This window comes from Benincasa hispida, chromosome 7 (assembly GCF_009727055.1).
Source record: "Benincasa hispida cultivar B227 chromosome 7, ASM972705v1, whole genome shotgun sequence".
In the NCBI taxonomy this organism is placed as follows: domain Eukaryota; kingdom Viridiplantae; phylum Streptophyta; class Magnoliopsida; order Cucurbitales; family Cucurbitaceae; genus Benincasa; species Benincasa hispida.
This window is the reverse complement of record NC_052355.1, coordinates 29,844,989-29,899,001: the sequence shown is the minus strand read 5'-3', so window position 1 is coordinate 29,899,001 and position 54,013 is coordinate 29,844,989. Positions and strand designations below refer to the sequence as shown.

Sequence of the window (54,013 nt, the reverse complement as noted above, 5' to 3'; positions counted from 1 at the left end):
CAAGACCAAATATTGCATTTTTAATAAATTAACTAGTAAGATATAGTTATTCTCCAACAAAAAGACATTGGAACATAATTAAGGTCATACTCCGTTATCTCCGAGGAACGATCGATATGAGTTTGTTTTATTTAAACAAATTAAATTTTGATCTAGTTGGTTATGTAGATTATCAATATTTATCTGATCCACATAAAGCTAGATCTTAAATAAGTTATATATTCACATATGGAGAAACACTGTATCGTGGCAGTTAGTGAAACAGAACATATCGGCTACTTTCTCAAATCATGCTAAAATTCTTACAATTCACGAGGCTAGTCGAGAATGTGTATGACTAAGATCAAGGACTCAGCACATTCGTGAAACATGTGGCTTGTTTTCTAATAAAAATCTTCCAACAATATTATAAGAAAACAACACACTATGTTTATCCCAAATCAAATGAGGATATATTAAATGAGATAGAACAAAACATATTTCACCAAAGCTTTTATACACTCATGATCTCAATGAAAATTGTGACATCATTGTACAACGTTGTTCGAATGATAACTTGACAGACTTATTTACAAAATCATTACCGACCGCAACCTTTGAAAAATCGGTGCACGACATTGGAATGCGACGACTTAGAGATCTTAAATGATGTTTTCACGAGGGGAATAAATATATTGCATTCTTTTAGGAGCGTATATTATGTGAAGTACATACTATTTTTCCTTCACTGGGGTTTTTTCCCGTTGGGTTTTTCCCAGTAATATTTTAATGAGACATATTTCATGTATATAATGGCCATATAAGGGGAATATTATAAATATTATGATAATAGATGACCGACCATTAGATGCTCATGCTTAGTGTCCATTAATCATATGTCATACCTCCATTTTCCCAAATGTTGTCCATGTGTCTCAAGATTACAAACTATTAGTGTCAACATAATCCACCTCGTACTTGTCAAATTGTTTATAAATTGTGGCATTTTGTGGATTTTGTAAAACACATATCGGTAAGAAATCCAAAGGAAATTTCCATATATTTTCCTATTTCCTAACATTTTCTTTATTTAATTCAATTATTTAGCTGTTTTATTTTATTTTAAAATATATTTGATTATTATATTATAATTTTTCCACATATGTGTTCTGTTGTGCCCCTCAATTTGACAACAAAGTGCATTTTTTTAAAAAATATTGGACAAAGTGTGGTGACGGTCTAAAATAGATGCAAGGTCATAAATACCGTCAATAATGTGGATTCATTTTTTTTTAATTATTTAGAATAGGGTTGGTAATGGAGCGAGACCAGGACCGGACCGAAGATGCACTCCCCATCCCCATCCCCATGGGAATTTGTAATCCTTGTCTGCATTTGGGAAATCTCCATTTGGGGATCGGGTCCTTGTGGGCAAAAATTTCTCATCTTTTATGTTTTATATTTAATTATTTCTGATTCAAAATCAATTAAACTTTGGTATTTATACTGAAATTGTAAATATTTTAGGTAACAAGTTAGTATTACTATTTTGTTTTACTAATTTAAATTGATAATAAAAAATATTTTATCACTTTATTATTTTAAATTTAATAAAAAAATTAAAATTAATTATATTAGGAAATGAAATTAAATAATAATAATAATAACGATAGCTTTTAAGCTACTGTCTTACACACGTATATATAACAAGAATATACGAGGTGAGGATGAGGCATGATACCTTCTTTGTCCTTGGTTTGGGGATCCATTTTGTGTCTCCTATTTGATCACATCCTCGACAAACTAGGGATTCTCTGCCCGATCGGGGCGGGGACTTGCAAGGATTTTTGTCAACCCCAATTCAGATATTTATTGAAGGCATTAACTTCATTGGTAATATAGTTAATATCTTTTACTTTTGAGAAATTGGCAAAAATGACCTCCTCCAACTTTATTTTTTAAGAAAGAAAAGTGGACGCTTTCTCAAAAACTTATTTTTTTGGACCCCATGACGATGAAGGTAATGTAAGCAAGGAAAACCTTGTATGGTTAATTACTTTTCTACACTTCTCAACTTATTACATGCAACCAACCACAATTAGTAATAAATTAACCAAATTCTCATCACAACCCAAAAGCTTGTCTTAAAAAATATTGTACTCTACAAAGTTGTGATTCCTCAATACATTATGTAACAAGTTATCGAATATATCAATCATTTTTTTTTATCTTTTCGAATTAGCTATGTTGGTTTGTTTATCGATTACTTTTTATACGAAAGCATATTTCAAATGTGTAACTACTTCCTTACTGGTAAAGAGCTTTTGATTTTGATGTTTCTAGTGGATATTTTTTGCGAGACATTCAGAGGTTTTCAGCGGTGTAAGGCCAAATACGTTGTTGAATAATCAATAATGATGGTTTCTTCTTAAGTAAGAAATATAATATTCGAATTCCAACGGTATAAGACTGAATTAAAAGTCTAATTGTTAATTTTAAGTTGTAAATACAACTTTTACTATTAATTTTAAGTAAAGAAAACTTTGTATGTTTAGTTACTCTTCCACCCTTCCCAACTAATTACATGCAATTACCCACAACAAATATTACATGCAATTACTCACAAACCAACCTTTTGGGTTCAAATCATTCAGAAAACGTCGAAAATGATGTTGAAATGCCAAAAGCCTTATGAAAGTAAAGAAATTTCACTCGAATTTGGATGCAAGAGAAGGTAGGTTATATAGACCGAAACCCTAAAAATGCTCCTATATTTGAAAGATCTAAACATGCTAAACATAAAAGAGAACATTGGAAACGTTGATTTTACCCCAAACATTGATTTAAAGTATCGATGAACCCAAAGAAAAAAAAATAACATCTCAAACAACAACCCACGAATTGTGCGAAAAAAAGGGTAAATCGAACATGATGTTGAGATGAAAAATCCAAAACTATAGCGATGTTGAGATGAGAAATCCAGTCGAAATCAAGTAGTAGAAAATGGCAAGGAATGGAGATGGTTTCGATTCACGCTAGCGTGAAGTGAAAAAAAGAGAAAAGAAAAAAAATAGTGAAGAAGACTTTTAAAATTCTAGATGATAATATTGTAATTTTACGTTTTTTGAAAAGTTGAAGGGGTAAAAAAAAAACTCTCAAAAGGTGTCCATTTTTTTTTTTTAAATCCTCCAATGGGGCTAAGAATGTCAATTATCTCTTACTTTTATCATGTTCTCCGAGGGAAGAACATAACAGGTCCATGCTTTTGCTGCTTTGAGATCCTGGTTGTTCTTTGATCTGAAAATATGCTTTTCCAAATAGTATTTCTCATGTCATCTTTGATGAGGAAGTTATGTTGTAATTATCTTTCTTCTTTGTGTCGACTTGTCTTTTAAAAGAATAGTCTATGCTAATCGAAAACATAGAAGGCTAGAAGATTAGTTGTAATATTTACCTGGCTTTTTTTTGATAAAATTAAATTGAGACTCCATTTGATAACCATTTAATTATCTGGTTTTACTTTTTGAACATTGAGTTTATTTCCTCTTAAGTTTTTTTTTGGGTGTCATCTTTCTACATTGAAATGAGGTATATAGCAAATTGATAAATTTAGAGGTTCAATGTAAGCTTATAAACTTAATTTACAAATAAAAACCAAAATCCAAATTGTTTCCGACACAGTTTAGCATTTTAAAAATAAAATATGAGATAAGATTAGGCAAGTTTTATTGTAGAAAATTAAGAGAGAAGACTATTGGAGAAAAAATTACCATAGATTCTACGTTGATAATCGTAATTCACCTATCTTCAATGTCGTCAATGCTTAATTGACCAAGAGTTAAAAGCATCATTGCTTGTTGCCTTATTTATGTCTACGAGTGCCATTCGTTTTAATGACACCCATAGACAATCGAAAAGTATGATATTAATTATTAACATTTTATTGTTAGTATTAATTTAAAATTCGAGTTCAAAAAAACTAGTTCGCACTATTGATTTTCATATACAAAATTAATGTAAAACAAATAGGATATTCGTAATATAATTTTGTATATTCAATAAGAGGTTGCTATCACAAACATTTAATATTAAAAATATGTGTGTAAAATAACTGAAATACTATTAAATAACATATTGGGAAAAACGAAAAATCAAAAAGGGTTAAAAAATTCCGACCTGCCGGATTCGAACTAACTACAGTCCTCCGCACTACAAACCGAGCTAAGATCGGTTTATGACTTCGGAGTAAATTAACATTATAAAGCTTTTTATATACAATTTTTAGAGAACAAATAAAAGGAAACAATCGTCGACAGCAGGATTCGAACCTGCGCAGGCAAAGCCCAACAGATTTCGAGTCTGTCTCCTTAACCACTCGGACATATCGACGTTTTGTTTGTAGGGCTTCAATACAAAATATATGTAATTTTATAAATGAGATGAAAAAAAAAAGAGAAAGAGATAATATCTTTTGTCCTAATTTCTATTTGGTTTTTAAGTTTAAAATGTTACACATATTGTCATTAAGTTTTGAGTTTTGTTTCAATTTTGTCTCTAAGTTTCAAAATGTCATAATTTTACCTTTAAGATTTAAATTGTGTTTCAATTTGATCAATAGATTTCAAGATTTTACATTTTTAACCTCAATTTTTCATTAAATATTTACTTTCGATTATTCACGTCAATTTTTATTAATTAATTAAAAATGATTAGAAGTGAAATTTTAAATTTAATTTTAAAAGTGATAAAAATAGTGAAACTTAATTAATTATAATTCTTTAACAACTTTTAATTTATTAACATAAATTAACCCCAAGAGACGGAAGTGAGTATTCAGTAAAAAATTGAGGTTAAAAGTGTAAACCTCGAGATATAGGGATCCACTTGAAGGAAATTTCAAATGTCAAAAGTAAAATTGTAGCATTTTGAAACTCAATGATTAGATTATAACCAAACTCAAAACTTAAAAACTAAATATGTAACATTTTGAAATCTAGAGACTAAATAGAAATTAGACAAAAATCTATAGACCAAAAGATATTTTTTTTAAAACTATTACGAGTTTAACATTAAGCGGCGACGTATCTTTTTGGCATAAATGAGCCATCTTTTAAAACTCTAAAGTACTCACAAAGTCTTCTCCAATATATTTTGATGTTAGAATTATTCTCAACATCGTCTATTATCATCCTATGACTATTTTTTTTCTTCAAAAGTACTCACAAAGTCTTCTCCTATAGATTTTGAAACATATACCCATGGTGTCTTCCTTCCGACTAGAGTTGTTGAAAGTACTAAGACTAAATTTGAACGTTAAAGTAGGACTAATGATGTGTTTGGATTGACTATAGAAAAAATTGTATTTTTTTCAAAAAAATCATATTTATTTAAACTCTTTTGATAAAATTTGTTAAAACACGAATTAAAAGTATTTTAAAGGCTATTTTGAGTGATTGACAATCACTTCTTTTTTTTTTTTTTTTTTTTATGACTTATTTTCAAAATTAAACATCTGAAAAGTTGAAGTAAATATATCCTAAAGATAGGATGAGCCCTATAACCAAAATGATATTTGAAAAAAAAAAAACAAACAATGTAACAATGTTACATGGAAAAAAAAAGAGAGAGAAGAAAAGAAAAAAATAAAGAAATTTAGCCAAAGGTAGAGAATAAAAACCTTTTTATATGTCAACTTGGGCATAAATTAGATAATTCAGGTTTTGTTTGGTAACCATTTGATTATTATTTTTTATTATTTGAAATTAAGTTTATTTCCTTTTAAATTCTTACCATGATTTTCATATTCATTAAGTAAAATAATTGAATTGTGAGATAAAATCGAAAAACAAAAACAAATTTTTAAAAACTATAATTTTTTGTTCTAGATTTTCAAAAACCAGGTCGATTTTTAAAAAGATTGGTATCAACTAGATAACAAATTAGGAGATTTAGAGATGGAAGAGATGTTTATAAGCTTAATTTTCAAAAACAAAAAATCAAAATGATTACCAAGCAGCGCCTCAAATACATAGCCTCGACTAAGAGGTTAGAAATTAAAATTATTATATATATATATAGAATATACTATTTTCTCCATTCAACTGAAACATATTATATACCAATTTATTTCATGAATCTCATACTATTTTTAAATGTTGTACACTAGTCTAGTACTATAAAAATTTCCAGTTGAATCTCAATAAAAAAAAATAATAATAATAAAACAACCTTTAAAATCAAAAGAAAATCACGTGCTAGAATTGGGCTATCTAATCTAACATACGTCACAACAATCTCCTGTACCACTTAATTCGAGCTCGAATAGTTACATAGAGCGCTTTCGTTTCAAAGTAATCTTAAAAAGTCTAGTTTAATTAAGAGTTTTTCTTACTTAATATTTATGAACATTTATTGGTAAAATTGGTTAGTCATCAGTTTACTAAAGAACACCCTAATTTAGTGTCCTATGATAAGAAACTAACCAAATATGTTCCTATCCTTGGATTGTTTTTCCCTGGAATGAATTTTGCAAAAGCAAGTGTTCTAGTTTAATTTCTCGCAATTCATTTACGTGTTTTTAAATTCTTGCTTGATCACCAAACAAACCTCCCTCCTCCATTGTTACCAAAGAACAAGATTGCATGTGGAGATGATCCTTTCCCACTTACCTACAAGCTTGTGAGAGTGGTTCTAAATTTATTTGTTTTGGGTCTCAACAAGCCTTAAACAAATTAGCTTCGTTGCCTACAAGGTATTAGAGAAACATTGTTCGAGTATTGAGAAAGATATGAACAACAATGTACTAGTTCCCTCACCATCAAATATCAGGTCAACTCCTGTACTTCTACTATAGTTTGTCAGCTAACGAAGGGACAATAGATGCAACACCAAGATTTGCTCTTGAGAATTTTGAGGACTCCCTTTCAGGTACTATACTCTTCTTCTTCTTATTATTACTATTATTACTATTTAACTCTACATTTCATAACATGGAATAGTTAGTTGAAGTTTAAGGTATACATTCTCATACTCTTTTTTTGTTTACTCATACAAAAAAATGTGTCATGTGGCACAATCCCCTTGAGTGTTGGTTTGAGCTGCACCAAGTTTTTTCTCTTTTCAAAGGGAACGATTAGGTGTAGCCTAGGCTGAACCTAGCTATTGCGATACTCCCATTTCTTTTATTAAAAAAAATCATTTTAAAAAAATTTGTGCCATGTAGCACAATGCCATTGGGTGATGGCCAATATGCACAATAAATAACCCGACTGCAACCAGGTTTTTTTTCCTTTTAAAAAAGAAATGATTAGGTGCAATCTAAGTTGTATCTATCCCTTTACTCTTCCTTTCATTTACTCACGCACAAAAAATATCATCTTTTTATTATGCCACGTGGCACAACCCATTGGGTGTTGATTAGGATGTACAACATATAGGTGTAGCCCGCCTACATACTACTATTACCATAAAAATGTAGAGCGGTAAGACTGGATCAAACACAAGGAATCTATTACTTGTTTAACACAATTACTGATGTGACAGAGTTTTTGTGATCATTTTTTATCATGCATGAATTTAATTGTGAGAATTAAAATAACCTAAGCGACCTAACTAATAATTCAATTTTACTTTAAGAATGGTGGGAAATTGTTGTGATGAATTAAAGATTGGATAGCCTAATCTTGAATTCGATTTTTGAAGTGAGCTTAATTAGTTCATGAATTGCAAAATTATAATCGTGCAATCTAGTTCATTATCTATGTTTAGCATCAAATGAACTTTGCAACAAAAAAACATTTATCACGAGTCGCGATTCAATCTGAATACAACTATATAAATTTCACCAAAACCCAAATAAGTTTGCAGCATAAAATCCATAAAAAATATATGTATATATATATATATAATTTTCAAGAAAGTTAAACTAAAATCCTATCCCTAAGAAAACTTTACCTTGACCACACATGGTTTCAAGAATCTTCAATCCAATTTTAAGAAAATACAAGAAGAAATGTAGGAAAGATATTGTGGGAAGGAAGATGAATGATAGAAGCACGTGAATTTTGTGCTCTAAATCTGACCTAGAATTCGAGCAAGATATATATATGGATAAAGCATAGCTATATGCTCTTATTGTAGTGTAGGTCTCAAGACGTGTTTATAGTGTACTATATTTGTAACACCTCGAATTTTTATTATAAAATCCCTTTTCTTTTTCTTCAATTTAGTGGAGATTTTGGAGCCAAAAGCTTGAGAGTGACCGTTGATCAAGCCTAAGAGGTCACCCAACATAGGATTGCTCCAAGCTAAACATGCTTAGCTTTGGAGTTCTTATGATTGAGCCATCGAAAAAGAAGGTGCACCTTGTTGGTATAGGTAGTAACTTTCGATTCTTTTAAGCTTTTCTTAACCATACTTTCATGTCCTCAGGATCCCTCTCATTGATACCGGTTCATTCATGTACCCCTCCTGAATTCAGGTCGTTACATGGGAAATTTGGATTTAGTTTAAGGAAAGTTGAATAGATTATTTTGGAAACTGAATTTATTTTTGAAGTTTGAGAAATTAAAATTTTGGGAAGAGATACTATATATATATATATATTCTCTCGATAAGCGTGTTAAAAAAAAGGGAGAAAGAAGAATTTTTATTTTCTTCTTCGTGAAAGAATTGGCCGTCGTCTCTCTCTCCAACTCACACCGCCACCGCTGATCGACTAGGCCTCTGCTAGCAGCTGTTGTTTGTCCAGTCGTCGATGGAGTTGTCGTCTTCCGCCAAAGCTTCGCGCCAACACTCAGTGTGTGTCGATCCTCGCGTTCGTCGGTAGGTGACCGCCGTTGGGCTACACGCGCACCAAATCTGAAGCCCAGTCGTTCGCATTCGTCGTTTGTGAACCCGTCCGACGCCGTCTAAAGCCGCCACGTCAGTTTCTTTTTCATGACCTCCGTCCACCATTGCTCAAGCGTCGTTCGCTTTTGCCGTCACTGATCTATCAATTTAGGTCAGATTTCTGCTGTTTGGGTTTGTTTTTGGTTGATTCTTGAATACTTATTTACTTTTGGCATCAATTGGTTGATACCCATTGTGTTTCAACTATGGATTCAAGTTTGTGAAGGTATTGAGGTGTCATTTGGAAGTGATTTTTTTTACGAAGCTACATATGGATAATTTATTTGAGACATTGATAGTGAAGTATGTATTTGATTCAAGCTTTAATCATGTAAGCCTAATTTCAAATTATAATTAGGGGGTTGATTCAAGAATTTCATTCAAGATGAAAAAGAGTTTGGTTTACTAATCAAGATGAAGAAGAGTTTGGTTTACTAATTATTTGGGCTTAAAATTGGAGGTTTGGAAGGTGAATTCGAATTGGACCACACCTTAGGTAAGGTTATATGAAAATATTTTGTAATATTTGGGTGTTTGGAATTTGGCCTTAACTATTAATTTTAAAGCTTGTTTATGTTTAGGCTTGATTAAGGATTCAAGAATTTCACAGATATTCAAATGCTTTTTGGTTCGACCTAATATCAAATGCTTTTTGGTTCGACCTAATATCAAGGTAAGTAATCTTACTACTGGAACTGTCCACGGGCCAGTGCTGGAACTGTCCACGGGCCAAGCACTGGATGTATGCTAGCACGATGGATGAATGTTATGGTAGCATGATAGTTTAGTATGACCAAGGTATGTTCTGGTACGAGATCTGAAATATTTATTTGTGCACATAGACACTTGAATGCTCTTCGTAACTCAATGTTTACAATTTTTTACCGAGGTAGCTTGCAACAAAAATGAGAATTTTTTAATTATTCTTATTTTATTTATTTTCAGAAAGCGCAAAGGCACGACCAATGGTGGATCCAAATGCTCTCAACCAATGAAGTTTTTTTCCATCATGAAGGGAATGGTATCTTTATACTCTCCCTTACTTTTACTCACTACAATTATTTTTTAAAAAAAATTATGCCACGTGTCTTGACTTCTACCATCATCATCATTTTTGTCTTAAGTCAATCTTGACTCTCCTTCGATTATGATTACCCTAAATTTTTGCTTCTCACTCCATCAATATTTCACTAATGGCGGATTTTGAGAATTTGAAGGATGAATAATTTACTTCTTCTACTACTATTATTATTAGAAACAGGGGAGACTATGACTTTTGATGTAAAATATTAAAGAAAGATAAGTAAACATTTACATGTAAACGAACTCGGTATCTACTTGTGGAAGAAGGAATATAAGCAACTTTTGAAGATCGAGTTTCAACACTTCGTGGTAAGGAAAAAATAAAGAAAGAAACATAACACTTTTTATTGACATTAATTAATGTATATATTTGTTTATGCAGATGCCACGTTTTTGTGGATGACAAGTTCATTTGAAAGGGATGCTCGTTTGCTACAAAATGGGACCAAAGCGAGGGGAAATGCAAGCATAACAGTGATCATTGAAACTGCTTGCACAAGAGAATTTAGTGACCTTGTGGCAGTAAAGAAAGTCTATCACTGGCTTTATATGAACATGCTCGAGTTCGATTTATCCAGATATATAGTTGGCCTCGAACATACGCTAAAAGACTTATGTTTTCATACGATTTTTGATAAATTAAGTTTGTTGTAATAATATATTGTTCCAATGACAGCTTTTGTACTCCTTGTTAAACACTCAAAAGATTTCAAGAAACGTGTGAAGATGAGAAGAAGATTTTAACCCTAGATGCAAACAACTAACAAATTTGTGAATGTAGTTACTGATAGCTCTAGAACCCATGTAGCATATCAAGAAATTATAGAAATATCGATATAAAGAATCACCAATCATCTATGTGTAATCTTCAAATTATGCAAAGAATTGGTAGGCAAGCTTAATGATATTTATGGACTCCCCTCTTTGTCTTCGCCCATTTTTATTCATATATATATATTCCCACAAGACAGTTCGGTTTATGCTTATGGATTTGCGTTGCATTACTTTATCTTGTTGATCCTGTATAAAGTTTCATTCGAGTATGTAAACTTGCATTATTTCTGCGTAAGTTTACTTGTTTGTTTTTATGATGCCATTTTAAATTTCTTAATTTGTACGTGAGCATGGTCTGTCGTTGTCTGGGCTTGTAATAGATGCAAAGATCGATGTCGACTATGATGGAAATGATTAATCAATGCAACAATTTCATTGGATCTTGGCCGAGCTACATAAGAGATAGGTGCAGTTGGCCTACATCCAAGTTTTGGTGCAACCCTGCACCTATCTCATATTCTCTTTTTTTTTTTTACTCACAAAAAAAAAATCCCATACTTTCTCTTTCTTTACTCGCAAAAAAAAAAATATTTTTTTTTTTTTAAAAAGATTATGCCACATGCATGGTCTCACTAGGTGTTGATCGGGTTGTATCCAGCTGCACCCAAGTTTTTTCTTTTCATAGGGGGAATGATTAGATTCAACTTGTACCTATCCTATATTCACGTTTATTCATTCATTTATTTTATTTTTGTTGATATGATTTAAATAAGTAGTTGTGCATATAATAAACACTTGTCAGTTGAGCTACGTTCATGTTGACATATAATTATAAGATTTTTTTTTATTCATTGTTGAAGAATAAATTTGGTCAAGAAACAGTCATAGACCCAACTTGAAAATCCCTATCTTGAGGCATTCTTAATTCTCATTTGATTATGATTATCCTAAATTTCTGTTTCTGCTTCCATCGAGATTTGAATAATGGCGGATGTTGAGAATTTTGAGGACTCTCTTTCAAGTAATCCACTATTCTTCTTATTCTTATTCCTATTAGTACAATCACGCTTATTATTTATTATTATTATTATTATTTTTTGTCTATGTTGAGATAATTTAAGTAAGCCATTATACTTTGAAATTGGATTCACTATATATATATATATATAATATATATAAACTTTCATGCTCTATGTCAGTCCCCTAATTCTTGCTTGGTAGATAAATGTTAGTCCTTTTCGTGGGTTGCTATTTCCTCAACTGTAATATGGGTATACTGTGTTGAGCTGGATTGGATTGATGTATTTTTGGCAACCTAAATACCCTAAATAAAGTTTCTAATCCATCAACCTTTAAAATTCAGATTAGGTTTGGATTGAGTTTGTGCAGGTCATAATTGTTTTTTTTTTTTAATTAAAAATATGTAAATTTATATACAACACATGACTGATAACTAAAATTTCATTAAAATTCAAAATGCTAAATATCAAATATGTAAGATATTTATTGCAAACTTAAAAAAAAGACAAATATCATATAATTTTAAAAAATATATTTAAAATTCACAAATTAATTGATACAAAGTAATCAAATTTTAAACAAATAGAAATATATATAGTATATTTTATTTTATATATATAAATTCGGGTTGGGTTGGGCCAACCCAATTTTTTTAGTCAACTCACGACCCAACCCAACAACTCCACCCAACAAAAATAGAAAAAGTTTAACCCAACCCAACCCAAAAACAAAACTAACCCAACCCAACCCTTATATTTTGGGTTGGGTAATCCGAGTTGTTCGAGTTATTCGAACACCCCTAACCTATACACGTAAGTTGTTTAAATTTTTTTACAAAAACAAGGTATTGGAATAGATGAAGAGAGAATAGCGGGCATGCTGGAGGCTACGACTTTTGATGTATAAGATTATAGAAAGATAAATAAGAGATGTATATAAACGTAATTTTTAAAAATAAAAAATCAAAATAATTATCAAGCGATGCTTCAAGCACATGGTCTTGGAGATTAGAAATTAAAATTGAAAAATGTTATAAAATATACTATTATTCCATTCAACTAAAACAAATCTCATACCATTTTAAAATGTTGAACACCAATTTAGTACTATAAAATTTTCAATTTGAATCTCATAACCTTTATTTGTTGTTAAAACAAACATAATTCTACTGATATAAGACACGTACTATCAACTTCAAAGATAGAAGTTTGATTCTCCCATTCTCCATTATGTCAACAACAACAACATTTTAAAAAAATTACAAATACAATAAAATATATTAGTGATAGACTATATAATTGATTGACTCATATCAGTGATAGATTTTATCATTGGTAGACTTTTTTTGGCAATATAATATATTATTGATAGATTACAAAAGTTGAATCTAAATTTTGTTTTATTTTACCATTTTTTATGCATGGTACTATATGCTAATACTTTGATTGATGGCTACATTTGCCACTAAAAATGACATTTTTTCTGGATCTCCATGAAAAGCCCAGAAATGAAGGTGATGATGGGCTTAGGCCCAAAGGAAGAGATGGAGCCCAAGATTGTGAACGAGTCATCTACAAGACAAAAACAGTGGAACAATCGACGCCGATATCTGTGTCTTGAGCTCTCAACGAATTACCCTCTCACACTTCTCATTGATCTTCCTCTTCTTCCTCTGCCAAATCGAGAGATAAACAAGAAGAAAAATGAGCGGCACCATCAAGAAAGTGACCAATGTTGCCTTCAAAGCATCCAAGAACATCGATTGGGATGGCATGGCCAAGCTTTTGGTCTCCGATGAGGCTCGCAAGGAGTTCTCATCCCTTCGCCGAGCCTTCGAGGAGGTTAACTCAACCCTTCAAACTAAATTTAGCCAGGTCCGGAAGATTCCAATTTCTCTCCATTTTTTCTCTTGTTATTTTCACGGTTGCTAGATCTCTCCCCTTTTGTTTGGTTTTTGTTGATGTGGGTTGATTTCGTTTGGTTTTAATGTTTCGAGATTGCTCTTATTTTACTTGTGTTTTTTCAATCAATTTTTATAGTTGGGTTTAATTTGGTCTTCGTTTCGTGCAAATCCGGTGCGACTTTCTTCTTAATCGGTATATTAATAACTGAGAATCTAATGTTTCGTTTTTTGTGGGTTGTAGATAGGTTAATGTTGATTTAGTTGTGGTCTGTCTGATTGAGGAAGATCGTTCAGAGTAGAATTGGAATTTAGAAAACAAAAATGTTTCTCGTTGTAAAGGAAACATTCGGACTTGTTTGGATCCAGAAACTGCTATATGCATCAGATGATCAGAACAGGTTGAATAATTCATTATTGCAGCAATCCTAAGGTCTCATAAACTTAGTTGAGCAATGTCTATCTTATATGAAAATGGCAAATCATAACTATTGGTATCAGATGTGGATTACTTGTTGCATATAGTTCAAGTGCAAATCGGAGTGTTGGAACATGGCTAAAATAGTAAGATGTCAGCATTTCTCTTATGAGTTATAGGTTTTAATCACTCCCTTGTGCGTGTGTTTTTAAAAAAAGAAGTGCCATTGGAAGCTAAATTGATTGCTCATAAAGATGACCCTGCTAATTTTGTACTTTTCTTTTCTATCAGTAAACACTTTAATGACTAATGAGTGCTTTTAATTGCGTCGAGTTGCCGTTGATAAAGTGAAATTTCCCTCTCATGAGGAAAGGATTGATTTTATTCTTACTGAGTTTGCTTGAAATTTGCAAGACTTGCATTATTATAAACTGTTTATCTCTGTGTAGGAACCAGAGCCCATAGACTGGGAATATTACAGAAAGGGAATTGGATCCCGCTTGGTGGACATGTACAAAGAGGCTTATGACAGTATGCTCTTTGATTCACTTGTTATTTGAAGTTCATACTTCGATTTTTTCTGTGCAATATTTAGACCAGGCGATATTGTGATTTTTTAGCACAAGGTTTCCTGTGATGCTTCTCTAATTTGAGTCTTCAAAGATAGCGTTTCTTGGTTGGGCAGTTTTCGGGATCAATGATCATATACATACATTGTTAATTTGAGAATTTTGTATTTAGACGGCTAGCGCATATCAGTGAATCAGTCACTAAAATTTTTAAGTGGTCCTTTTAGCTCGGTGGATGTCACACTACCCTATTGCTGAAATTCTGTGATTGAAGTATTTACAACATTTCTCTTTTACTGGATAACATTTTGCCTTCTATTGTGTGCAAGAGAACCTAAAAGTTTTCTGAAACTCTCGTTCTAATGGGCCAAAAATCTTGTTGTCACAATGTAATTTGCTTGAATTTAGCTTTTCTCCCACATCTCCCACATATAGAATGGGACTCGGACATTGTCATCAAGATGCCAGACTGATTAACCATAGTTTTGCATCGTCATAAAATTACAAAGCAATGCCCTTTATGATATCTTGTCTTTCATATTCCTTACAATTTGGTTGATCTGCTTCATTTTTAGGCATTGAGATCCCCAAATTCGTAGACACAGTGACTCCACAGTACAAACCTAAATTTGATGCACTGGTAAGCACTAGTTATATTTTAGTCGTTCTGCATGTGTTGCTCTCTGCTAGATGCTTCATTTATTGTTTATGTGGCAGCTGGTAGAATTGAAGGAAGCTGAACAGAAATCCCTAAAGGAGTCTGAGCGGTTGGAGAAGGAGATTGTTGAAGTTCAAGAAATGAAGGTAATGGAAAAGAAAAGCTCATTTGATTTCCAATTTTGTAGAAGAAACAAATTCTCACACCCTATTTTTCTCATCAGAAAAAGATCAGCACCATGACTGCTGATGAGTACTTTGTGAAGCATCCTGAGCTGAGGAAGAAATTCGACGATGAAATCCGAAACGACTACTGGGGCTATTGACTGGAAATTAAGGTTGAAGCACCACCAAAGTTTCAGAATTTAATTTCATAACCCTTCAGGGACTTGTTTTGCTGCAGATGTTTGGTCAGTAATAAAACAAACCAGATAGTTCCTCTGCAATTTGGTTGGATTTGCTTTCAGAATCATGGTGACGAAATTGATTAGAGAAACTGAGTTTTTCCTTGAAATGATATTGTGAGAGTTCCAAATAACTCTAAGGTACATTGTCATGGAAAATGCATTTTTTTTAATGAGATTATATTAGCTTTCTTATCATTCAAAGATGGATAAGGAGGTGTTGCAAAGCTAAATTCATGGAGTTCAACTGTTTGGTGGTTACAATTTCATGATTAAGCTAAAGTGAAGTGAAACTAGGAAAACATAGAATTGATCCAAATATACAAAGAGTTGATTTCAAACTGCGGCAATGCTTATGGGGTATTTCAAACGTTATATTACTGAAACGCAATGGACAAACTTTGTAATATCTATATTATCAACTTCAGATTACATTATAAGCAATCAACAGCAAAAATTCGATCCCAGCGATATGTACATTAATAGAACATGTATGTATCTATCTATGTAAAACTTGAAACACTTGGAAGACAAGGGGGCTGGCATAAATGTACAAAAATGTGCACATTAATAGACCATGTATGTATCTATCTATGTAAAACTTGAAACACTTGGAAAACAAAGGGGTGGCTGGCATAAATGTACAAAAATGTGCAACTTGATATTTGTTCGGGCAAAATACATTCAGCATGTATTTATATATATATAGAGAGAGAGAGATATTTAGATCTAAATTGCCAGAAGGGAAGCTCAAATGTCTACCCAGAAAAAATTGAAAAGCTAAGAAAAGTTCGATTGAAACTTGAAAGTAACATCAAGTCTTGAAGAAAATGGCAGTGATGTCGACAGATGAAAATCCATCCAACTGATTTCTGTGAAAATATAGTGAGGAAAAAGAAAACCCAGAACAACCAGAGGGAGTGTGCGGGTTTTACGTGGACAAAATGCTTCGAAACCACGACCTTTATGACGGGATCCAAAAAGAGGAGGGGAGTGAGGAGTTTAACCAGAACCAGCTGCGGCTTTCTTTTGAGACAATTGGTCAGCTGCTGCTACCTCTTCATTTTTGTCCATTGCTTTCCTTGCTAGTTCATAGCCTGCAAAGTTCATGGCACCCAAAGGCGCAATCCAGAAGAACCTAGGAACTGCTCCTTTGAACAAGCCGATGGGGCCTTCGTGGCGAAGAATTGAAACGAAAACGAATGACATTGATACTGATCGACCTTGAGCTGTCATCATTCTTGTCTTCATCACATCGAAAGGTGTTGTAACAACAGCAGCTAGCCCGCCTGACAATGCCCCAACTGCAATTGTTTCCCATGGCTCAAGTTCTCGTGAAAGAAGTTTCTCAGCAGCCTTTTGAACAAACAGTAAAGAACGTGTCAATGACTCACCATTGCAAATACACAGTCGCCTCAATAACTAGTGGTAGATCTAAATGAATGGATAAAATAGCTGTCAGAGTACAACAATTGAGACATTTTGTTTGAAAATTGTGTACATTTTCATTTTTCTTTGATTGGAAACACAAATTCATAGGAAAAAAAGTACTAATAAGTAAATAAATAAATAAAAAGGGATAGGGTTCAAGCGGAAAGGTTCATATAAGAATCCCAAGTTTTGGCAACAGAATGGAACTACCCTTGGAGGAAGGTGATTTTCTTTTCATGGCAACTAAAGAGACCCACCAACAACTCTCTCCAAATACATGTCATTCAACAGTAGAATAATAAAAAGGGGATTGCAGATGTTATACCTATACGGAAGGTTTATACCATGGTCAGAAAGGCGCTCATCTAGTAACTTGTAAACCCCTTACACACCCAAAAAAAAAAAAAATGACAACTATCACGGAAATTCTTTGTAAAAGTTAAAACGGTAAGTACACAGGTTTTCAAGATACTAGGGGTAAAGGTATGCATGACTCGGTAGTCTTTGTTGCTGCATCCCTTTGGTTGGTGGTTATTTTATCACTTTGTGGATTTTCCTCATTCAATGAATCGTGTCAGATCGGGTTACGAACATTTTACCCTTAAGTGGGTTTCTTATCTTATCCCATCCACTGCCAGTACCAAGGGAATATTTATTTCTTGGTCTAGAGGGAGAAACTTCTAAAAGCTTCAACATAATAATCCTAATGAAGGAACAGATGGAGATTATGAGTTTGATATTGTTCCAAGTGTCAATACCAAAAAACATCCTACTAATAAGAACCTTTCCTTTTCCTACCACGTTCATATACACACACAATGGCCGAGGCAGGGTGGAGGATAGGGCTAAGCCAAGGGATCTGCTTTCTCCTTTTTATTTTTCAACTCAATCAAGGTGAAAGAGTAAGGTATTTTCTTCTATGTATAAAATATGCTAAATGATAAAATCTGATAAAGGCCGATCTTATTTATTAAGACAATAAACCCGTTAGTTACGCTTCCACATCAAAGTTAGCTAGAATAATTCATTCTGTCTGTTTTCTTTGCTTTAATGCCTATTGGTGTTCCAAAAGTACCTTTTCGAAGTCCCGGAGAAGAAGATGCATCGTGGGTACTGATGATACAATCCTTTTTTGTGGGGATGGTTAAAGAATGGTTCTCTTCAAAGTGACTAGTGGGTTACGACCTTACTTGAACAGGATATGTTCTATAAGTCGTACATATGTATCCTTGAGTTCTAAAGCAACTAAGGTTATGAAATGGCCTCAAGTTTAAAAGTGAAGTTTGAAAGTGTGTTGCTTGCAGACATAAGAAGAAGAGACTTAACATGAGTCTTTAAGCCAAGTTATTGTCCCATTTCCCAGAAAGATGGATTAGGTGGTGGTAGACCTATATTTTCAAGCCATTTGTTTAAAAATTTCATACGGTTTGATCATGGATCTAAAAATGATGAGTAAATAGACTACAACAAAGGATTGCTACAGAAAATATGTAATGAAAGATTTTGAAAAGAGGTTGAAAGATAGAATACAATTACATACCTTTTTGGATTCAGCATAAAGTCCCATGCCGGCAACATAGAATGGAACTTCCCTACAAAGAGTGGCACCAGTCCCACGGAAAAACCCCTTCAGGCCATCTTGGTTCCAAGTCCCCAGAATGGCCTGTCCTACATTGTCAAAGAGTCCTGCCTGCAACCTCTGCTTCAATACCTCACATGGGATCCGCACTGCAGTTCCCAAAAATGTACTCCAGAACGATGCAAGGGATTGGACCTACAAGAAATGATGAGTCATTAGGAATATAAGAGGACCATGGTGCATCATACTGGGTCGCAGAACACATCCTAAATCGAATGAAAAAATGGGGGCAATGAGTCTGTAATGTATGTGTATCTAAGCAGAAGAGTGCATAACGTAATAGTCAAATCGTAGTTCTTAATAATTTTATACATCTTTGAGGAGAAGCTTTGGGATTGTACTGAAGTACATAACCATGTCATTTTCAAGATTTACCTCTATTTACTTCATTTCTTTACCGTGTATGACAATACGTGAATAACACTAAAAAATGTAAGATTCTCTGAGGATCAGCATGTCTACAAGGATACCTCACTTTGTTATATATCATATAACAACTTGCCTATAATAAATTAGTCAGTTTATTAAGGCAGATAAACTAGCAAAGATGGTAACTTTATGTATAATCAAAATAAAGGACTTCAAATAACTGTATAGTTTTCCAACCTTCAAGATAAGTAGATGTTGCTATCTTACGTCCGCAAGAAAGATATATTAATATCTCCACCAAGGCATTAAATTTTACGGATGCAAGTTGCACATGCCATAGAGATACATGAAGATGCAAGTCATACTCACCACTCTTAGTATTCGAACACCTCTTTTAGTATTCGAACAACTTATAATGAAGGTTCAAATAAAATATACAAGAGGAAGGGTGTAAGGAAAATCAAAAGCAACCATCTAGAGAAAAGATCAGGACCAGGCTCAGTACATAGAGAAGTCTCTCCTAAGGACCGGGACACTAGTGTTCTTGAACTGGATTCGTACCTTTCGATTTACACATATTCCAAATCCCTACCAAGTCAGCTAAGCGTATTAAGGGGATCCTATAGGTATTTGGGATGATATTGGGGATTTGAGGAATGGCTCTCACCCGGTGATTTCATTGTCTATTTCATTATTGAGATACTATGGAGGTGTGGCATGGGAAACATACAAATGAGGAGCAATGTGGTTCTCATGGGGAAAGTCGTGGAGATTTCCTCATGAACCTGAAGTATTGAAGCATTTGGTAGTTGCTGGCAAATATGTCGATGTCTTTTGGTATTTTTAACTAACAGTAGCCATCCCTGGTATAGTATCATCCTTCATTCTAATCTCAAGTCTAGGTTCCAATAATCCTAAAATGAGATCTTTGATCTACTTCCAAAGTGATTTGAAAAGGAAGAAATTGGAAAACAAATCAAGGAGAGGGTTAATAGAGTAAAATGAAATTCGACACTGGATTCAACTTAATGTGCCTGTAGCTGGCTGAATCTCTCCAAAAATTCAGTTTTTCCTCTCTTTTTTCATGATTCGGATACTTAAGCTTCCTTTGTAACTTTGTCAATTACAAATGTTGTTTGTTATAAAAGTAAATAATGACAACCATACAGTGGAATCTAAAAATCACCTGTATGTCTGGTAGTGTCGGAGCTACATTTATCAGAAGAAGTTTAGTTGCTTCAAATATTCCAGTTCGCAAACCATGACTACAAGATTAAAGAGATAGCGTTAAGAGTTGATATCAGTATGGTACATTAAAAAAAAAAAAAAAAAAAAAAAAAAAAAAAAAAAAAAAAAAAAAAAAAACTCTATCCCATTAATGTTGCCTTGGCGAAAAGAAAATAACCTTGAAAACTGTCCTAGAATGGCAGGGATTGAGCCGCGGTACAGACCTCGCACACCTATCTGTGGAATCCTGGATATGATTTCAGGGAAAGTCAATGATGATGCCTGTACGCGAGTCTAAAAACCATGAAAAAGAAAAAAAGTCAAGATGAGCATATCGTTGAGGACAGATCAAACCATCAACATCCAAGTGTGAACTTAAAAAAAGGACCAAAAAGGAATATTTTTCTTAGAAAAGTATATCAAAATTGGAGAAGTGGAAAAATCTAAGCTAGATGTATTAAAATTGGTTCAAAGAATTTACCTTAATTGTATCGATTGGAAACATTAAAGAAGTAGACAGAGCACAAGAAAGACCCCCAGCCAATGCAGATCTTAGAACACTGCCAGCAGGTATTTCCACAGGCGGTGGAACAGCAACAACCGTAGCAGCTTCAAACCAGATACTCCTGTATCAATTATTAAAGAAGTTATAATGTTAAAAATCTTGGTAAATCATTAAAAAAAAAAAAAAAAAACACTAAATTCATACTCAATATAAAGATTAGCAAGTAATAAGCATTGGCTACCTACAAATACTATAACGTAACCAATTTTATGAACAGCAACAACGTAGCCATAAGAAAAGTAAAGGGGGCAAAAAAAGAAAAAAGGGCCACACGAGATGGATCATAAACCTTTAAGTTCAGATATCATATAATTATGACAAAAGCACAAATCACATATAGCAATTATAATATTTGTAATTACTCTATATGTTAATTCTCAACAACTAGAGTCCACTAGTAAGTTTCTGGCTCAAGGCTTGTTTCTTATATAAATCTTGTCTATTTATACTTTACTTTTATGCTAAATAAAAGTTGGTCTTTCCATCCAATAAACAGATTTTTTGTTTAAAAAGAAAAACTCAATTAGGGAACAACATTGCATAATGGCTAAAAACACCAAGGGTCAGCATAAATGTTGAATATCCATTCAGCATGAAGAGCACTTGGAATATAAAATAAAAAAATCTAAGCAGCAGCCAACACATCAACATTTACTGTTTCCAAATACTTAGATGTTGATTCGAATCAGATGATTCTCCATAGCGATCAATTAGAATAAATCCAAAAATCTCACTCAGGTTCTATTTTAACCATGCACTTCATATGATTATCTCAAGAAAATATATCATCCAAGCAGACTAAGTTGAGTCTTTTTGGCTAATAAGTTTCAATTACTCTATGAACACCGGAAAAATAATAATAATATAAGTAAATCATAAAAATCTTTTTCCCTCTCTTTCTTTCTTATATTTATAGTTGAAAGAAACTCGCAAAAGTCTGACCATGAGATGTACCTTAGAATCTTAAATAAAAAATCTAACTTACCGTGGATCTTCTTGCAGTCGATCTGAAGGAAGAAGCAACATAAAATTTCGAAAATGTCCGTATGAGATAGATTCTTCAGTGTCTGCATTAAGAAATCGCATCATAGCAACAGCATTGTCTTCATTGGCAGGGAGTCCAGCATTCTTAAGTGATGCCAATATTTCACTTTTTTGCAAAGTCCCTGACTTGCTGAGACAGAGAGAAGTATATGCACGTAGAATGGTTGGTTCCTTCTGTTCCATGAAGGACAAAAATTGCTTCCAACCAAATGACTTCGAAAATATGTGACTTCTAGTGCGATTCATGAACTCCCGAGCATATCGTTTGGGCAATTTTCTCTTTCTAATTGCAATTTCAAGGTCCTCCATAGTCACTTGGCCATCACCGTCCCTATCCAGCTCCTCAAAGAACCTCCTTCCTATATAAGAGCATTAAGTTGGTAAACCTTTTTTCCCCTTAAATTAAGTACATGAACCGATGGAATTAGGAGATAGTAGGAGAGCTGTGACATAAATGCATATCAAGCATGTGTGCCCATGCTAAGTAAGGAGAGAGAGAAAAAAAAAAGGGAAAAAAACCCCACAAAAGGGAGAGGGAGAAGGTGACACCCGGAGAATATCTACTTTCAACTCAAAAGACAAACTACATCAATTCTTTCAGTTATGACCATTAGAGCTCCTTACTTTTCAGTTATGACCATTAGAGCTCCTTACTTGTCATTACAAAGGCAGGTTTATAATTGCCTTCCTTGATGTGACAAGACAGAAACTCGCTAAAACCATGTGCACAAGCTAAAGTTAATAAAAGAGGAACATAAAAGTTGACAAGTTCTTGACCGATCTGTTAGATCCCTGGATTTTCCTTGGTACAAATCCATCTCCTCACTCTAAGGTAAAAGTTCCAAGAAGAGCGTGATTAAGAAATAACAAAGAGAGCAGCCTCAATGCACATCATTGAATTTAAACATAACGATGACAAGATAATTACTTCAAATAGCTTTAAACCTGAAAGTGTACTATGTTTAATGCAAAAGAATATGAACTGTTTGAGCATACCTTCAGCCTCTGTGTATCTGAAGAAGTCCTGAACTGAGATCAATTTCTTTTTGTCTGGATAATCTTTAGAAGACCGCCCTACTTGTGGTAAAAGCTCAATAAGCTCGGTCAATGACACAGTAGATAATGTAGATCTCAAGCGTTCAACATTAGAGAGAGGAATGCTAAGAATACCACTCGCTAGTTTTTGTGGTGAAATTCCACTAGTTTCTTCCCTACTCTGAGCAGATACCCCATCATCCCCCTCGTTCACAGAAGAACTGACTCCCACTATGCCTGATGGAACACCTCCAACTCTTGCAAACCTCAAGTTCCCGAAAAACCCATTTACTTCTGCTTTTCGACCTTCCCAAATGCTTGCCACAGCCTTGAAATGATCAACCTGAGGGGACAATGGTGACTGTGGGGAAGTATCATAGCACTTATCAACATTTCCTGCCCCGTGAAGATCGAACTTTTGAAGATTCTGTGTCAACTGATCAAAAACAAAACCTATTAAGCACTCAAATGGCACATGTTTTCCTTCATCGTGCCTCAAACTTTCCTGAAATGGTTTATTATGCTGCTTCTCCTTCTGCCTTCGTTTTGACTCACGTGAAACTTTTTGCTTCGTGCACAAACCTATCTTTTCCTCCTCATCCGTTTTCTGTAATCGCTTCTTAATTGTTTTAAAAGGGCGGGGAAGTGCCTGAACAACATTGTTAACCAACAAAGACCAAGAGACTGCAAACTGCAAGCAGTTCGCACAAGATGCCTCCTCCTTAGCCAAATCTTCCTCTTTCAATGCACTATCAGAAGCCTCCGAATTCACCGACTTCCGCGAGAAGTTTCCTAAGAAAGCCTTTACTGGAACGTTAATGGATAAACCTTGCTTCCGTTTATCCCCAGCAACATAAGGACCCCGTACCTTCGTACCACAGATCTCACCTTGGCTCTGCTTATCCTCATCCTTAGGTCGCAAAATCAATCTTATGAAATTTTCCTCATTCTTATGCCCCGGTAAACAGTACTCAAGATCCTTCGCTACTTTCCGGAAGCCCAATTCGACAGGCGAAAGCGCTTCCTTAACAACTTGAATCGAGTTGAAAAAAGATTCGATTGGGTCATTAGCAGACACCATTACTAACAACTCCTAAACTACACAAACTTTCAACGAAATCACCGAACTGCTCCACAGACACCAGCAATCCAAACAAACACCATTTACACAAATAAAAAAAAGAAATTTATATATATATTAAAAAAAAAAAGAAAAGTAGAAAGCTAGATGAAATTCACAATCAACGAATCCGAAAGAACCATTACCAGGCGGTGTGGATAAGCGATTGAAGAAAATAAGGAGGGCGATAATTGAATCCGAAACCGATAAAACCCAAAGAGACGGAGTTGAAATCGAAGCGTACCACACATTTCGGCAAAGCTCAAAAGCAATCCATTTGTGGATAAAGAAAGAGAGAGAAAAAGGTTCTAGCTCGCCATTGTAGCAGAGAATGAAAGAAAGATGAGAAGAAGACGAGTGGAATTTGGGCAACGGCTTTGGTTTATGCTTTGTTAGAGAGACGAGTGGCAGACGAAGCAGAAGAAGAAGGAACCAGCAGTTGAAGACTGAAAAGCCTATCATTTTTTGTGTTTTATTTATTTTTATAATATGGATTATTTATCCTTTTTATTTTAATTTTGTTTTCAACATAATTTAAATAACTCAAACTAACAATATAAATTTATTATGTTATTATCTCTTAATTAAATTACAAATCTTTTTATGTTCAAATGGATCATTAGTCTCTCTGGTCTGATTTTATCATTTTCTTTTTATTATATCGGATGAAGGAATTAAAATTTTAACCTCAAAATTGATAATACGAATAATGATTGAATCTATAAAATATTAAGATCCAATTGATAACCATTTCGCTTTTTATTTTTAATTATTGAAAATTAAGTCTACAAGCCAAAATTTGAAGGCTAAAAAAATAACTTTTAAAAGTTTATCTTTAAAAAAAATATAGAGAAAATATGTTTAATTTTAAAAACTACAAATAAAAAGCGAAATAATTACTAAATAGGTCTAAATAATTTTAATCAAAACTGCTATTTATTTTAAGGGGTAGGTTTTCATATGTTTTGTTCACTAATCCATAGCTTAGCCTAATTTGGAATTTAGTCAAAATTTGTTAGTACATTTTAACTTTAACAAATGAATTCTTACATCATTTTAAGCACGAAATTAATTATAGTTTGATAAATTCAGATATTCTATATTTGTTCATATTTTTATTTCTATATTATTATAATTAAAATTTGAATCCATGCACACCTTTTTTTTTTTTTTTTTTTACTTGGGTAAGAGTTATTTAAATATATTGAGTAGTGTAAAATTATATACAGATGTAAGAATCAAATATGCAGTAGAACTGCTTTTCATTAAATTCGAGTTGATTTCATATGCTCATCTTCCTCCTTTATTCACAAATTATTAAAAAAAATAGTTACATGATAATATCAGAGTTTAAAATTATTCGTTTGAAATTTTAATGGCTACGATCAATTTTTTTTTTAAGGTATAAGTTGATATTTGTGTAAAAAGAAAAACAAAATATAAATAATAAAATGAGATAGATGAAACTTTTCAAAATTATGACCAACTCCAAAGTTCCAATACCCTCCCAGTCATTGTTTGAACTATATATATATAATATATATACACACACTTTTATTTATGGAAATTTGTTAATGGCGATATAAATAATATTATTTTTATTATTTAATTTTTTGACAGCGGGAGATTGCTTTTTAAAGAAATGAAAGAGGGGAAGGGATAAAAGCTGACGTAAGGGCTTTGTAGGACGGGAAAAGGAACCTTTGAACATTGGGCTCTCAGTCCGGTTTTTCGCTCTCGTTATTTTTTATTTTTATTTTTAAAAATTTTAAATTGGAGGAGTTCCAATACTTATCCATATCCACATGACATTTATTCATTTAATGATTTCTTTTTATTTTTAAATACTTTTACAATTTGCATCCAAGTCCCTCCATTTATTCTTTTCAATTTAATATATTCATTTTTTTTTAGAATTAATTACCACCCATTTTAAAGGTCCAAAATGACAAATGATCTAGTTTTTGAAAAAAATAATCAAATGCCCATTTACTGATGTCATGATTATGTGAAGTTACGGTATTGCCTTTCTTTTTCCTTTTGTCTCATCTTCTTCGGCGTGAGAAATCTTCCTCTGCATGTCGTCTTTTTCTTCTCTAGCTTCTTTTCTTCTGTACGTCTTATTCTTCTTATTCGACATGGCAAGTCGACGGAAGCAGCTCCGATGCGACCACTTCGATGAGTAAAAGTGAGAAAGATGAGTGATTTTGTGAGTGGGGAAACGAAGAGAGAGCAAGGCGAGCGAGAGCGAGAGACATAGTGATTTGTGAATGGGAAAAAAAAAGAAAAAAAAAAAAAAGAAGGGAGAGCGAGACGAGTGAGAGCAAGATTACTTTTTCGCGAGCGGACAAGTATATTTTAGTAATTTCACCCGAACTTGACATTGGCAAATGGTCATTCAACATTTTTTTCAAAAAAAGCGTAAATTAAGCTAACTTAGGCATATTTTACTGATTAAAACATTATTATCAACTTCCACGATCTAGTATCATGTTCGAAGAAGATTTCCTAAATAATTTATGCTAATCTATTTCAAGTTGTCTTAATGATCACTCTCCTTCTATACTCTCCATCACCAAATAGCATTCAACAAGCTTCAAGAAGAGGCATCTACGTGATTAGAAGTGCCAATTAGAGATGTCTATTTTGAAGGAACCCTAAGGTCCACTACGAAAGTGGGGATCGGTTCAAAGTTTTAATTTGCATATTTTGATTCTGTAATTTTATATAGAACATAAATTTACAAAACCAAAATATGCATTATTTAAGAAATTACAGCATGCAAGAAATAAGGTGAAAAAAGGGGTTTGGGTTTCAAGAAAACTTACCCTTCATGAATCAAAATCTTCTTCACGAAAACCTTTATCCAAAACGATCACGAACAATTTGTATAGTCACAAATGCCCAAAGATGACACCACTAATGGGAGCCTTCTTTGGTAGAGAATCCTCAAGAGGTGTGGGCTCTGAGATTTTGAAAGAGAGAGAAAGTAATTGAGAGGAGCATAGTAGTTTTTGGGAAATTACAGAGAGATCTCTAAAATATAGAGAGAGTCCTCTTGTTACAAAAAAAAAATATTCTGTAGAGAAGATTATCACCACGAGAAAAAAAAACCTACCCCTCACTACACGAGTTTAAGAAAGGAAGAGAATTGATTTCCCTTCCTTTAAAATTAAAGTTAAAATTAAAATAAAAACAATTTCAATTTAAATAAATATACATTATATATATATGATAATTAACTTTTTTTATATATATAACCATATGTTATATGATATATAATACATAACTCATAGTTTAATATTGTATAAACTCCTTTGTATAGAACACTCCCGCTCACATGTCTCTACATGAATGATAAGGACCAAATCATTTGTAGCACTTTATAACAATTGTAACATCTACAAAGTGGGTCGTTTTCGTAGTGTCACCAGGTTAAGGTATCCAGCCTTGTCCATCTAATACAGATCATTTAGGTTATCACTTTAACGTGATCCATCTGTATGCCTCTACATACATGTTTAAGCTACAAATGATAACCTTAAATGTTAGTTTACTGGTTATATGAGTTAATGCTACTAAATGTCAAATAAAACATCTCTTATTTGATTAAATAAATAAATTATTTTTACGTTACAATTACAAACTACAGGATTCACAAGATTTAGGACATCAACCTCAACACATTTAACCCGCAAGGTATGTGTGCCCCAATCCCCGTGGAAAATTTCGCAGGGATGGGGAATGAAATGGGTAGCGGGGATAGGGGACGGGGAGTTATCCCCAGACTCGCCCCGAATATATCTCTAGTGACAATACATATGTCGATGCTATGTTATCAGCTTCTGATGCTTCATGATGAAAATGATCTCGTAGTTAGATTCATTAATATATTATTTCATAACACGTGTTGGTGGCATTATTAAAACAATAAAGTATATTAGAATGTGTTTGGATTACATTTTCAAGTGTTTAATTTAAAAAATAAGTTACTTGGAAAGAAAACTGAGTGTTTGACAACCACTCAAAATAGATTTTCAAGTGTATTTTAATTAAATTTTATCAAAAGTGTTTAAATAAAAATGAATTTTTTGAAAAATATTTTTTTCTTAAGTCAATCAAAACGGACTTTTAGAATAGTTCAATGGTCAATCTAACACTTAAAAAAAAAAAAAAACACTTTCATCAATAATCATTAATAATAGAGAAGTGTGGTAAATTTTAAGGATTGTAATAAAAAAAATTTAAGAAAATACCGGGACTATATTGAAAGTTAGAAAGAATAAAGTACGAGAATTAAATAAGTAACTTAATAAAGAAATCAATGCGCCAAAAAGAAAGTGTAAAATGAAATTCATATCCACGTGTAAGAAGATGAGTGGAGGACAAATATATTTTATCGGGCAATGCTCCACGTATCTCTATCCTTTTTTCTTTTTGGATAATGATTTTGGAGGAAGCAACCAAACCTACCTTATTAATAATGCATACGTTTACTTTACATTTATTTATTTATTTTCATTTGGGAGAATAAGATGTTCCAAACTTCCAACAAAATTAAGAAATAACTGAGGAATCTTAATTCTTAATTATTTTTATTAATATTTAAGTTTAAAAAAATTGTCTCAAAACTTAAAAAGTTTGATTTTATTTGATTCATGAACTTTTAAAATTATAATTTTGATCGGTGTTCTTTTAACTTTTGTAAGATTCATGGATTTGACATAATATTTAGAGTTTTCATTAGATACAAAATTGAAAGTTTAAACACCTATTCTTATTTCACATAAAATTGAAAGTGTACATGTCTCTTAGATATCTTCAAAAGTTCAATGACCAAATAAATACAAATTTAAAAAATTTATGAACTATACTTGTAATTTAGCAAATAAATTTTAAAAAGTTATATTTTTGCGAAGGTCTCACATTTAAATTAAGTTGACTCTATTTTCAATTCAATGAACCAGATTTAATTGTAATGTATTTTTTAGTACAATAATTGCAAGGTAGGGGATTGAACCGTCTATTGAATTAAGCTCACTTTGGCTAATGTATTTTTTTATTTCATTTCTAAATTAGCTTCGATAAACATAATATTAAGACTCCTTAAACAAAACATAATATTAGGAATTTTATCATGATTAGTACATATAGTTTTTCCTTTTGATCGAATTATTCTAATTTCCATTATGTAAGTAGGGGTCCAAGTGGATTTATGAAAAATTGTACTTTTATTATGTGACATCCTCCCCTTAAAATTGAAAAAAAGTAATAACATCTAAAAAGTAATAAAAGATGTTAGAAAAAGAAGTTTATAAAAAGATGTAAGATTTGTCACCTAAAAAATTTTTTAGGTTAAAAATAACAGTTTTCCAAATATAAAGTTGACTTCTAGTTTTGTTTAATCATAATTGATTTTTAAGAATCTACAAAATCAAAGATTATTCATTTGGATGTTCATTTTATCCTAATGACAACTCATCCATAACAAGTGGAGGATTGAAGAGTTGAAGACAAAAACGATCTACATGATTAGTCGTTTGAGGATAATTATCTTTTTAATGACGGTTCATAAGCAAAAATTTGAAGCTAAGACGGGACTTTTATTTTTTGCCCACATCAGATGATGTTGAAAGAACAACTAAAAAGAGGGCTTGGTTTTCTAAAAGAAAGGAAATCAAATATAAGAGATTTTCTTTATAAGTTATTTCTTAGAAAGATTATCATTCATAAAAATAACCAACCCAACTTTGTCAACATAATACATCAGTTTTCACATCATTCATAAAACTGTACAATGTCAACCTGAATATAACTAAATTGGATTAGACGTATATTTTCAACGAGTGGTCAAATGTTCACATTCCTGCCAACTCAACACGTTGATGAACTAAAAATAATAATACATATATAAAAAATAAAAACAGCATATTAAAAAAAAATGCCATTCTCAAGGTTGCGCTTGTTCCAGATAAGCAAAACGAATACGATAACTAATATTGCTGATGTCCAATCAAAGCAACAATATCTTATATTCAAAATAATAATCCCAAAGACAGTCCCTTTGATTATGACTATTTCCCAAAAAAAAGAAAACCAACATAGAATTCTCCACTTAGATTTCTGAGAATCCAATGACTAGAATACAATATAACCAATCTATAATCCATGATAAGAAAAGAAAGAAAACATAAACTTGACAAAGGTTGCTGTACAAATTCAAATCACTAGAGACTGAAAATAGAAAAATGATAAATGTCTAAAGAAAACGCATACAGATAACTTGTCCTGGTAGAGATTAGATAAGTGAATGACTATGAAAAGACAATATTGTTCCATGACTCCGATTATGGGATGCACTTCACAATCATACTTATTTTAATGTTCAAAGGAACTTTCAGCATTAAAGTCAACTTCAAGTCTAAACATTGTATCTTTTTTTCTCAGACTAAAGGAAATAAAATCGATTGGTGAGCATAGCGTTTGGCAGGTTGTTTGAACTTTTGAAGTATATTTGGAAAAGAAAGTTTTCCCCCCCTTTTTTGCAGGGATCCTAAAATTAAAGCAGCGCACCTCATTAAAATGCTGATCCACTGCTTTTTGATTTTCCGAGTAGCACATCCTTAGCTTCATTGATCTTAGAAGCAAGATAATGACTGCCACCAGCATCAGGATGGTTTGCGATCATGACCCTTCTATGTGCTTCCTTAATCTTATCTGGAGTTGCATTTTCTCTGTTAACCATCGAGGATAACTTTGGTCAATCATTACACAAAGTAAGCTACTTAATGGCGTGAATGAAACAATTGATAAATAAATACACTTCTTAGTGTTCTTTCATTCATCAAGATGTTTATGGTGGAAAAGTTGGTACAAGCCTACCAGTAGTACATCTGTTTTCGCGAGAATAAGGACAACATATGAAAGTGGATATTGCTCAAGAAGCCATGTTTTCAATAGAAATTCGAACTCATGTACAGAAGCATTGCTTTCTAGACGTGTCCTAAAAAAGTAAGTAATTTTACAATCACTTCATGGAACATCAGAATCAATTATCTTGTTGGTGTCTCACTGATCTCTCTACTCAAAACAAATGATCCAGATAATATGTTTCCCAAGGGTCGGATCATGAAATGTAAAGGAAAGAAGAAATAAATAAGCAAAGATTCTCATTGTTCTCAGAGGGCAATGTAAACCAATGCCTGGACCAAAATATAAGGCTTAGAAAGAATGAAAATATTCCTAAATGACCATATTTGAGCCATAAGTTACTGATTGGATTCTCTTATGTAAATACTTATGTGATCATTAACTGCAAAGAAACCTGAATGTCTTTAAGATCCCTACTACTCAAGTAAACTATGCCGAGTTATGAACTTAAAAAGACCAGGTTATCAAAATAATTAAGATGCAATGTCATAACATCAAGAGTGATGGAAGATCAATAACCAGCAAAAATTTAGTTATTTATTTACGAAGATGAAATACAAGTATGTTGGACTACCTAATACCAAGAATAAGAGCTGCTTCCCTCCTCGTCATCGTAGGATAGAAACCACCTTCATAGAATTTGCGTGATCTAGCTTGTGGTGGCCGTGACTTGAATGCTTGCCAAGCTCGAATTCCATATCTACCAGCAAGAGCTGCTGCAGCTACTGCAAGACCAGCGAGGAGTGGTGTAGCCTAATACACACCTAGAAGTTTGTTAGTCTTATTGGAACATCAGAATTGGAACTCCAAGTTGAATGTAAACATCATCTACAAATCTGAATAACTACAGACGAGTTAAAATTTGAAATGCATACCTTTTTTATTTATTTTTATAAGAAACTAGAATGAAGGAATATACGAGGTATACAAAAAAAAAAAAAAAACGAGCGCATTGAAAAGGAACGGGGTATGACACAAGCTACAGAAACAGGCTCCAATCCCGAAGAATAAGAATAACATCATAATTACAAAAAGGTCTGGTAATCGACCCTCGTAAGGTGACATTAAATAATAACTGTTCATCAAAGAATTGTGAGTTAGATAGAAGGGGCACATTTTTGTAACTGAGTCATTGAATGTAACAGAGTCTTGAGCAATGGGGTATTATTAAGGGGATGTAAGTGAGAAAGAGGGTATGCCTTGGTGAAATGAGATACTCCAAGTCTGTGAGAGGAAGATCTCTCTAATCCTTCCCCAGTTTAAGGTTTTACCATGAAAAATAATATTGAGGTCCATCGCTTTTCTCCAAGATCCTAATCAATATCGTGTAATTATGCAGTGCTGCCAATTAGCAAAATGTCGTTCAATGGAGAACTTTCCCAGTGTTAAGTTTACCACCAACAGGAAAAGTGATGTAATCAGTATTGAAAGATGCATTGATTCCATTTCTAGCAGCTTGATAGCAGAAAAACCCCAATCAATGAGGTCGAGATGCTCGACCTCCAATTGAAAGTCGTCAACGAAAATATTTTGGCCACGACTCCAAAATCAAAACCCAGGCGATGTGAACCCTCAATGAGATATCAGCCACACGAAACTATAATATAGTATATCCACAATAAAATTTCAAGGGCAAAATTGAAATGATTTACACTAAATTCCAATAAGAAGCAAGTAGTAACTCCAAATTTTCGGAAGGATCAAAAGTAACATCAATCACAAACGAAAAACATATGTGGATCATAAGAACGTAGAAATGAGGGAGACAGAGATGATAGAAAGCTATCAAGATCAGTGCCGAATGAAACATACTGAAACATAAAGAAAGAGAGTGGGATTTTGCTCACCATTTGAGTGAAATTCCAGAGGTAGGTGAGAGAATGTGGAATTTCATTCAGAAATCCGGATCCAATTTTCGATTCAGAAGCAAATCCGATTGAGCTATCGAAACTACAATGACGAAGCAAAGCACCTTTGGTTTCACGTTTCAGGGGACGATGATGAAATTGGTGAGCTTTTCTCGTTATGTTAAAAGCTGGGTTGGTCCAAGAATTTACTATTTTATACTTGTCTTCAACAAATTATAAAATGAAGCTAATTTTGTGTGTGTTTTAAGTTAAATTATTAAAAATACCCCAAACTTTGAATTTCATGTCAACCTTTCTAGCTTGAAATTTGCTTTAAGTAAACATATTTAAACACATGCAATAAGAAAATTTAGGGTTAGGGTTTTAGCCCAAAAAAGAAAAATCATAAACAAAACAGGGACGAAAGCAGGAAGACGACAACATTTATAAAACATCGAAGTATCATGTGTATTTATTTTTACATATGTTTAGATTTTTTTTACATAAGCAAATACAAACTTTTTCGTCTATAAATTTAGCGGCAGAAACCTATAAGGGTTATTTTGAAATAAATTTCAAACTTTAAGAAAAAATGAAACTTTTTAAAGTTCGAGATATAATTATAACTAACCCAAACTATAATTTATAGGTATTTTTTGATAGTTTGACCTTTTTTTTACAACAAAATTTGTGTATAAGAGTTTGAATAAAAAAATGAGTACATATTGATTTTACTACAATAATCTCATGTGTTTGTGTGGATATGTCTTGAATAGTTTATGTTTAATTTCAATAATTCAACTACAAAGTAATGAAGGTAATTGATATTAATAAATTAAACATGTTGCAACTCAATCAGTTGAAGCATTAATGACTTGCAAAAATGTAAAATTACTATTATTTGTTTGGGATAAAATTTAAATTTAAAAGAGTGCGAGGGTACAATTTAACTTCAAATTAAAATGATGATACTATATAATTATGTACTTTGAATATATTTTTCTATATATTGAGTAAATTCTATCAATAAAACCTTTGTTGGTATAAGGACAGAGAGATTTAAACCAGAAACAGGGTGGAGATGGAGAACATAACGTGGCCAAATTGTTGGAATAAGTCTATACAAATGAGAAAAAAGGAACATCCCTAAATTCAATTGATTAAGATAGTATATCATTAACAAAAGATAAAATAAAATTAGAGGTATGAATTTCACTAGAACTAAAAAAGAAACCTGTATATATATATATACACATCTAATTTTTCCCAGAAAAGTGAAGGGACACATCCCAATTCCTACTTCAATAGATACTCAAGTTGGTTGCTCAAAGGACCAAAACGAAGAGTTGTAGAGGAATCTACAGTAAGCAAAGAAACTGCAAGTAAACTACAAAAAAAAATGTTATTTTAAACAAATGAAATTTGAAAGAGACAAGATGAACCAGTCAAAGAATTGTCTCAAAAGAAAACCCAGAAGAATCCTCACAATATATTATAGACAAACAGATTTACAAATGGTTTCAATAGATAAATGCAACCCAAAAACAAATCTTATTACATACAGATAAGAATTTCAGGAAGACCAATGGTATGGGAAAAAGAAAAATATTTTTTTTAAGAAAAGAGAGAGAGAAGAAAGAAAGAAACTAAAAAAAAACCATGGACATGGACCGGTGCTTGCAAGAAACATATATATATATGCTCACTCACTTGGGAAGTAGAAGCTGTTGAAGAAAGCAAATGACGAAAGTACGATCCTTGGATTGACGAACTCACGATCAATGAATTTGTTTCCTCCTTTCCTTTGGTACTGCCACTCTCTATGATGCGAACTTTATCATCTTTTAATGTACTTAGCTAGTATTCACAACTGGAGGACTAGATTGCCTCCTTGGCTTAATAGGAAAAGCTGTAAAGGAAAGCCGCTTCTTTGCAGAACTTGCACTTGCAGATCCTTTTTCCATTGTTCCTTTCTTCTCTGTTCTAGATGAACTTGCCAACCGGGACCGAGTCTTCACAGTCTTCGATGGCGTCGCGTAACTTGAAACTGAAGGTAAACTGGCAAGGCTTTCATCATCCCTGAATGATGACCCTGCAATAGTATGCCTCCGAGAGAGCTTTGATTTGACACTAGTGGTGCTCCTTATACCATCATCCCCACCCCAGCTGCCTACCTTTGATTTGGCTGCATTTGTTTTCTTTCTGCCAGATGATGAAGATAATGCCTTGGGAGTTGAAGGTGAATGATATTTATGCAATTGGCTTGACTTTTGGCTTGTAGGAGACTTTGGAGAAAGCTTGGTAGAAGAGTTCTGATCACGACGAGCATAAATTTGGAGTATGTCGACCACAGATGCGCGAGTTGCAAGACTCGTGATAGAAATGTGATCTGGGTAATCAGTGGTGTTTCGAGATTCCCATGGACGAGCTGCCATCCACCTCTCCAACCAACTCCAACCCCAATGGGGATTGTTTGGATCCATGACAGTGGGGGTTGCAGTTTTTGAAGAATTCTTCCATGTTTGCTGTTCATAACAGATAAAAACTTATTTTCATTTGATATTCTAAAAGGAAACGCTACTGGATGGAAATTATTGTTTACAGAACTTGAGAAACAATCCTACTATGAGCAGAACAAAAACTGCAAGGAGTTGCTAAATATGGTAACCTACAAGAGACTTTCTAGAAACCACCTTACAAAGAAAGTTAGTGAAGTGAGATATTCTATTGACACCAGTTACTTTTTTCTATCACAAAGAAATGCATTGAGCAAAACTCGTAATAGATGATGGCACTGCAACCATAGAACTAAAGTGATTACATAAAATCGAATATGCAAATTATATGTACTGATTGAAGTACCCTTCAATTCACCAGGTACAATGTCCTCTAAAAAATTTGGACCAATAAGAACATTGTGATCCAGAGTCAGGAATTGACCTCAGCAAAGCACATACTACGGGATTAAGGAAATAATAAGTTTTGGTACCTGATGAGAGTAAGCATAAGCCAGAGCCCTTTCTCTTCTTATTGCAGCTTCATGCTTATTCAATCGTTTAGCTTCAATTTGTGCTTTAGATTGGGTGCTATGGTTCCACTCATCGTCCATCTGTAGTGCAAGTTGTAATGATGGCAGATTACAATAAAGAACAAAAGCTCATACTGACACAGCACAGTGACAGACATGTTTGTTCAAGCGCTACAGATACAATAGGTTAAATTCAGCCGAAAAGTTTGAACAAAGAGAACTTACAGCAAATTTTAACTTCTCGAGATCTTTCTCACGTTTGTTACGAAGTTGCCGCTGAAGAGCCTGATTTTCTTCAGACATTCTTATTCTCCTTGCACGAATCTCTGACTGTAAATGAGTAAGGGTCTGCATGCATTTTAAAGTAGAGGCCACTTGCCGTTTGACAGACTGCCCTTGTACCAACGTCTTCAATCTCATCAACGCTTTGAGAGCTCTCAATGCTCTCCTTGCCTGTATTGAGAAATGCAAAAATATAAAATAAATAATTTAAAAAGAAAAAGAGAACATTCGTACATGTCATTTCTGATATGTAAAATACTCGAAAAATCATGATGTAGATTATTACTGATGCTTTCCTATATCTGGCAGAAGAAGAACTCTTCAAAATCCAGATAGAGTTGAATGACATCAAGAAATGCTTTCACGAAATTTCAATAGGAACAGCACAAAGAAGAATGAGGGTAAAATTTCAACATGAAGGTTCTCATTTCCAATGAGCAACATTGACCATACATGAGCCTCTTGACTGACGTATGAGTTGGATTTTCAACCGATACTTCATCAAAAGTGAAAGCTAACGTATTCCAAAAGAACTTATTTTGAAGAAACAATGAACTGCTTCTGCAGAAAATAAATGGGACGACCAATCCATATACTACTCAAAGATAAAACTTGGTTATGAATTCTATAAATTTCTTGAAATACTGATAGGTGGAAATAGTTTAAAAATTAACAAATAATCTTAGCTTATTGTTTCTATCATTAACAACAGTTACCAATGTTTCTAATTGCTTAAAAATCTTATACTTGATGTAAACTAGATATAGAAGTACCGTATATCCACGAAATGCAGTTTGAATCTTAATAGCTGCTGTTTCCTCCGACATTTCTGGGCGACAGGAGATAGGACTAGGTGGATATTCAACCTCCACAGCCGGCTGAGCTTCAGCAACAGCAGGCTCTGCAGCCTCCAAATGTGCAAGCTCACTTGGCTCATTCTCAGGTTCGGTTTGTTTGACATCATCTTCTGTAGGAGGTTGTGCAGGAACATCCAATGGAGATTGCTCCAAAAAGGATATCACATCCACACTCTCCTCCTTTTGGAACCATTTTTTCTTAGATTTGTCTGGTTTCTGTTGAAACAATATATCTAAAGTTAAAGGGCAGACTTCCATATGATTGCAAAAACAATACAAAATATAATTTAACAGAAGTAGCTCAATTCAAACCTTGTCTTTCTTCTCAGAAGGTTGACTAAGAACCTTCTTCACTGCAGAAAACCAACTCCCTTTCTTCCCCATTTGTTATTCATTCATATGTCTTCCTTCACTTTATCTGGTCGCAGAGAGAGAAGAACAGATTAATTTACAGACCAAAATGAAACTAAAAACACCATATATATGACATTGACTGCTAAAGAAAATTGTATAGATTATGGCATGTCAATTGACATTCCATTAAATTACTCATAGATAATAGTTCATCAAATTACGTACGAAAGAAAAAAAATCTGTTCACCAATTAAAACGAAAAAATTAAAAATCTCTGTAAAAGATATATCAATAAACGATGCAACACCAATATCACAAAACTGCAAAATCTTAACCAAAGAAGGATCACCATGCATCGAAATTTTCCAATGAAACGAACTTCAAATTCTATAGCATTTCTACCACGGCAAGACTCGAGCAAAAGAAATAAAGAAAATCCACAAGAAACGAGCTATCATTTCAATACCTATGCATGAAGTTCCGAATCGTCATGAACCATAAACCAAAGTTTCTCTTAAAGAAAACGATCAGAATAGGTCTAGAGAGAAAATAGAGGAAGGGGGAGAAGGTGGACCGGATCTTGAGATAAAAACCATAAAAATTCAACAGTAGGGTTGGAAAATTAACGAGTCTTCAGATTTTGGCCGTAGCAGGGGAAACATGGGGCCTACGAATTCCGATCAAATATTATTTACAGAACATCAAATCAAATCATCATCATCATCATCATCTTCTTCTTCTTCTTCTTCTTCAATCTCAATCACGAACAACAACCACGACAACAAAATCAAATTTCAGATGTTTTTCAAAAAAAACAGAAGAAGAAGAAGAAGAAGAATTTTACAATGAATGGAGTCATTACCAGAAATCAAATATAACTGATGGATCATAAGAAGGCCGATGATGTTGATACAGATAGGCGCATTGAAAGTTTTTGCTCGGCCATTGACACGACCTCTTAAGCCATGGTTGGTTTTTCATCTCGTTGGTCGTTACAATTGCAACTCTTTTCTTGATGCCTTAAAATAGTTGAAGTTTCAATCATGGCTGAGCTGCTTTTTTGTCTTTCTTTCTTTCTTTCATTCTAAATTATTATTGTTATTAGTACTTTGTGAATAAAGTCAAAATTCATGGAATGTTGATATGGATTTAAAATCTGTAAATATACCAAAGTGTTGTGTAACCAATATTTTATTTTATTTGTGTGGTTCTCAATTTAGTCTTTCATTTTTTTTAAATAATTAAAATCTTCAATTAAGTTATCTTGCTAAACAAAAGCTGACTTATCATATTCTTCATTAATATATTTCAACATGAAATCACGATATTAGAATATTATTTGGCGTGTCGAACTTCATCAGCAAAATTTATTTTTTTTCGAGTGACATATTTATGTGTTCAAAGAATTTCAACTATTCAATGATACCGAATTATTACACATTAGGACTTTGTTTATATTTGTTTTATTAAAGGTAAAATTAAAATTCTAAAAGTATGTAAATTTTATGTAAACATATTGACCCATTTAAGTATTTATTGGATTGCCTAGTTTAAAATATATATAAAATTTATGTTCCGTTTAGACAATTTTAATTTAATTCTCTATTAAAAGAAATAAATAAATTTCTTTTTGCTTATATGTTTAGGTTTTATTCCAGAACTTCTATTAAAAAAAATTTAGTCAAACATCTAAAAGTAATACTGTCCAGATTTTTTTTAATAAGAGTAACATTGGCAATAAAAGCTGAATTATTATTTTTATATATAGATAGATACAAAAAATAATTATTACGGATTCGGTTGATAACTATTTGATTTTTTGTTTTTATTTTTGAAAATTGAGCATATAGACATTACTTCCACCTCTAAACTTCTTCCTTTATCATCTACTTTTTTATCAATAGTTTAAAAAAATAAGCCAAAATTTGACAATTAAAATCCCATTTGGTAACTATTTTATTTTTTATTTTTACTTTTTAAAATTAAGCTCATAAACACTATTTTCACCTCCAAATTTCTTCATTTGTTATCTATTTTTATCAATAGTTTAAAAAATAAAGCCAAATTTTGAGAACTAAAAGAAATAACTTTCAAAAAGTTGTTTTTATTTTTAAAATTTGATTAAGAATTCAATTATTGTATTTAAAAAAATGTAAATTATTATAAGAAATGTAGATGAAATAGATTTAATTTTTAAAAATAAAAATAAAAAATCAAATGATTACAAAATAAAATTTTAACTTTTATAAAATTACTTTTGTTTTTTTAAATAGGATTAAAATTCAACCATCATACTTAATCAGAAGGAAATATATTTAATTGTCAAAAATTAAAAATATCAAACGAATCTGACATGAAAAAAGATATATTGAAAGTTATTTTTATTCGATTGCCAAAGCATTCCAACTGTTTAACGCTTTTAGATAAAATATTAATATTAGAACATAATGCAATGAAATGAAATCATGTCATGTTCGCTCGACAAGTTGCTGGCGCACCCTAAAATCCTAATTAATAATTAAAAATTGGTTGACTTAATCTTTAAACAAATTGAGTTTAAAAATTAAATTTTTTATTACAAATATTATTTTGCGTTTATTTTTTAATTTAAAAAATGAACAAAAACTGTTCAAAATCTCACCTTTTAGTGTATCTTTCAAATAAAAATATTACTGTAAAAAATATTGAAATATATGAAGATGATGCTAGAAAAATTAAACTAATAAGAGCTATCCCGAACTAGAATGGTTGAACTAGGACCCAACCATAACACAATTCACCAAAATTTGTAAATGTGACTTGAGAATATTTCTAAAGATAAAAGGACCCCACGAGTCTCATTCAAGTAATCAATTATTGAAAGTAAACCATCACAATCGACGATTAAACATATGATTAAAAGAATTATTCTTTTCTCATACATTCATTGGTTATAACAGTGAAAGTGAAAAAGCAGCAGTCAATAATTTGTACCATTTCCAAGACTAATCATTCTTCAAATTAGTCAAAAACTCAAATACAAACAAGGAAATATGATACAATACAAATTTTGGATGACTATATTATAGGCAAAATCCTACAAAATACAATACTCCTAAATTCCTATTCATACAAGTAGTATAAGGGGGGGAATAAATGTCAAGAAAAGGAGAAGCTGACCAAAACTACTAACCTCCACTTGATAATGTCGCGGGTCAGGTAGGGTTAGATTATCAAAGTTGAAGGATCCACCTGAAACAGGTGCTGAGCTGTAACTATGCCCGCTCCCATTTTTAGAAGATTATTTCTGTGTCACAACAATCAAATACAACAAAAATATAAGACTGCTACAATATTACATTCCCCTAAAATCTCTTCCCTTTTTCTTCAACCAAAAAGATGGATTTTTCAGAACTCATAGGTTCAAATTACTTCTACCCTCCTACCACTTTTTTCAAAAACAAAAACTTGAAACAGACTAATTATGATACATGTGAGGACCTCCCCGACCAGGCAGAGGCCCCCGGTGCGCATCTACTATCTGCTGCCTAAATCTCCACCATTACCTCCTCTCCAACTACCATCTTCTCTGGTAAACGTGCTACCAGGTTGCCCGACGTACTGCTCGGCCTTGGCATAGTGCATTTTAATGGCTGCCACAGGATCTGAAACACCAGTACAAGAACCACCCATGAGAATCCCTCCCCTTCCAACAACATTCATTCCAACTAGTACCCTTCCCTGCTGTTGTAAACTCGACAAGGATACAGCATCAAAGCTATTTCTTCTGTGCATCTCAGAGAATATATCGACTGGGAACGGTCGCATCTTAACACCATCTCGACTTCTATACGAATGATAATCAACCACTCCATCCTTTGCTGGAAAAGCGGAGCCTAGTCCGTTAAGACTTCGGTCACCATTATTTGCAAGTGCCTGCAATGGCTGCTGTTCATTTTTAACAGACGTAGAAGAGTAGCCACTGAATGCAGCAGGATACTTGGCCTGTAAAATGGCAGAATCAGGCAAAGCGGACAAACCCATCTGTATTCTGCTTCCATCCCAAAAGCCGTAACTCCGTAACGGAACATTTTCGCCTATGTCGCACGATTTGCTGCTTGACTTGTGAAGTCCTTTTTCCTCCCCACACTCGCTGGAACCAGAACTTGAATTTTGCTGGGAAGGGGCATGACTTAGTATCTGACCAAACAGTTTCACATCACCTTTCCTGCGTGGAACATCAGAATCTGAAGCACTGCCACTGCATGCTGAAGCACTGCCACTGCATGAAGCGTTCTTCTGATGACCATGACCAAATTTGATATTCTGAGGCAAAAAAGGAAGCTCAGCCGGGTTGTGCGGCTTGGAACTGTTACAATTCTGAAGATAGTGGCCCTCAGCAACATACGTACTGTTACAATTGATGTCTGGCTTTGACAGCCCTTGAACAACAGGAAAATATGTGTGATTGATATTTTGATTCATGCCCTCAAAATTTTGTTTATTGAACGGGTAGCTTCTTGGAAACTTGGATGATTCACTATGGCGCGACAAATTATTTTGGTGCTCAGCATGGTCATCTTTATTCATAGCTTTTTGATGCGCATCACTAACCTCCTGCAAAACAAGTGGTGATGACAATATATCTTGGTTAAGCACCTCTTCCCTTCTAATGACACCGGGATCAGAATTCTTGACAGCAAGAGAGTTCTCCTCGGACTCGATACAAGACTTCTTCTCTGCAGGTTCCACTTTAAGAATGTTGGGATGCAAGATTTGTGGATCAGGTCCTACGGAACTGCCCTCTGGGGCAAGACTGGAATCAAAGCCAGTTGAATCCTGAACTGAGCCCTGCAATATACTCTGACCATGTAAATTAGTGTTGCTTCCTTCTTCTTCTCCTCCAAATACAAGCTTCGCTATAGCTCTGCTCTCACTCACAGCTGCTGAATTTTCATCTAATGTGGACACTGATTCAGATCTCAGAATATCAGGTTCATTACAGCACTTGCTTCCACCTTCAGTATTTTCAGAAGAGCCTTCAATTTTGTGGTCATGCACGGGCTGGCTCAGAGAAGCAGCAGCAGCATTTGTGAGATTGTAGGCAGAACGAGTGTCTAGACTAGGCACATCCTCTTCCTTCGATGTCTCAGAAATCAAGTTTCTGACAGCCTGACAATTCTCATCCGACTGTTGCAGTTCTGTACTTTCCTCAAATTCACTACTAGTCCGCATGTTGACAGTCACAGCAGATACAGATTCTTCGTGATTTACGTTAACAGATGTTGCTACACCGTTGATTGACTCAGAGACAAATTCATCACTGCCACGGGCTCCACATATCTCCACAACACAGTGGTCTTCACTGTCGGTTCCACTCCCACTGCCATCATTACCACTTCCAGGTGTTTCGCCTACATCTCCAGAAGTATGCATTGAATCCAGTCCAAGGCATTTCCGAGCTTTGCTAAAGAAAACCTTGCACTGGTCCCTAGACTTTGATCTGATACATCTAGAGATACTATCAAAATCCTTACCATAGGACGATACAGCCTGCATGAAGATCAACTTCTCCTCATCTGTCCAATTTGAAGAATCTACATCCTCAGAACTATCATCTGAACAAGGTTCATTATCAGTTTTCTGAATGACATCAGACGATGAAGGCAATTTCGCTGCAGAATCTACTTTATTGCACTTCCACTCCATGTGGTCCTCACTGGGATCAATAGCACTTGTAATGCAAGAACTCAGGGCCTCTGAAGATATTGAACCACATATACCAGCAAGCACATCAGCAGCAACTGTTTCCTTTTCAGTCTGAAGAGCATCCAAACTGTTCTTATTTGAAGGAGTGCTAGCACTCCATGATACTTTTGACTCAACTTCCCCTCCCATACCCAAATGGCGAGTACATTTCTGCTGGTTCCCAATGTCATAGTCTGCTTGTGCTGCCATTACTGACGCAACACCTAAAATATCAAGGGAGGTAGCATTAACGTCCGGATTCCATTTTTTCCCTGATGTTACCAAGTATGTGATGGCAGAAGATTTCACTTGCTTGCCCAACTCCAAATTTTTATTCTTCTTAAAACTATCAGATTTATGGTTTTTGTAATAGAACTGGATACAATCAGCTGTGGTTTTTAGGTCAAGAAATGAAGAGATTTTCTTGAAATCCTTTCCAAACAACGATAGTTTCTCCCAGAATATCTCTCTCTCGGCTGAAGTCCAGGGGTTTATCATGTTCCTTTCCTTCTCAACAGCACAGGGATCTTCAACCAGCCCATTATTAGAGATGAACCTCAATGCCTTCTTATCCTTCTTGTCCAAAATCATAGCTGGCATCTTTAAGGTACTCCTATAAAGCTTAATTTGAGGGTTCAACAGCAGCTTACTGGAGTGACGAACAGCGATTTCTGTGTGAAGAGAAGAGTTCTGACATGCTCCTGGAAAAAAAAAATTAAGCATTCATTAAATCATAACGACATGTCGTGATTGTTAGAGATTTATGACTACCTCACAAAGGGGAAGAGAAAAATATGCACATCACAGACAACAACAAAGGTTTGAATCTAATGACCCACAAACAACTTTGAAGACGTCAAAAAAAATGTAGACTTCCACCAAAATATATGATAAAAAGTACATGTCTCTTTGTAGATGATTCATCCAAGATCTTTGGCTACAAGATGGAAATATTGAACACATCCACTAAATCTTTTGAAGCTTTCCTAGTTGAGACAACCTGGATCCTGGACACTAAAATGTTTGGTTGGAAAAAAAAAAACCACCACAATTCTCAATGAATTCAACTCAATAAAACATAACAAGCCTAGTTACACAATCCACCAATTAAAATCAACCAACCAATAACAGAAGAAATAAGGAGTATAAAATACAAGATAACTCCAATTAATTGTCAATCACAACAAGAAGTGTACAGAGACTTGCTTTCTTTAATTTAAAAATAAAGTTCCAATAATAAAAATCAAAATCCATACACTATTGCAGATGAGAATATTCCCTAGAATTTCATCATTAACATTCTAACTCATTTATATATATACTTTATATATTTTTTAAATGTTAAGAGAAATTTATATATACACACTACAGTTTTGTCAACAACACAAATAAATCAAATCATTTCTAATGTAGAAAATGGACAATATAACATTTGAAGAATTTGTTCAAATTCAAGACATATTTGTAAGTTCTGGAGTGGAAAGGAAAAGAAATACCACTGAAGGAGAGATGAAAGTAATCTTACCTTGCTGAACCGAAAGGGAGCGAATTGAAGACCTGTACTTCTGATGGCCAGAATGTGTCACCCTTAGACTCAACTCCTTTTTTTGTGGCCTTGAACGACATTTCTTTACAGAATGCAGCAGACTTTCTTTCCATGATTGTTGCAAGGCTTTAAATCTAAGGGTTAATGCACTCTCCTTAAATTTAAAAAACCGCCTCCTCATTGCAAATTTCTCTTTAATAAGTTTTTCCGTCTCCGAGCAGGACAGAATTTTGGTGCTTTTACTGCTGATCTTGCACATTTCCGCTGGTAATTTCTTAAAAATTACTTCTGCAGCTTTACTTGCACATTCTTTATTACATGCAAAAATGAAATCACAAAGAGATGATCTACTATCAGCTTGGGCCATCAAATCACCATACATAGATTCACTGGTACAACTCTTAGCAAGAATGCATTCATTGCCAAAGCCAATTGTTTTATGTTCATCCACAGAAGGCCCAGATATTGGAAAATTCCCTTCCATCTTGTCAGGGACAATTGCATTTGTAACTTCATAGCAATGACTATTTTCCACAAGATCGGAAGCAACAGCCTTTACTACTTGGGATGGTTCATTAAATTTTGATGTCACAGTTCCAGGACTATCAATTTCATCAACCTTTGTATCAACATCTTCAACTCCCATGTCACCCTTGCACACTGGCATCTTCTCAACTGTTGCATCAGAAGAAGAAACTATCACCAAGGGAGCAGGGCGAGGAACAATACAAGAGACACCGTCTTGTTCTTTGAAATATGTACCACTCTCCACCAAATGTGTGGCACTGGAATATTTTTTAGGAGAAACATTGCCTCCATTTCCAGATTTCAAAGACTTAAGTTCATTTTCAAGAGAATCAATTTCAGACTCTGTCGTTTCCAATGTCTTTGAAATTTCACCTTTATATGCTAGTAGCTTATTCAATGTAGACTTCCCAAAACATGATTCTACTGTACTCGGGTCAGAATGAAACAATTCAACAAGTGAAGATCCTAAATTAGCAATTGAACTAATCTCCATCTTCTCTATACTACACAATAACTTCTGAAGATTTTGTGAACCGGACCCAGGTGAACTACACATCATGCCATCTGCACTTGCTCCCTTACTAAATGGCTTATCCTCCAAGCCTATTGCATTCAATTCAAAAGAGAAAAAAGAAATAAAGATGATTGTTCAGCATAAAGAGTGGCAAGAAAGAAAGAAAGAAAGAAAATCTATACTAAAATTCCTAAACATGAAATTCAAGTATAGAATTACTTCTTAACCACAAGAGGCTACTAAAAGAATTAAAGGCACTCACCCAACTGCTTTTCTACACACGAGGGAACTATAATGAAATAAACACACGAAGAAAAAACAAAAGCAGTCCCACAAAACCACAACCAAACTGACGGGCCATGGGGAAACTATTCCAAAAATACCCTAAATCGGAAAAATAAAGGACCCCGATTGATTAAGAAAGTTATAATTAGTGTTCTGGAGGGCATGTATCAAATAATAAAAAGTTTAGGGCCAAGGTAATCTCAAAAAATAGGAAAATAAAACGTCTACAGGTAAATAAAAAAAAAAACTACCCCTTAACATTAATAGAAACCAACTTTCATAGTTTAATAATGAGATTCGTAGGTTGAAGAAATAGAAATAAGAAGTCCAACATCAGAGAAAACAATGCAATCATAAATTCTTAATACATGAAATTTTATCAAAAAAACAGGTGCACAGAACCCAAATTCCATCAACTAATTCAAACTTCTTATCCTTTAATTCAAAGTATATACTCGATACAACTTGCTTTGTCTAGGTTCAACTAAAGTTTACTCTTCACAACCCTCAAAACCTTTAACTGCACATGCAAAGATGTCCACCTAATAATAGCACGTGCATGGCAAAACTGCAGTGAACTGGAGACTAGAACAAGGGTTGAGAAATTAATAAAAATGTTGTAGGAATAGGTTAAGCATACAATCTTGTCATAATTATCGCGTGCATTAAGCTAATTACAAGCATAAAGAACTTCAAGACACTAGAATATCCAGTCTAATTTCCTTCTTGTATGGAAAAAGTTTACCTGATGATGAACTACAGGCAAAAGAGGATGGAGTTGCAGGAGATGCACAATCTGAAAAGGGCAAAGTTTTGGGACTTTTCTCAGCAAAATTTGAACCAAGGGAGTGAGTTAATTCAGCACTACCGCTTGAAATAAGAGCCACTTCCTTTCTCAGACTTCCATCGGGGACCTCAACTTTTTCTTTCTCATACTTGGCTAATCCATCACCCCATCCAAGCCTTGGCTTCTTCCTAGAAATTGCATCTTCAGAAGGCAGAGAAGATGTCACACAGGCAGTAGCTTCCGCAGAAGGGCTTTCTATAGGAGATGCAACTCTAAGAGGTAAATCAGCCTTTTCATTCTTCGAGTTTGTCGAACTGCTGTAAGCAGATCCACGAGAAGACAAACTCCCAGATCTGGACCACTTAAGTGGCTTCCAATCAGTGGAGCCAAGGGGCACTTCCACGTCAGATCTCGGGCCATTTTCCAACCCATGAACAGATTGAGGAGAGGAATATGTCACCGTATCATCTACGGACCTCTGATCAGAACTCACATCCTGCGATGATAGCCTTCGCGATGAGTTCCCAAATCCATTGTTGGTCTCCCTGGAGTGACCTCTCCAGTCTCTATGACTAAAAGAACCTCTACTTTCTCTACCGATTCTAATATATTTTCCATCTCCACGAGCAACAGACGGCCGGAAGCTCTCATCTTCTAACACCCTGTCACTGAATGACCGAGAAGGCCCATAACCGTGACTAGATTCTTCAGAAAACTGATGCCAACCACCCTGCTTACCATGACCTTCGGGAATAAAAAAGGACAACAGAGAGAATCAATACCAGAAGATTAAAAAATATATATATGTGCAGGCAGGTTTGGAGGACAAGGGGCAAATTCTCAGCAGGGATAAAACCAGGAATCATTTACCATCCAAATTCATAAAAAACCCCGGCCAAAAACTCGAGAATATAGAAAATAAATGCGATGATGATATACCTGCTTATGCGCCCTAGGATCTAAGAAGTACAAACGGAGGAGACAGTAGAGTAAAATCAAAACTCACCAGTAGGTCTTCGTAAGTCAGCAGAACCCCACCGATTAAACTCGCGAGATCCATGATAAGAGTCCCGCCATCTGGCCGCAGACCCTATGGCCTCCGACTTCTCGTGTTTCCTCTCCTTGAAGAGGTCTTTCCTGTCCCACGGCAAAGGTTCTGGCGGCATGAAAAGCAAGAAAATTGCATGAGCATCAACGAACAACGGGTGCCCCACAAACACACACACAAAAACCAGTATAAAAACCCTAGCACCTCGCCCCCACCACCACGACCAATTCCATTTCCAATTCCAAATACTCGGCAATCAATTTCACGAACCAAAAATCTACCACAAAGACCAGAACTATGATTCGCAAGGCAAATAATCACACAAAAAAAGCTCAAAGAAAAATTGAGCACCAAGTTGAATAACCCCACAAACTAACCCTTGCAACCGATATACCCCTTCCTTAAACCTTCAAACACACAACCCTCGGTGCTGCAAATGAATTCTAGGCTTGAATCAGATTAAAGAAAAAAAAACGATGACTGAGAGAGTTCTTCTTCCACTTTCTAGGGTTTGCAATCTTCTTAGTGACTCCTTTTATCTCTCTTTCTTGGCTGGTGGAAAATCTGCTTCAAAAAAGAACGCGCAAGAAAGACGATAAGGAACAAAATAGATCCTTGAGCAAAGAGAGAGAGAGAGAGAGAGATGAGCATCCGGATCTCAACGCGATTGTTAAACCGTATTTCAATCACTCTACGAGTCCGGGAAAAAAATTAAAAGAAAACCAATTATTTTTTTAAAGAAGTTTTTTTCTTTCTATATTTCTCTCACCATATCTGTATTTTCTTTTCTTTTCTTTTTTTAACGCTAGCCGTCGTATGAGTTATTTTCCGTATTTCTAAAATGCCCCTGTTCTATAATTTATTTACTCCTCGGACCCACCGACTTTTTTCACACATTAAATTATTTCCTAAATTTCGATTGGATAGTTTTTTAATTTAAAGTCTCTTTTTGAATTTCTACATTGTTGCGTTCTTTTTTTAGTGGAAAATTTGAATTTCTGTAATTATAGTAGAAGATGTTCCTATTATATTATTAAAAAATTATATTTCTTTGATTTTGGGTAAAACTTTATTTCTATGAATTATTTCTTCTTTTTTTTTTTGAAATGTTAAACTTACGAATGATGACTTTAAAATTCATTATTCTATGATTATAGAGCATTAATTATATTTATGTGTGTGTGGTTATAGTTATAAACTAACAAATATTTAGAATGTTCTTCAAAAAGAAATTAATATATAAAATGTGGTTCTAGTGACTAATATTTAAATGGAGAATATTTAATCTACATTTTGAAAATCTTTCTTTAAGTCTTATTTTTCTAAATACATTTAAAAAATGATTATTTTTTAATCAAATACTAAAAGAACACAAATTCAATCCAGTTTAAGAAAACAAAAACATAATAAAATGCAATTTTTTTTTATAAAATTTTAATTTCTTTTAAAACCCACTTAATTGCATTACTTTTATTGAAAAATTTTCAATTTTTATTGCTTTTTTTAAAAACAAAATTTACACATAAAGCTTTTTAAAATGTTTTTTCTAACAACAAATGTGTATAAGTATATATTTTTTACATATAAGTATTAACTATTATTTTGTTATGGGATAACGACAATTTCTCTCCAAACGAGAAAACGACGACAACAAATGGTTAATATTACCCAAAAACAACAATTCGTTAATATTTATATTCAAAAAGTATTTTCAATTTTCTAATGAACAAATTTTAAATATCTATCACATCATTGTAATTGTAAAAATATATACAACCCTTGTAACTTCCTTTTTTTTTTTTTAAGTTATAAATCAACAAAAACAAAATTAATATTTAAGGAGGCATTTCGCAACTCGAGAGAGTTGAGTTCGGTGGACTTTTTAAGTCCACTTGGTGTTTTGTTTGACTAATTAAAAGAAAAAGACGGATTTAATAACCTACCGTTTTACTCCCAAAAAAGTAGTCAGAATGATGTTTATTTTCAATTATTTCCCTTTTAACTCTCCTATGACATTTCTCTCTCTCCCTTGTCTTTTGCTTCGCATTTCTTCCATTTTTATCTCTTCCATCATCTGACTAGTAACATCCTTTTCGTCTCTTCAATTTCTCTTCTTCTGATTGTCTCTTCTTGTTCAATTTTCTCCTTTTGCATGAAATGTTTGACACATATCTATTCTTGTTATGAGTTATTGGTTTATATCTAATTTTGTTGGAGTTTTTTTTTTTTTCAGATATACTTTTTATTGTAGTTTTTTTTTGTTGAGATATACTTTCCTTTAGAGTTATTTGTTCGGGTTTACTTTTTCTTCGATTTTTTTCGTAGGTTTTGGATATGTAGATATGTAGATCTGTAGGAGTTTGCGTGATTTTTTTCTTGGATTCTTAGGGTTCAATTTTATAATTTTGCGTTAGATTTTTTTCTCGGTTTTTCAATGGGGTTTTCTTCCTTTTTTTGTACCTTCAAGTGTTTTTTTTATAATAATATTAAATTAGCAATATATATATATATATATATATATAACCAATTCATAAGTAATTGAATGTTAAAAAATCATTTTCAGATAGAAAAGAAGAATGTTTATTTTATTACAATATGACATGTATTTTGGTAGTATGTCAAATAGAAAATAATTAGAGTTTTTACCGTTTTTGAAAAGAATACGTTGAAAATAATGTGTTATGTTTTACAAATTGAAAAAATTAGAATTTTTACATTTTTTTGTCATAACATGGTTAAGAAAATAGATGTATAATTGAAAATTATTCAATAATAGCAAAACAAATCAAAAAAGAAAAAGAAAAACAAACAAACAAATAAACAAATATATATATATATATATCATTTACAAAAACTACACCAGATACCCTAATTCAACTCAACTTTACACCTCAAACATAGACTTTCTAACTTAGCTCGACACTCCAAACATAATGGACCAATAATTATCAACTTCACTAATTATGCACCCTAAACACGCACAATTCAACTCTCAAGATAATTTAACTCCTCAAATAATAATTATCAACTCTATACTTTTATTGCGCGCCAAACGTCCCCTAAGGTTTCGTTTAGTAATCATTTTATTATTTTTTTTTTTAAAAATTAAGTCAATAGACATTATTTTCCATCTAAATTTACATTTTACCAACGATCTTAAAAAACAAGTCAAAATTTGAAAACTAAATAAATGTAATTTTAAAAAAGTTGTTCTTATTTTTGAAATTTGGCTTAAGAATTCAATCATTATACTAAAACATGCAAATTACTGTAAAAAAAAATATAGATGCAATATGCTTAAATTTCAAAACAAAAGCAAACAATGAAATGATTATTAAACAAAATATAATGAATTTCGAATCTTTTATTTACAAATTGTACCAATTTCCAATCCAAGGGACAATTGCGTAATTTTCATTTACTCATTGCTACCGAAAGTCGATGACCTTCGTCAAAATTCAGCCTTTCCCGCCTTCGACAAGATGGCCTTCTTATTCCGTTTGCCTTCGTTAAGAGACGGAGTCAAACCACAAAACGACAAAATAAAATGAAATAACTTGCCACGTCATCCACGCTCGCGCAAAGTCACGTGGACCGTTTGAAAGCATGACAACAAAGCACGTGCTCTCTGCACCCACTCCCAAGTTTCGAACTCTATTCCCTACAAAAATGGCAAAAAATAATAATAATAAATAAAACAAATTAAACTACCATTCTATAATTTCACCATACTTTCATCTTCATAATTTTTTAAGTTTCAACTCAGTCTTTTTTACTTCCGAGTCTGTTTATTTGATTCCTTAATCTGTTGTAACTAATCTTATATACATAAACTTTACAGATATCTAATGGGTATCTACACTTAAATTTATATCCAATCGCTATAATCTATATCCAATAATCAATCAGACACAAGATTAATGAGTTTTTGAATTTTAATTTTGATCTAAACAATTTATATGATTTATTAAATGTAAATCTCAGTCTCATGTTTGAAAATTTATAAAAATGTTGAATTAGAATTTCAAGATATGACATAAAATTAAAAATATAAATTTGATTCAATAATCATGAAAACAATAGATCCAATAGTCAACTAGATATAAAATTAAAAGTTCAAGATTACATCTATAATAAAGATTTATAAAATTTTCAATGAATAAAATATAGTATAGAAATATCTGAACAAAAAGAACTACTCAATATTTATTAATAGGCTAAATACCAATTTATATTTTAATTTTGAAAATTATATGGATTTAAACCTTAAATTAACAATGGTATCAATTTGAATTGATACTACTTGAGAGTTCAAATATATAGATTGATATTTGTCTTTATTAATATTATTCGCCTCTCTTTTTTTCCGATAACATGCGGGGTGGTATGAGGATAAAATCTACAATTTTTTTTCAAAAAAGAAAAAAATAATAATAAACCAGGGAATAAAAATCATAATTTCACAAATTTTAAAACTACGTGTCTACCACGCGCTTACATAGCGCGTGAGATCCTTCATCCGTGGCTGACGTAAGAATCTTTAACCCGCCATCTCCGGCACCCGTCGGTAACGTGCGGGCCGCCTCTTTATAAATCAAAATCCTCTACCTTCGTCAAGTTTCCTTTTGACTTTATGTTAGCATAGTTGCCCCTTCATTATTTTATTATTACGTTACTGCCCCAGTCTTTCACAATTTACTTCTCCTTCCAATCTCGAATCTTCTACACCCACCCAAAGTACAAAAGTCAATTTTCCTTTTTTTTTCCCCCTTTTGTTCGAATTAATTATTCTGTGTGCATCGGGCGAATCAATTTTATTATTTTACCAAATTGATTGAGGATACAAATAATAATAAAATGTGCTTGTGAGGAGTTGTGACATGCTTACTCGTCACTAGTTTTTTAAAAAAGTAAATCAATAATTAGGTTATAGATAGACCTGTATTTTACATAAAATATATAAATAAATGTCTTCTCTCGAAGTAAATAAATAAATTAAAATCTGTATTTTATATTTTATTTCCAAAATTCAGCAAGTCAAATAATAGAGATGTGAAGTTATGCACTTTTTTAAAGAACAAGTCAAATAATAAAATGCATTTTTTTTCCTTTTAAGTGAACTTATGCACTTAAAAATATAGAGGTTAGAGTGTGAGCAAAAAGATCAACTGAGATAAATTATATGTTATTCGTCCAGAGATTTGTGATTTAAATTACTCATTTTCGATTGTATTACAAAAAGTACTAGATTAGAATATTGTTTTTGTTTTGAACACACTATTATTTATATCAATTGGATTCACCATAATAAGATAATAATGTTATTGTTTTAAAGTTATATTTTGCTTAATTTCAGTTTAATCATCGTACTTTTAATTACAAATAAGGTGTGTATTTTAACACAAACTCGTACTATATATCTTTAATTGTTCTCGTATACAACTCCAACCCTATTATTTTTGTATGTAAATAAACAACTCCATATGTGTTGGTGATCTAATATTTAGGAGAACTCATTGAACTGAAATAGGATTTGTGAACATGGGTGGAGCCACGTAGGGACCAAGAGGGGCACGTGCTCCCCCCTTTATTTATCCGTCTTTTAATTTTTAATATAAATTATAAAGTAATCTATATTTATATATGTTGCATTGAATGTGATTAACATAATCTGTGCTTGAATTACAGTGCACTGAACTAACTATGCACCAAGTTATAATTAAACATCATGCATTTGTCACAAGTTCTCTTATAGTTCGCCAATTGTGACAAATTAGAAGTTTATCAGTGTAAGCTGAGGTCGAACACGAAGATTTATAACTAAAATTGTTGGAGGGTAATGCGACGAAAGCTAAAGTAGTTTCAGTGATATAAAAAAACATGCCATGTGAAAAACAAACTATGCGGCAAAACTATCTAAACAGGCAAAAAGCACTTTGAGTTCAATTATGAGAATGTTAAAAGAGATGGCAGCTTTAACTTGTGTTAAAAATATGTATGGAGAAGTAAGGTTGGGGAGAAGTCTATGTTTAGTTCCTATGTTTAGCTTCAAGGGTAATCTAGGCTCGCGACATTCGTTTATCGTACACCTCTCGGTGGCCAGCCACATTTGTCATATCTTTATGATGCATGAATGATGTTGCGTTGAGCATAAGGT

The 54,013-nt window shown here is 33.2% G+C and overlaps 5 protein-coding genes, 1 non-coding gene and 1 pseudogene across 8 annotated transcripts; 2 read left to right on the top strand and 5 right to left on the bottom strand.

Annotated features, from left to right (window-relative positions):
• Positions 1-4,286: 4,286 nt before the first annotated feature.
• TRNAS-CGA lies at positions 4,287-4,368 on the bottom strand. The gene has a single exon. It is a non-coding gene; the product is annotated as a tRNA-Ser (tRNA).
• A 5,289-nt stretch (positions 4,369-9,657) lies between these two features.
• On the top strand, positions 9,658-11,143 carry LOC120081049 (annotated as a pseudogene).
• Positions 11,144-13,350: 2,207 nt separating this feature from the next.
• LOC120082142 (ATP synthase subunit d, mitochondrial) lies at positions 13,351-15,926 on the top strand. Its single transcript, XM_039037385.1, has 5 exons — positions 13,351-13,619; positions 14,513-14,594; positions 15,208-15,272; positions 15,350-15,436; positions 15,514-15,926. The coding sequence occupies exons 1-5, from the start codon at positions 13,449-13,451 to the stop codon at positions 15,613-15,615; spliced, it is 507 nt and encodes a 168-aa protein (XP_038893313.1). The 5' UTR covers positions 13,351-13,448; the 3' UTR covers positions 15,616-15,926.
• A 293-nt stretch (positions 15,927-16,219) lies between these two features.
• LOC120082141 (mitochondrial substrate carrier family protein C) lies at positions 16,220-24,583 on the bottom strand. The gene is made up of 8 exons (XM_039037384.1): positions 24,270-24,583; positions 22,965-24,130; positions 21,910-22,327; positions 20,841-20,985; positions 20,538-20,653; positions 20,319-20,397; positions 18,665-18,898; positions 16,220-17,049 (listed from the first exon to the last, which is right to left on the bottom strand). Exons 2-8 carry the CDS (start codon positions 24,082-24,084, stop codon positions 16,696-16,698), a joined length of 2,466 nt encoding a protein of 821 aa, XP_038893312.1. The 5' UTR covers positions 24,085-24,130; positions 24,270-24,583; the 3' UTR covers positions 16,220-16,695.
• Positions 24,584-30,095: 5,512 nt separating this feature from the next.
• On the bottom strand, positions 30,096-33,185 carry LOC120081556 (mitochondrial import inner membrane translocase subunit TIM14-1-like). The gene is made up of 3 exons (XM_039036545.1): positions 32,901-33,185; positions 31,628-31,806; positions 30,096-30,857 (listed from the first exon to the last, which is right to left on the bottom strand). Exons 1-3 carry the CDS (start codon positions 32,901-32,903, stop codon positions 30,701-30,703), a joined length of 339 nt encoding a protein of 112 aa, XP_038892473.1. The 5' UTR covers positions 32,904-33,185; the 3' UTR covers positions 30,096-30,700.
• A 1,168-nt stretch (positions 33,186-34,353) lies between these two features.
• LOC120081555 (protein IQ-DOMAIN 1-like) lies at positions 34,354-38,498 on the bottom strand. 3 transcript variants are annotated; one of them, XM_039036541.1, is made up of 7 exons: positions 38,284-38,498; positions 37,888-38,176; positions 37,380-37,485; positions 36,984-37,283; positions 36,154-36,381; positions 35,890-36,009; positions 34,354-35,425 (listed from the first exon to the last, which is right to left on the bottom strand). In XM_039036541.1, the coding sequence occupies exons 3-7, from the start codon at positions 37,449-37,451 to the stop codon at positions 34,754-34,756; spliced, it is 1,392 nt and encodes a 463-aa protein (XP_038892469.1). In that variant the 5' UTR covers positions 37,452-37,485; positions 37,888-38,176; positions 38,284-38,498; the 3' UTR covers positions 34,354-34,753. The 3 variants fall into 3 exon arrangements, with proteins under 3 accessions (XP_038892469.1, XP_038892470.1, XP_038892471.1); XM_039036542.1 differs by having other exon boundaries at positions 37,888-38,169; XM_039036543.1 differs by lacking the exon at positions 37,888-38,176.
• Positions 38,499-40,366: 1,868 nt separating this feature from the next.
• Positions 40,367-48,505, bottom strand: LOC120081444. Its single transcript, XM_039036317.1, has 4 exons — positions 47,815-48,505; positions 46,767-47,552; positions 44,674-45,825; positions 40,367-43,849 (listed from the first exon to the last, which is right to left on the bottom strand). Exons 1-4 carry the CDS (start codon positions 47,972-47,974, stop codon positions 40,938-40,940), a joined length of 5,010 nt encoding a protein of 1,669 aa, XP_038892245.1. The 5' UTR covers positions 47,975-48,505; the 3' UTR covers positions 40,367-40,937.
• Between the last annotated feature and the right edge of the window lie 5,508 nt (positions 48,506-54,013).

Bases quoted from the DNA above. Each gene is read 5' to 3' on its own strand.
- LOC120082142 (XM_039037385.1), top strand. From the start codon at position 13,449: ATGAGCGGCACCATCAAGAAAGTGACCAATGTTGCCTTCAAAGCATCC. The intron at 13,620-14,512 runs GTCCGGAAGATT...ATCTCTGTGTAG, and splicing joins TTCAAACTAAATTTAGCCAG to GAACCAGAGCCCATAGACTG. The intron at 14,595-15,207 runs GTATGCTCTTTG...CTTCATTTTTAG, and splicing joins GTACAAAGAGGCTTATGACA to GCATTGAGATCCCCAAATTC.
- LOC120082141 (XM_039037384.1), bottom strand. From the start codon at position 24,084: ATGGTGTCTGCTAATGACCCAATCGAATCTTTTTTCAACTCGATTCAA. The intron at 22,328-22,964 runs GTATGCTCAAAC...GCTCTTATATAG, and splicing joins CAGATACACAGAGGCTGAAG to GAAGGAGGTTCTTTGAGGAG. The intron at 17,050-18,664 runs GTATGTAATTGT...TTTGTTCAAAAG, and splicing joins TTTATGCTGAATCCAAAAAG to GCTGCTGAGAAACTTCTTTC.
- LOC120081556 (XM_039036545.1), bottom strand. The intron at 30,858-31,627 runs GTAGTCCAACAT...GATGGTTAACAG, and splicing joins GCTCTTATTCTTGGTATTAG to AGAAAATGCAACTCCAGATA.
- LOC120081555 (XM_039036541.1), bottom strand. From the start codon at position 37,451: ATGGGGAAGAAAGGGAGTTGGTTTTCTGCAGTGAAGAAGGTTCTTAGT. The intron at 36,382-36,983 runs GTACTTCTATAT...TTCTCAATACAG, and splicing joins CTGCATTTCGTGGATATACG to GCAAGGAGAGCATTGAGAGC. The intron at 36,010-36,153 runs GTAAGTTCTCTT...CTTGCACTACAG, and splicing joins TCGAGAAGTTAAAATTTGCT to ATGGACGATGAGTGGAACCA.
- LOC120081444 (XM_039036317.1), bottom strand. From the start codon at position 47,974: ATGCCGCCAGAACCTTTGCCGTGGGACAGGAAAGACCTCTTCAAGGAG. The intron at 47,553-47,814 runs GTGAGTTTTGAT...TTATTCCCGAAG, and splicing joins TGACTTACGAAGACCTACTG to GTCATGGTAAGCAGGGTGGT. The intron at 43,850-44,673 runs GTAAGATTACTT...TTTTTTTTCCAG, and splicing joins CTCCCTTTCGGTTCAGCAAG to GAGCATGTCAGAACTCTTCT.